This window comes from Lonchura striata, chromosome 21 (assembly GCF_046129695.1).
Source record: "Lonchura striata isolate bLonStr1 chromosome 21, bLonStr1.mat, whole genome shotgun sequence".
NCBI classification, from domain to species: domain Eukaryota; kingdom Metazoa; phylum Chordata; class Aves; order Passeriformes; family Estrildidae; genus Lonchura; species Lonchura striata.
In genome coordinates this window covers 5,980,348-6,050,305 of record NC_134623.1, presented here as the reverse complement: position 1 = coordinate 6,050,305, position 69,958 = coordinate 5,980,348, and the positions used below count along the sequence as shown (strand labels likewise).

At 50.6% G+C, this 69,958-nt stretch overlaps 3 protein-coding genes across 9 annotated transcripts; 1 reads left to right on the top strand and 2 right to left on the bottom strand.

Annotated features, from left to right (window-relative positions):
- Positions 1-9,687: 9,687 nt before the first annotated feature.
- On the bottom strand, positions 9,688-33,364 carry LOC144247295 (uncharacterized). 6 transcript variants are annotated; one of them, XM_077787780.1, is made up of 6 exons: positions 33,294-33,364; positions 19,493-19,572; positions 17,915-17,963; positions 17,409-17,564; positions 13,989-14,135; positions 9,688-10,335 (listed from the first exon to the last, which is right to left on the bottom strand). In XM_077787780.1, the coding sequence occupies exons 1-6, from the start codon at positions 33,307-33,309 to the stop codon at positions 10,295-10,297; spliced, it is 489 nt and encodes a 162-aa protein (XP_077643906.1). In that variant the 5' UTR covers positions 33,310-33,364; the 3' UTR covers positions 9,688-10,294. The 6 variants fall into 6 exon arrangements, 4 of the variants coding, with proteins under 4 accessions (XP_077643906.1, XP_077643904.1, XP_077643905.1 ...); XM_077787778.1 differs by lacking the exon at positions 33,294-33,364 and adding an exon at positions 31,641-31,894; XM_077787779.1 differs by lacking the exon at positions 33,294-33,364 and adding an exon at positions 31,641-31,884 and having other exon boundaries at positions 9,997-10,335; positions 17,409-17,498.
- Positions 15,384-17,343, bottom strand: LOC110482794 (uncharacterized). Its single transcript, XM_021552309.3, has one exon. The coding sequence runs from the start codon at positions 17,206-17,208 to the stop codon at positions 16,060-16,062; it is 1,149 nt and encodes a 382-aa protein (XP_021407984.2). The 5' UTR covers positions 17,209-17,343; the 3' UTR covers positions 15,384-16,059.
- Positions 33,365-33,746: 382 nt separating the features above from the next.
- Positions 33,747-37,432, top strand: LOC110482793 (uncharacterized). Of its 2 annotated transcripts, none has more exons than XM_021552308.3 (3): positions 33,747-34,152; positions 35,753-35,830; positions 36,021-37,432. In XM_021552308.3, exon 3 carries the CDS (start codon positions 36,035-36,037, stop codon positions 37,430-37,432), a length of 1,398 nt encoding a protein of 465 aa, XP_021407983.2. In that variant the 5' UTR covers positions 33,747-34,152; positions 35,753-35,830; positions 36,021-36,034. The 2 variants fall into 2 exon arrangements, with proteins under 2 accessions (XP_021407983.2, XP_021407982.2); XM_021552307.3 differs by having other exon boundaries at positions 35,753-35,834.
- The last annotated feature ends 32,526 nt before the right edge of the window (positions 37,433-69,958 follow it).

Genomic DNA, 69,958 nt, shown 5'->3' with positions numbered 1-69,958 from the left:
CATACAAACGAGCCGAGCCCATTTGTGGCAGAGATCATAAAAGGCCTTTGTAAGAAAGACCTAAAAGGGGTCAGTTGTACCGCATCAGAGGTAAAAGATCAGAATTGGCGTTCTTATTGCATGCGGCAAGGCACCAGAGGGCATAAATCCCCTCCTGAAGAATACTCTTGCTGCCAAGAAGATGGTACACCCTGTGGCTCGAAGCACCCGAGTCGACGGGCGAGGCAGAGGAGTAAACAGCTGTGGAAGAAGGAGCCCTCAGGATGGAATACGCAAGCAATATTTGCGGAACTACCCCGGGACTGGGAGTAACAAAGGCAGAAATAGTTTTTGGGCTCAAAGGTATAATTGTTGCAGTGTGAGAAACCAGACCCCACATGCCATTTGCTTACTGCTTGTGATTTTCCTTTGTATATATTGTAATACTGCGGAAGTAACTACTCATGAACCTTTTAAGTGGACTTTAGGAAGATGGGAAGATTCACGAATTATAAGGAGCAATACTACAGCTAGAGCTCCCACTTTCCAGTTACCTGTGGCATCCTTAGGTACTAGTTGGGGTTCCCATTGGGTTTCATCATTTTATATGTGTCCTGCTTCAAATCCTGGTAAAGGGTATTGCAATAGTCCTGGACAATATTACTGTGCATATTGGGGTTGTGAAACAATAGCTGGTACATGGGACCCCCCCACTCCTGATCAATACATTAAGGTGGTCTGGAAGCCAGATGGTTGTATTCCTCCCGGCTACTGGACAGGTCATAAACCCCCAGAAAATATTTGCAAGAATATACAAATTACTGCATTAAGGCCAGAGGATAGTATATGGTTAATTGGAAAAACTTGGGGCGTTCGCTTATATTCGGCTGATTTTGGCAATTTTGGTAGCTTAATATTTATAAAGAAGGAACTTGTGCCCCCTGATCCTGAACCTGTAGGGCCAAACCCAGTGTTATTAGAAAAGAAGGTTGTTTTAGCCAACCAAACAAAAAAAAGGGATCAGACCCAGAATAAAATTCAGAATGAAAACACTCCAGGAGACGAACAGGAAAAAACCCAGGAAGGTAATATACTCTGGAAGGTTATGAAAGCAAGTTATGGTGTCCTAAATAGAACCAACCCAAAACTGACGGAAGACTGTTGGCTGTGCTATAATTTAAGACCCCCATTTTATGAAGCCATAGGGGTCACTGCAAAGCCCAGGAGAGTGAATGGAACTAATCCGAATCAGTGTTTTTGGAAAAAGGGTAAAGAGACAACACCGGGGCTTACCTTGGCTCAGGTAACAGGGAAAGGGAGATGCATAGGAAAAATCCCAACACAAAGAGAATACCTTTGTGGAGTAATAGAAACAGGTGGAAAGAAACCGGCTGACTGGCTATTGCCAGCAGCTAACACTAAGTGGGTATGTAACACTCTGGGTGTCACACCGTGCATCTCACTGAAACTGTTTAATCCAAGCCAAGACTACTGCATCCAGGTAACGATTATGCCCAGAATTACCTACCATACAAGTGACTACATATATGAACAACAAACTGTGCCAGAACACCATCTAATAAAAAGGGAACCCCTCACTGCCCTAACTATTGCAACTCTCCTTACCATCGGGGGAATAGGAGCTGGAACTGGGGTGGCATCCCTAGTAAATCAACAAAAGGAATTTAAAGCATTAAGAATTTCAGTAGATGAAGATCTGAGTAAAATTGAGCAGGCCATTGATGGATTGGTAAAATCATTAAGGTCCCTATCTGAGGTAGTGTTGCAGAACAGAAGGGGTTTAGACTTGCTATTATTACAACAAGGGGGATTATGTGTAGCCCTAAAGGAGGAATGCTGTGCATACGCTGATCATACTGGAATTGTTACAGACACCATGGAAGAATTAAGGAGAAGATTAGAGCAGAGAAAGAGGGAAAGAGAGGCACAGCAAAGTTGGTATGAATCATGGTTCAATCAATCTCCTTGGTTAACTACCTTGCTATCCACCCTTGCAGGACCTCTGATACTGATAATATTAGGACTGACCTTTGGGCCATGCATCTTCAATAAGGCAATAAAAATAGTAAAGGGACGATTAGAGGCAGCACATTTAATGCTCATTAGGGCAAAATATGAACCCATACACAATGTAGATGAGACCCTAATACTAAGTCACCAGGAGTTACAAAGATTCAGTGAACAAAATAAAGATGAACAAGAAAAGGGGGAAATTGAGATAAGTAGAAGATAATTTGTTCACTGTAATATGCTTGCTTGTCTTAGTTTGCATAAGAATGTACTGTGGTATGTTAACCTAATTTGTTTTGCATAAGATAGTGGCTAAGAATGTACTGGTGTGTCTTTGAAATGCTTATTTGCTTACAAGGTGATAAGGAGGTTGAGATTAAAGTCCTGGGCGTGTGTGTATCTGGTCTACTTGCTGTATCTCAAAAGAAAAGACTTAGAAGCTATCACAACGACCAGACTCAGACTACATTTGGAGAGTCACGTCTGCAAGGAGAAAAGGGGGGATAAAAGGAAGGTTGGGACAGAACATTTTTGCGCGCCGTTGGTGGAGCAGGAGACTCCCCGGCCGCCCAGCGCTGAATTTTTGCCTGCCTTACTCGCTTGCTAATTTTAAATAAAATTGCTTTATTGAATTAAGACACTTCAAATTGCCGTGTCACAATTTATAACATCTTCTAATGTAAGCTGTTAATTTGTTACTTTCAGTGTCACAGTGGGTGTGTGATACACACATATGAAAAAGATGGTGAGGGAGATCTCTGTTTACTATAGTTTCCTATTTCTTGAATGAGTTAAAAGAGCTATGAAGCAATTGTGATTCCTTGTGTGGATTACCCAGGCCTGCAGGGAGGGCTTGGCCATGATTCCCTCTGTGCTGCAGGCAGCCCTGCAGCGTGGCAGCAGTGGCTTGCCTCTGGTGAGTTTGCAGGCAGGGTGCTCCAGCACTGCAGTGCTCAGGGCAGTTTCCTATGTTGACATCAAAGTTTAAATTCAGGAGCGCCTCTTCCCATCCAGTTATTGTTTGTACCGTAGGAACCTCTTTAGAGAGTGTTTCCTGGCAGTCAAAGAGAAAGTATTGCAGCAACAAATTCCTTACTTGCTGTCTTCCCCACTGTATCTACATTTTGTCTATTCCCTCTTCAAATTATATATTTGTAAAACTCATGCTCTGTGTCCTCAGATGCCCTTCCCAATTCAAACCTTAGCTTCTTTGCAAATTATATTGCACTAACAAGCATTGCCTCAAATTTTTTTGGTGCAGGCAGGATCACTTTGGAACTAAGTTGTGGTTTACCTTGTTCCTACAACCCTTTCAAACTTGTGAATGGAAAACTGTGATAGCAAAATAAGTCTTTAGTTTTGGCACTGTCAGCTGTGAGTAGCTGGTAGCCCTTGGAGGAGGGTGCCGTGAATTACACGCCCGCAGAACACACATAACAAAAGTAATTGAATTTGTAAGGAAGTTGAAAAAGCGGGGGAGAGGTGATTGGCAAACTCACCTCTCCAGGAGGTAGGACTAATGTTAGAAAGTGGACTGATATTGGAATGTGGATGTTGAAATGAGAAGAGAGAAAAAGAGAGAGAGAAAGAAAGAGAGAGAGGGAGAGTGAAATACACCCCAAAGTCCCCATACCGCAGCTATTTGTCAGTTATTTGTAAGTTCTCCCCCATTCCTGCTAGACAGAGTGACAACAAGGGGAGGGGAGTGACAAGGACAGAGTCAAATGCAAAGCTGTGAAAAAGATGGAGAGCGGGACCACCAATAGAGATAAGATCAAAGCAGAGGTAGCTGACTCTCACAAAGTGGTTTCTTTTTTTTTAAACAAGACTTCTTTTTTTTCCCCCTTCTGATTTTTGTTGATAAGGAGAGGAGGCTTTTGTTCTGAAGAATGGGTCTGTAATACTAAAACAGTTAGATGTTGCCTAAAAAGCAAAAAGCAAGAGATGTGATACATCTCCTGTTAAATTTGGCCTGGTCTTTTTTTTATTTAACTAATTATAGCTCACAGGAAGAAGAATTGGCCTCTGCAGCTATTAACATAGCTGGATATAAGAAGAAGAAGCAGCTGTAGAAAAAGTTTTAGTTAAACCCAGAAAGTTTTGAAGAAAACTAATGGTAAAAGTTAATGCAGTATTGTTTTTCTTTTAACACTGTGTTATTAAGAAGTCCTTTCCAGGTACTACTAAAGCAGCAATCTGAATCATGGAAAAGAGGGTGAATTCATGACAGCAAAATAAAAAAAAAATCTGTGAAGAAATGTGAGGAATGGACTACCACATCTAAACTGGGTGATACTAAATTGACTTTCAACTGGGACTGGGTGGTAACAGTTTGGGAAAACCCAAATGATCCAAGGCAGGTACAAAGAATAACACCTAACTGAGAAATAAGGCAAAGCTTGCATCACTGGTTCTAAGCCCTGCCTGAATAAGCCCTGAGACGCCTCTGACACCTCCTTGGCAGAGGAACACTGCCACTTCAAACAGGAGGATCGGGAGTGTTTGAGTCAAAGAGTTCTTATAGTCTGGCCTTAGCCTGTGGCTTGTACAGGCAAGAAGGGAAATTGCCATTAATACTATGCTGTATACTTTATTTGATTCATCCCCATATTGGACATGGCAGCTGGGTTATAAATGAATGTTTAAATTATGAGAATAACTGGCATTGTAGTTCACAAAATCTATGTTCTCATTGCAAGAAGTATTGAGTATTGAATCAATCCTCTATAAAGAAAACTCAAAAACTGAAGTAATAAATTGGTTTTGTAGATGGGAATTATCAGTGCCTGTGGACTGAGAGATACCTGAGGAATGGTGGGAAGCCACAGTTAAAAGGTGTCAAAACCAATTTGCCTGGAAATGAGTAAAAAAGGAGTGACAAGGGAAACAGAGGGCAAGCCTGGATTGAGCACTGTACTCACCAGCGAGAAGATCACACGTACCTGCTGTGGGCAGCAACCCCACAGGCAGGGGAGGTGGGGGTATAAGCCAAGCCAGACCTCTGTCATTCCTGTGTCTGTCTCTCATTTGTTGTCTTTTCCCTTCTGAGATACAAGCAAGATCGTGTCACAAAAGGTAAAACAAGCACAGCAGTCTAGCTCTGTATTAACCCCAAATCCCAAATTATGCACTGAATCATATTAAAGGACTCCAAGCAGTTATAGAGAAGATAAAAAACAAAGCTGATCAGGCATTGGAATTAATATTGAGTCAGAAAAGCCAAAGAATAACTGCAGTGTATTAAAATAGGTTGCCTTTATGCTATTTATTGGCTAAAGAATGGGGTGTACAGATTGTTGAAAATAGCTGGCAATGAGGATGTCATCCTGCAAAAAACAAAGGATATCAGAAAAAAATTATGACCCAGGTATCAGTCCACAAATGGGAAAATAATGTTAAAAACTAACAGGTGGGGTAATGTATTGAGAATGGGATGGTGGAAGAAATTAGGATTCTTCCTTTTATGTGTTACAAGTGTTTTGATATTTCTTCTTTGTTTAATCCCATGTTTTATTTGATTACCAACAGAGTCCAAAGAATGCAAGAGAATAAGAAATATTGCTCAAGCCAAATGATTTATAAAGAATAAGAGGAGGGATTGTGAAAAATGCATATTTATGTTTGGCTTTTCGCAAATATTACAATGAATATTATATGTGTAATGTTAGAAAGTTATGCTGTATTAATTCTCTTACGTATTGTGTTAAGTGTAGTTTTAGGTTACAACATAATGTTAAAATACAGACTATGTATGTGGGGGGAGTTTTCTTTTTAGGAATGAGATACTCACTTTGAGGAACACCTAAATCTTCCAAAGGAGAGGAATTTATGGCTTCTTATCAGAAGAAGCTAATTTCTTCAGGCCTTGCTCAGACTCAAAGACGCCAGGGGATTAAAGGAAACAGTTGACATACAGCAGACAGTTTCTTGTTTAGAATAGAATGTATGCATAACCATGAAGGATGTATCAATATGCAACAAGTGTATTGGTTTAAGGGTGATTCCTTTGTTCACAAGTCATGCTTTTCGTGACTTAGTGTCCAAGAGCATCCAGATGTCCGTAATTCTTTGCTTTTTATTGTCTTGTAATTGTCCTAACTCCAGACTTTGTTACTCTAATTGCATTATTATTTTTATAACCATTTTATTATTATTAAACTTTTAAAATTTTAAAAACCTAGTGATTGGCATTTTTCACACTAATGATATCATACAGTTGTTGGTGTTGCTGATATGCCTGTTCTGTTTGGCATTCAGAGATAAGGGAAGGTTGACTTGGATAACCACCCTGACACCTACCTCAGGAAGTAGGGATGCTGCCACAGAACCTGACACTGCCCTGAGGATGGGAGCTGCTGCCCCAGAACCTGGCCTTGCCCCACAACTGTCATGATCCACTTAGAGGTGGTGTCATGATGATTCGTTAACCGATGAAACAGAGTGAAAATTTGACAGGGTAGAAGAAATCCATTTGGATTTAGGTGAAATGTGCCGCATTGAGCTTCCTAACATAAATAAAATATGCTGTTTATCCTAGTAGCTCTGCAGCACTAGTAAAACTGCCCCAGCTGAGAAAGAATGCAAATTTCTAAGCTGAAGAGATAAGAGAGGCTCCTTGAACCTTGAAACAGACAGGGCAGTCTGGATCATATGTCCAGTGACCCAAGAGTTCTTTCTGTACTTTCTGATAAAAAATTGGCTGCAAGTGCAACTAGCTGTAAGTGTAATGGGAAATCAGCAGAATGAATATGCATGAACCTATTGTGAAACACTACGCATATGTAAACTAGTAAAGAGGGTGAAAAAAGGGATCGGAAGTTGTCAGGGGTACACATGTCCTTTGAAGGGGAACCATCCCCACACATTGTAATAAACGTAACATCCCTTCAAATCTTTCTAGGAATTGTGGGGTTTTGTTTTTTCCTCCGTGTTTCTTGGGAGCCCCAGGAAGATGCAGAGGAAGCCACTGCCCATTTTCCCCTCTCCCCTGCTCCATCTGCCAGCCCAGCCTGGCTCCCGGCTGCAGGGCAACCACGCCACCAACTCCATCCTGACAGGAATGGATTGGAAAAATCTCTTTCTCCTTCCCTGTGGCATGAAAATAAATCTCCTTCCCTCCTTTCTTTCTTCCTTCCTTATTTCTCTCCTTTTTTCCTCCTTTTTCTTGTTCCTTCCTCTCCTTGTCTTTCCTTCTCCAGACAAGGAGCTGATGATGGAGAACAGGGAGAACAAATCCCCATGGCAGATCCCTGTGGAAGAGGCCATTTTGAGAGGCTCGACAGTGAGGGAATTCAGTGAGTACAAAAAGCCCCAGAGATCCCACGTGAGGAGGGGCTCCAAAACCAGCCCAGGGAGCCCCGAGAAGGAAAGACCCATCCTTGGCCAGGAAAGCGGCCGGAGATCCAGATGCAGCTCGGAGCTGGTGGCTCCTGAGCTGCTTCATGGCAGGGAGAAGGCCTACAAGTGCTTGGAATGCAGGAAGTGCTCCAGTCTCCTCACGCACCTTCAGGTGCACGTGGATGGGACCCCCCTCTGAGCAGGGCCACATTTGAGCTGGAATATTGGGATTCCCAGAGCCAGGCAGGCGAGTGCATCCAGCATATCCCCCACCGACCTTGAGATGCTGCAAGTTCAGTACAGTCAGAGCAGGGGTGAGCTGGGTGAGCCAGGTGCTGGGGGGATCCCTGGGAATAGGGGTATTTGTGGGGCTGGGATGGGACTTGTCCTCCTGCTCCTCACCATCCTGGGCTTCCCAGAGCCCAGTCACTCCCAGTATGGTCCCAGTTCCCTTCAGCATGGTTCCAATTGCTCCCTGTTGGTCCCAGTGTGGTACCAGTGGCCTCTGGTATAGTCCCAGCCACTGCCTGTATGATCCCAGTCTCTTTCACCAGGATCTCAGTCACGACCAGTACCGCTCACTGTAGACCCAGCCACGCCCACTTGCTCCCAGTTGCCTCCATCATGGTCCCAGTTGTCCCCAGCATAGTGCTGGCTGCTCCCAGTGTTGTCCCCATCAGCCTCAATAGGATTACAGACACTTCCAATATATCCCAGTTACCCTCAGCATGCTTGCAGTCATTCCCAGTCACTCCCAGTATGATCTCCATATGATGCCAGGAGAGCCCAGTCACTTCCAGTAGAAGCCCAAAGCTCATGGAACACCTGGAGGACCTCCCCCAGAGGAGGGTCCCTACAAGTTCTCCGGCTGCAGGGAGAGCCCCAAGGAACAGAAATCCCACCAGAGCCACCACCCAAAGCAGGAGGTGGTGACAGCTCTGCAGCCTGGGGCCCAGGACCACCAGGAGGGCCTCCAGACCTCCACCCCAGCAAGTGGCTCACACAGCCTCTCGTCCTGTCCCCAGAATGCCACTCTTGGCATCCCCCATCCCCCTCTGCAGTCCCCCCCTCCAGCATCTCCAGGTCTCTGGGAAGAGCCCAAAGGGATGGAAGTGCCCAAAATGCTGCTGAAGTGCTGGGACTGCTCCCAGCTGTGCATACACCTGTCCACAAACCTCTCCCGGTAAGAGCCATAGTGGGCTGGGAAGGGGTTTAGGGGATCCTGAGGGGATTGGAAGAGGGTTTTGGTGGTTCTTAGGGGCATGTGTGGCTGGGAGGGGGTTTAGGTGGCTGTGGAGGCACCTGTGAGGGAATTTTTGGAGTTCTGGTAGGGCTGTGCAACTTGGTGAGAATTTGGATGGGTCATTTCAGAGGCAGGAAAGAGTTTTGATGGATCTTGGGGCCATTTATATTGCACAGAGTGGTTTGGGGAGGGGCAGCAGGGATCTGTGGGGTGGTTTGAGGGGGCTGGAGCAGCTGTGGGGCTGGGAGGGAGTTTTAGGGCAGTCGTGACCCCCCAGACCCCCAGAGCTGCCACCAGGCCCTGCCCACAAGGTGCTGCCGGGGGACAGGGGCTCCCTGTAGGGTTTTGTCTTCCTGGCACCGTGGCAGTGAGAGGGGATCCCCAGGACTGTGTGTGATCCCCCCATGCCAATGTCACCCCCTTTTCCCTCCCCACAGGGCTCCTGCCCCAGCTCCTGCTCCCCCAGAGGGAATTTGGGGAGGGGGCAGAGGGGGTTTGCAGCCCCTGCCGGGAGATAACCCCGCCCCAGCCCCTTTGTTCAGCACCAAGCTGGGCTCGGGGCCACAGGAGGAAGAGACTGGTAGGAAGCAGATCCTGCAGCTGGGACCGTGGCTGGGGTCAGGGCAAGGTCCTGCGCTGCACACCTGGCTCAGGTGTGACCCTGCCCTGGCAAGGGAGCGGCACATTCCCATCCCCACGGACCCTATCGCCAAAATCCACTCTTGGGATCCCTCACCTGTCTCTGCAGTCCCACTCCAACACCTCCAGGCCTCTGGGAAGAGCCCTGCTGCAGACAGAATTTAGATCAAAGTTACAAGGTGCTGATATACCTTGAGTTATAAGATATCAATATAACCTGATATATCTATATAAGCTGATATCAACAGAACCAAAATCATGAATTTTTATATTTCTATATAACCTAATACCTAATCTGAATCATACCTATTTATACCTATATAATCTGAATCAGAACTTTTATACCTATATAACCTGATATAAATAACTTTATATAATGTAATGACTAGTATATGGTTAACTAGTTGGTTAATGCTGAATAGACCAAAAAAAAAGAAGAAAAAAACTCGCCAGGTGGATAGTTTTAGAGGGCATAGTACTAATGAGAAATTGGCAAGTGCAATGGCAATTAGCCACAAAACAAAGAATTTAGGCTGGTTAGGACCAGACAGAACAAGGAACACAGTAATGCACATGCTCTGAAGACAAAGTTGAAAAGTTCAGATGCCAAGAAGACCTTGGAAGCCTTCCCTAAATGCCTCCCTTGCAAAACCAGGACAATCACAGACTCCTGTCAGAACCTGAATTAGGGAGGCACAAAGTGCAGTGCAGAACTATCTAATGACCATAAGCTCATACAATGTGAATGAGTTCCATCGCATTTGTGATGGTGTTTGCTACAAATGAATCCGCCAATTTAATAATTAAAGGAATGTATTAAAACAAATCAAAGTAAAATTGGAAAAGCCACAAGCAAATCAGCACTGAGCCAGGCGATCGGTGCTGGGTGAACTGGGTTCCGACTATGCAGCTCCGTACCCCTTGCAGTTCACAAGGTACTGATTTCACAGGGTCTTTTTTATACTCTCTTCAAACTTAGTGGGATTCCAGGGGCGTCTTCCTGTTTCCTCTCGTTGATCTTGCCTCTTTTCACATATTAATGCATGGTCTTTTCTTGTGGTGCTTCTAAACAGAGGTTTTCCCGGAATACTCTGATTGCAGAAACCCTGTTAAGACAGTAATCCCCTCAAATATCTTGTTCTGCCAACTAATATTCATCTTATAGTTCAATATATATTTTCCAGACAGAACAATCCTTCAGAATAACCATATTTTGAGACGGGAATCCATCCTGTGTATATTGCTCTTTCCCATCACTTGGTTCCATTTAAAAAGATACTGTATGTTTTAGTCCTGAGCACGAATCTATTCTAAATCATATATTTATATATGTCACTGGAACATTGTAATCATATATTATAATGTTCCAGTGACACTGAGCAACACTTACTGTAAAAATATAGCACAGCACGGGACAAAGGTGGGTGAGTTAGGTGCAGAAATCCCCTCACCACCAGTGCTGCAATAAACAAATACCTGCTCCATAGACACTGGTCTGCGGGGATTTATTTCCAGCCTGTCTTTCGGGCATCAGCCCAAAGGGATGGAATTTCCCACCCAGGGTCCCCACCGAGCCCCAGTTTGGATGTGCAGCCCCCAGTTTTCCCAGTTTCCCTCTCCTTTTCCTTGTGTGGGGCTCCCCCCGCCCGCAGCGGCTGGGAGCAGCCGAGAGCCCCGCGCTGCCCATCCCGACCTGTCCCGGCTCCATCCCTGCTCCTCCCGCGGGCTGCGAGGGCTTCAGGAGCGGGGCAGGAGGAAGGGGGTGGCGGAGCGGCGATGGAAGAGCAGCGGGACAAGGGCTGGAGGGATTCGAGGGGGAGGACGAGGGGTGGAGGAGGAGCAGGAAGCGGAGGAGGACGGGAGGAAGAGCTGGGATAGAGGAGGAGGACGAAGGGGGAGCAGGGGGACAGCGCGGTCCAGCCCTCGCTGTATCCGCAGCCCTCCCGCCCCCGGGGGCATTGTCCCCCCACCATGTCGCAGGTGACCGTGGAGGGGGAGCTCGCCCAGATATCCTGGGGGCTCCGCGGGAGGGTATTTTTAGGGGGTTTTATGGGGGAGAGAGAGGGGGTATTTTTGGAGCTTGAAGGACTCCAAATGCCCATTGGGGAGATTCTGGGGGATGCCCCTGGAGGTTGCTTTTTTGTGGGGGAGGGTGGCAGAGCGGAGAACACTGGGACACCGAAATGTGCAGCCCAGAGAGTGGAGACCCGCAGGACTGAGCCCAGAGAGGGGAACACCCTGGCGAGGGGGAAATCCTGGAGCTCCCCACAGCCTGGAGCAGAGTCAGGGGAAAGGGGAGCGCTGGGACCCCGAGAGCCCCAGCATCGCTGGGTGGGAGCCCAGAGAGGGGGATCCAGGGAAGCCCCTGGAGCTGCAGGGAACCCCCAGCAGCAGAGAGAAGGGGGAGCCCCAGAAGCCCAAGGTCAGAAGAGCAGAGAGGGGGAACCCTAGGGATTCCTGGGACCCCTGACAGCCTGGAGAGGTTGGGGAACCCAGAGAGGGAAACCCTCAATATACGCAGGTTCCCCAGAAGTCCAAAGTGGAGAGACCATAGAGGGGGAACTCCTGAGAAGATTTTTTTGGAATGATCATGAACCATTCAAGTCTTGAGGGTCTCAATCTTTGTATTTCTGAGTATTTTTTCAGCTAAATCTTGCTGATCTGAAGGTTTTTATGGATACAAAATGTCCGGTGACTTCTAGAGTCACTTGGGCAGAGAAAATCCCCAACCAAACACTCTCACAGCTTGTTTTCCCCCAAACCAGGATTTCTCATTCCTAAACCTTGGCTGGATGGATGAGCAGGAGGCCGCGAGGAAGAGGCCCCAAGAGCCCCAGGTAGGTGTGGAAGAAGTCACTGCCCCTTTCCCCCCTCTCTCCTGCTCCATCTCTCACCCCTGCATGGCCCCTGGCTGCAGGATAACCCTGCTGCCAATGCTGTCCTGCTGGGGATGCATTGGAGAGATGATCACAGCCCCAAGGCTGCCAGAGCTCCAGGAGCATTTGGACAATGCTTCCAGGAACAGGCTGGGATTGCTGGGATGTCCTGTGCAGGGCCAGCAGTTGGACTTGATGACCCTTGTGCATCCCTTCCAATTTAGGATATTCTGTTATCCATTGAAAATCCCTGGAGGAAGTGCCAAGTGCTAAAGCACCAAGGTTAATTCCTGGCTCCTGGCTAGGAAGCAGACACCAGCTGCCTGCTTTGCAGTTAGAAATCTCCATGAAAGCGTTTTGGGTTTCTATGTGCTGAAAGGTGGCACTGCCTGCATGGCAGTGTGTGGGCCTTCAGTTCAGCACTCTTTGTGTCTAGAGTTGAGCCAGGAATGTGCCATGGTGGGGTGCTCCTTTGCTACAGTCACTCCTGTAACTGGGACCAGACTTGCAAGTGTGGGGAGCAAGCTCCAGGTCCAAGCACCATCCCCTCAAACCACAGAATATTAAAGTATCTCCTCAGGAGTGCCAGGGGGGACATGGCAACACCCCAAAAAGCCCCCCAGATTGTCCATCTGCCCTCCCCAAACCAGCCCACATTCACCCTATAACCCATCAATCCCCAAACCTCTCCATCACCTTTCACCCGTCATCATCACCCCAAAATTCACCACCCCATAACCTATCACCCCATAACCCATCACCCCCATGATCATCCATGATCACCCCCACCCTCATAATCACCCCTAGTCATCACACCTCAGCCATCAATCACCCCAAAATTCATCACCCCCACCTATCACCCCATAACCCACCACCCTCCAAACCATCCCTAGAACCCCACACCCACCATCATCACCCTAAAAATCATAGCCCCCCATCTTTAATCACCCCAAAATCCATCAGTCCTCACCCATAATCACCCCAAAATCCACACCCCACCCCATAACCCCTCACCCCCCAATCCATACCCCCTCACCTGCCCCATTCTGCACCCCCAGCTCTGCCCTGGCCCTGCTGTGGCTGTGTCCCCTCCTCCTGCCCACAGAGCACAGGTACAGCTGCAGGGGTGGCCTCATCCTCTCGTGTCCTCTTGGGTCCCTGCAGCTCTTTGGGCCCCTTGGAGGGTCGGTAACACCCTCTGAAAGAGTGACCGGCGCGTGCTGGCCTTGGGGACATCCCTGTCACCTCCCCTGTCACCTTCTGTAGGAGCATTTCCAGCCCTGCAGCCACACCCAGCGCCGCCTCCTGGGGACCCCCCCACTTATTTAGAGGTCCCCTCTGGGGAAAGTGGCAGTTGCAGTGCACCACTTGTAGGTCTTCAGTAGGGCAGGGGGCTCAGGGGTGGCCAGGGGGGCTTCCACCTCCATCAGTTCTGGGGGGGAGTAGTTTGGGGGGTTCAGAGGCTGCATTTAGGGGCTGGTGGGATGGCAGGAGTCATTTTGGGGGTTGTATTTGGGGGTGGTGGGATTGGGAGAATAATTTTGGGGGTTGTATTTGTGACTGATGGGATACGGAGAAAAATTTGGGGGGGCTCCAGAGAGGCATTTTGTTGTTGGATTTTGGGTTGGTGGGACAGAGGAGGCATTTTGAGGGCTGAATTTGTGAGTGATGGGATGGGCAGAATAATTTGGGGAGGTTCAGGAACTGGATTTTGGGGTGGTGGGGGAGGCACCCCCAACCTGGCATCCCAACGTTGAAAAGTCCCAATTGGTGGGGTCCCAAATCCCCAAGGTGTCCCTGCCCACCCAAGGACCCCAATTTTTTGGGTTGTCCCGCCCACCCAGGGTGTCCCCACCCAGTGGGTGCCCACACCAGCTACCCACAGCATGCCAGTGGCCAGCTGGGATCCTTCTGGACCAGTGTCCATCCAGAGTGGGATCCATGGCTCCTGTGTCTGTGTCCATCTGCACCAGTGTCCAGTCTCTCCTGCCCCCGTCCATCCCAGACTCCCCGGCTGGGACTGCTCCTCCCTGCAGAGTGGACAAGACCCATGGTCAGTCCCAAGATGGCCCCAGACCCTCTCCCACCAAGCCACCCACCTCGAGCTCTGGTACCACTGGTGTCCCCTGGAAGCCGGGCCAGCTCTGGATCTCCTGGAAGAGGAGATCCAGAGTCTTGGGCTGGGGACTTGAGGGCATCCAGGATGGTGAGCACCGAGTCCATGTGGTGTGGGGGGACAGATAGGAACACAGCTGGGGACAGGCCTGGGGGGACATGGGTGGGGGTGAAGGGGTTAAGGGGCAGGGAGAGGGTTAGAGGGTGGGATGCACCCAAAAATTTGCCAAAGTCAAAGGGGAGGGCACCCAAAACTGGGGGAAAGGATGGGAAAGACAGGAAGGATTCAAAATAGGCGGGAACAGACCCTAAATATGGGGAAGTGACCCAAAACAGGGAAAGGACTTGAATGATGGGGAAATAATCCAAAATAGGGATGAAAGTACTCAAAAAATAAGGAGAAGGGATCCGAAAGAGGGGGAAAGGTCCCAAAGTTCGGGGGAGGACGCAAAATCAGAGGACAAAGAGTGTTGTGGGGAGTGTTGCAGGGTGCCATGGCATGTCCCTACCTGCGGCAGGGCAGGCACAGATGCTCAGCGCCAGAAGCAGCCACGGGAACATCCTGAGGGTCACAGGGACACCCTGCAGGACACAGGGACACCCTGCAGGACATGGCCCTGGGGCTTTGGGGACTTTGGCCCTGCCAGGGGCAGGGGACAGGGACATCGGGGGAGGGAGAGGGGCACATGGAAGGGTTCAGGGACACATAGGGGAGATGGGGACAGTAACTCACAGCGGGGACAGGGACACGCAGAGGGGTAACAGGGAGCCACAATGGGGAAGGGGGAAAAAGAGAGGGGAGGGAACGCAATGCCACCAGGACACACATCAGGGGACAATGTCACCACAACTGTATGGACACTGCCATCAGGACGCCTCTGGTGACACCCAGCATGAGGCCACGTGGGCCCCCAGGTGACACTGACCCTTGCCCTGTCCCCAGTGGCAGTTGGGGCCCCCTGAGTGCAGTGGCCCTGGGACACCCTGGTGGCTGTCACTTGCTTTCAGGACACTTGTCACCAGCTGAACAAGGTCCCTGTCCTGCCCTGGTGGGTGGTGACGTTTGGCTGGGACACTGCAGTGGTGACAGTGGGGACATGGTGGCAGGAACTGCAACAGACTGTGCCTGGCCATGGCTTACAGGAAGCTGCTGGTGGCACAGGTGGTGGCACTGCTGCTGTCCAAGTTCATGTCCCCATCCATGTTTCCCATGTTGCCACCCATGTCCATGTCCCTTCATGTCCCCATCCATGCCTTAGTTCAATGTCTTTATTTTTACCCTGGTTTCAGGGCTTTCAAAGGGATGAACAAAAACCATTTCAAGGCTAAAACAAAATTATTTCTGTGTCCCTGCCAGCAGAGCATCCATGTGCTTGAGTGGGTGGGAAGAATCTTTTTTTGGAGGTGTTTCCACACGTCTCAAAAATCAGAAGTTTTACCACAGTCCATCCCCATTTGGCCATAGAAGATGCCCGTGGGCCAGAGAAAATTAAAATAATGGATTTATGTTGGAAGAAGACCTCTAAGGCTATCCAGTTTTGCTATGCCACCAGAAGATGCAAAAAGATATTTTTCTGGGGTCAGAAGTAAACAAATCAGCTCTCCACAATGGATTTCCGATGTTGGCCTGTGGATGTGCGCAGGTGCCCATGGGGAGCCAGGAGGATGTGAAGCCCCAAGGCAGGCGTCTTCCCACCACAGATCACCGACACCACGGATCACCGGGGCTCTGCCCACCAGGGCTCACTGGGGATCATCCAGCATGGATCCTCCTGTGGGGGATGGAGCTGGAGCAGCACACAAAGCTCTTTCTGCACTGGGGCACTCATAGGACTTCCTTTAGTGCTGGCTCTCTTGGTGTCTGGTCAAGTAACCACTCTGTGAGAAGCTCTTCCCACACTCAGGACACCTGTAGGGCCTCTCCCCAGTGTGGATGCGCCGGTGGGTGACGAGATTGCAGTTGCGGGTGAAGCCCTTCCCGCAGTCGGGGCAGCGGAAGGGCCTCTCATCTGTGTGAAGCTGCTGGTGCAGAATGAGACTGGAGCTGGTCTGAAACGTCTTCTTGCATTTATCACACTCGTAGGGCCTCTCCCCAGTGTGGCTCCTCTGGTGGTAGATCAGGTGGGACTTTGACATGAAGCTCTTCCCACACTGCCCACACTCGTAGGGCCGTTCCCCCGTGTGGCTCCTCTGGTGGACAATCAGTTCAGACCTCGACCTCAAGCTCTTCCCACACTGCCCACACTTGAAGGGCTGCTGCCCTGTATGGATTGCCAAGTGGCGGGTCAGGTGGCAGCTCTTCTGGAAGCTCTGCCCACACTCAGAACACACATAGGGCCGTTCCCCAGTGTGGCTTCTCTGGTGGATGGTCAATTCAGAGCTCGTCCTGAAGCCCTTCCCACACTCTGCACACTCGTAGGGCCGTTCCCCTGTGTGGCTCCTCAGGTGGGCAGTCAGAGTGGAGTTCTGGGTGAAGCTCTTCCCACACTCGGGACACTCATAGGGCCTCTCCCCAGTGTGGATGCGCAGGTGGGTGACCAGGCCGGAGTTGTTCCTGAAGGTTTTCGCACAGCTGGGGCAGTGGAAAGGCTTCTCCTCTGTGTGACTCTGCTGATGCCTGACAAGACAGGAACTCATCTGAAACGTCTTCCTGCATTTATCACACTCGTAGGGCCGTTCTCCAGTGTGGATTCTCCAGTGGCGCATCAGGTTGCATTTCTGGCTGAAGCTCTTCCCACACTCTGAGCACTTGTGGGATTTCTCTCCATCATGAAGCTGCTCGTGGACCCCTAGCTCCGAGCTCTGGCTGCCTCCCTGGCCCAGGTTGGGTCTTTCCTCCTCGGATCCCCGTGATCTGTGTTTGCAGCCCCTCCTCATGTGGGATCTCCAGGGCTTTTCCTCCCCATTAGATTCCCCTTCTGTGGAGCTGCTCAAAATGGCCTCTTCCACGAGGTTCTGCCATGGGGATTTGTCCTCATTGGTCTCCATCCTCGGCTCCTTGTCTGGGGGAGGTAGGACAAGGAGAGGATGAGATTTGCCTCTGTGCCACAGGGAAGGGCAAGGAGATTCCCCCAGTGTGTGCCCAGCAGGATGGTGTTGGCACCAGAGTTGTCCTGCAGCCAGGGGCCGTGCTGGGCTGGGAGATGGAGCAGGAGAGAAGAGGAAAGGGGCAGCGACTTCCTCCTCACCTGCCTGGGGCTCCCAGACTATCTTCCTCTTCCTTATGGCCTCCTCCTCCTCCTGCATCGGGCCAAGGTTTGATAATGGAAAATCCTGATCTGGGATGAAAGCGAGGGATGAGCCCGTTGGGTTTGGTGGTCCCGTTGCCCCAGAAGTCATCTCAGCTGGAGAAGTCAACGCCCCTTTCAGCCTCCGTGGCCGCGAGCCCGCTCATCCCCACCTCCCCCGCCCGTCCAGGCAGCGGGTTTGTCCCCCGCTCCGGGATCGCCGCTCTGCGCGCTCCCCGCTCCGGGGCTGCCGCGTTCCCCGGCTCTCCCGGGCATCCCCAAACCCGATATCGGCCCTGTGCCCGCCGCTACCGGGCGATCGCCACGTGGGAAGCTCCAAGTTCCCTCCAGGGGCATTTCGGGCGCAGCTTTGGGGTCCTGCAAGATCCAAACATCCCCTGCCCCGCAAAAAACCCTCCCGGAGACCTTCCCGATGGATCTGGGGAGAGCTGCCCCTCCCCGCTCACCTGTGGGTTCGAGGGGGAGCGATACTGGTGGACCCGGGGCAGCTGCAACCTGAGACGGGAAACAGCGTGGTGTTGGTGCTGCTCCTGCTCCTCCTCTTCCGTCCCTCCTCTTCCTCCCGCTCCGCCTCCGCTCCCAGCCCGGCCCGGGCAGGTGCCGACACCCAAAAGCAGCCGCGCTCTGCCCCGGGGCGGGTTCCAAAGCGGCGCCGGCCCGTGCAGCACTGGGAGCGATCCTGAGAGCACCGGGAAGGAGCTGGGATGCTTTCCCTCCCGGCACCGCCCTGACTGGGAGCACTGGGAGGGAACCGGGAGCGCTTTTCCTCCCGGCACCGCTCTGACTGGGAGCACTGGGAGGGAACGGGAGCGCTTTCCCTCCCGGCACCGCCCTGACTGGGAGCACTGGGACGGAACCGGGAGCGCTTTCCCTCCCGGCACCGCTCTGACTGGGAGCACTGGGACGGAACCGGGAGCGCTTTCCCTCCCGGCACCGCTCTGACTGGGAGCACTGGGACGGAACCGGGAGCGCTTTCCCTCCCGGCACCGCTCTAACTGGGAGCACTGGGACGGAACCGGGAGCAAACAGCGTCCGGACGCGGCCGCAGCCGGCGGGGAAAGGGGCAAAGCGAAGGGCGTGGTTATGCAAATCAGGGAGCGATCGCGCGCTGGGATTGGTGGGCGGGGGCAGCGCGGGGTTTCTTCGGTCACGTGAGGGCGGTGGGGGGCCTGGAGCGATGGCGGCGGCGTCTGGTGAGAGGGGACAGGGAGCGGGAATGGGGACAGGGAACGGGAATGGGGACAGGGAGCGGGAATGGGGACAGGGAACGGGAATGGGGACGGGAATGGGGACAGGGAGCGGGAATGAAGACAGGGAATAGGGACAGGGAGCGGGAATGGGGACGGGAATGGGGACAGGGAGCGGGAATGGGGACAGGGAGCGGGAATGGGGATGGGAATGTGGACAGGGAATGGGGACAGGGAGCGGGAATGGGGACAGGGAATGGGAATGGGGACAGGAAGCGGGAATGGGGACGGGAATGGGGACAGGGAACGGGAATGGGGACAGGGAGCGGGAATGGGGACGGGAATGGGGACAGGGAACGGGAATGGGGACAGGGAACGGGAATGGGGACAGGGAACGGGAATGGGGACAGGGAATGGGAATGGGGACAGGGAGCGGGAATGGGGACAGGGAGGGGGAATGGGGACGGGAATGTGGACAGGGAATGGGGACAGGGAGCGGGAATAGGGACAGGGAGCGGGAATAGGGACGGGAATGGGGACAGGGAACGGGAATGGGGACAAGGAATGGGAATGGGGACAGGAAGCGGGAATCGGGATGGGAATGGGGACAGGGAGTGGGAATGGGGACAGGGAATGGGAATAGGGAACGGGAATGGGGACGGGAATGTGGACAGGGAATGGGGACATGGAGCGGGAATGGGGACAGGGAATGGAGACAGGGAGAGGGATTGGGGACAGGATCGCGTTGGCAGTGGGGTAGCCGTGCAGCTGGGAGCCCTTCTGGGCTGGGAGATGGAGCAGGAGAGAGGGGAAAATGGGCAGTGACTTCCTTCAAACCTGTCTGGGCCAGGCCATCTTCGCCTTCTTCGCAGTCTCCTCCTCCATTGGGCCAAGGTTTGGGAAATGGAATTCCTGTTCTGGGGGAAAAACAAGGTGTGGGCATGTTGCCTTGGGTGTTTCTCCTGCCCAGTTCCATCTCTTGAAGTCACCAGGCATCTGGTGTCCTTAAAAACCTCCAGACCACCAAGATTCAGACACTCTCAAAAATACCCAAACCACCAAGTTTCACCAAACAACCATCCACCCAGGAGTTCTCCCTCCCTCTCTGGTCTCTTCACTTTGGGGTCAGGGGCTCCCTCCTGTCTGGGCTTCTGCAGCTCCAGTGTGTATTGGTATCCCCTCTCTCTACGCTGCTGGGGCTCCTGGCAATCCCAGAGGTTCCCTGTGGGAACTCACAACTTCTCTCAGACATTTTTAGAGGTTCCAGGCCTTGGTCAGAGGCATTCTAGACCCTGGCAGACAGCTGAAAAACAGCTGTGATTTTGAGTTTGAGCCATGGAATGAGTTACCAACTTTAGAGGTGGAACAAGCAGCCACAACAGGTTAGATAGTATAGTAAAAGTAATTACAAAGTAGAAGGGAAATTTTTTTAGTATTGTACAGGGGGGTTTTAACACATGTACAGGGGGGTTTTTACTTTGTACATGGGGGTCAGAAGTTCTAAGATGGAGGAAAGTGGGCTGATCCTGTTCTTCCTCCTTCTTTTTCCTTACTTCCATGTTCTTGGTGATGTTGGCACTCACAGATTGGTTTAGAGTAGAAAAACACTTGGCAACGTAGGTAGTAGGTATTGGGGAATAATTGTAAACATGTTATACGTAATATATCTTATAAAAGATAGCAGCAGCCCTGGGCAGGGGGAGAGATGAAGAAGACAGCAGATAAAGAGGATGTCAGTGTGTGTGTGTGCCTCTACCCAGGCCGCTGATCAAATAGCCGCTGTCCAAGAACATAATCTGTTAGATAACTAGCAATAAACTGCCTTGAGACTGAACAGCTAAAGCCTGCGGAGTTTTTCTTTGGAAGCACGGGTTGGAGGAGGAATTTCACCACCATATGAGACCCCAGAGCAAGGCCGGGGTTCTCATAGTTCCCCTTCTTTGGACTCCCTAGGTGGGTGTCAGAGGGGCTCCAGGGGTACTGCCTGTGTGGGGTCCTTGTTCCAGGCTCCCGGGGTTCCCCCTTATCAGGATATCTGCCCCACAGGCTGCAGAGGGTCCCCAAGTGTGGAGTTGTGTTATTTGTATGTTTTATTATCCCTGTATTATGTATTGGTTTATTCCTTTGTACCCCCGTGTGCAACTTGGTTTATCCCCAGTTTTCCCGCCTTGTCCTCCCTTCCCGCCTTCCCAATATCTATCCATCACCCTGAAAGAGGCATTTTACCCCCCACCCCCCCCGGGTGCTTTGTCTATCACTCGGTGCCCCTTCCCATCCATCCAGAAGCTTCTACTCAGGGCACCGGGTGATTGGGCGAGGACCTGGGGCTCCCCCCATATCTTTCCCCCATTGGACTCCATCATATCCCCCCATCCCGGAGCCACCCCCTATTCCTATCCCCATTGGTCGTTGGATACCCCTCCCTTACAGTTTATAAGCCAGTGCAAGCACCTTGTGCTTGTTCCTGTTGGCTGGCACCGTTCTAGGATATTTGGCCCCGTTGGGCTACAATAAACTTGGACTTAGCATCCAGCAGGATCCGCTCTTCATTTACCACCGCGAGGCTTGCTAGCGCTGCCCGGAACCCACAAAGGCACTCTCCAAACCCCAGCTGGGAGCGGCAGAGGGTGCCTCCATCGCCCGCCCTCGCCCCACAAGAGCTAGCCGGGGCTGAGAGAAAAGGGATTTGGGGCGGGAGCGCGGCAGCTGGCGCCCAACGAGCGGCCCCGTTTTTGCTGCGTTGGACCCCTCCTTTGAGGATTTTAGGGTCGTGCGGACCCAAAGAATCGTCCTCCCTGGCCGTCAGCTTCCCCGGCGAGAGCAGACCCATGTTCTAGTGGGTGGCACTCTCAGGGACAGGATCAGCAGCTCCGGAAAGCACCGCCTGAGTCGATCCTCTCGCGGAGGAGTTCTACGATTGGTTTTTCTTTTCCACCCTTCCCTCTCGGCCCCCTTTGGTTTGTGAGTATAGGGGCCCCTGGGGCTTTCCCGGTCCTTTTTTGGTTGGTTCCTTTTCCCTAGGATTTAGGGAAAGGATCCCTTTTTGGTGGGTTTCTTTTTCCCCGGGGTTCGGGGAAAAAATTCCTGTTTTTGGTGCTTCCCTTTCCGGGCGGGAAGCTTAAGGACTGCGGCAAAGCTGGAAGTGTGGTCTTTTGTTTTTCGTTCGTGTTTTCCCAATCGTAGGCGCTGCGGCACGATTTAACATCTAACAGCCATGGGTGCAAGGCTGTCCGTGCCGCAGAAGAGCATTTATTCCCAAGTTGTGGGTATCCTTTTAGTGGGGGGAATTAAGGTTAAAAAATCTGAAGTTAAGAAGTTTGTTCAGTGGTTGTCGCAGACTTTCCCTGACATTTTGCCAGCTAAATTATACCAAGCCCCTTTTTGGGAACAGGTAGCGGGGGAGATCCTGCGACAGTCGGATCTCTCTCTCTCCAAATTCACCCATTTGGCTCTCCAAATTCGCGATATAATTAAATATCACTACGAAAGTCTGCTACAGCCAGCCGCAAACAAACCGATACCCAGTTCAGCGGGTAGTTCAAATAACGCTACTCCGCTTCCATGTCCCTCAGCCCGGTCGCTGCAGTACGATGCGGCACTTGCCGCTGCGGCGGGGCGCGGGGCGGCTGCTGTCGCTGCTCCCGAGGCTGCGGCTGCGGCGGGCGCTGCGGGAAAACTGCGGCAAAACTCTCCCTCTCTCCCGAAGTCGGGTATTATCAGACAGGCATCCCGGCATTGCCCGCAGGCAGATTCTGGCCCCTCTGAGAATACCCTAGACACCCCGCAGGGCGGTGCAGGCACTGTCTCTGCTTCTACCCGTTCCCCTTCTTCCCCGCGCTGTACAGCCCTGTCCCGTGGAAACTCTGTTCGTTTTAAATTGTTCCAGACCCCCGAAGATCCCTCATCCCCTATCCACCATCCCCAAACCCCACGAAATGGCTTCCCTTCTTCCCCCTTCCCCAGGACACAAGATGGCGGTGACCGCGTGGCTTTTCCCGCCACTTGTGCTCCTTCTTCCCATGATCCCTATCCTCCCCCCTCCCATAATCCCTTCCGGCAAACCAACCCCTTCTGCTCCCTGGATTTCTCCCCCCACCTCCCTCCTCCACCCCCCGTCAACTCCCCCTCCCTTGAATTATTCAACACCCCACCCCTCAGCTCCACCCCCGGTGAGGGGAGTCCCCACCATACCACTCCTCCTGCTCCAGACCACGCCTCGTCCCCTGGTTCCCACGACCCCACTTCCAGTTCCCACGCTTTCGGTTCCGGGGGGGGGGAGCGTGGGAACCCCGATCCACCCCAATCCCTACCTGCCTTCTCGGCCGCACCTGTCACCTGTACCCCGCGGCAGGGGGGTAGGCCCCTTGCACAGTGGTCCCCCATCCCCCAGCAGACCATCAAAGAGCTCTGCAAGGCCAAGAAGGGGTTCGGGATGGAAAGCGAATACTTCCAAGGCTTATTAAAAGCAACCCTCTCCTCCAAAGAATATGTCCCCGCGGACATTCGAACTCTCTTCTCCTGTTTAATTACCCACGGAGAATTCCTCATCTGGGAGTCCGAGTGGAAGCGGGAGATCAGAGAGATGTTACCTGACCTCTGGGCCAATGCAGATAGCTCTAGGGATGAGGATGGGGCTGTAATATCGCTAGACCATTTGTGCGGGGAGGGGGATTGGAAAATGGGGACCAAGCAGGCAGAAAAAATCCCCAGAGAGGCGCTGCAAGTCAGCACTAGGGCGGCAGAAAAGGCGTTTTTTAAGTTAAGACCCAGCGGTACGGTTATTAACTTCTTGTCCCTAAAGCAGGAACCCCTAGAACCTTTTGTCGCGTTCGTGGATCGCTTGCATCACGCGATGGAGGCTCAGGTCCCGGACGAGAGGCTGCGAGAGGGGATGCTTGCCACAGTTGCGAGGCAGAACGCTAACGACGCGTGCCAGCAAGCCATCCTCAGCCTGCCCCTGGATCCTGAGCCTATCCTTCAAAGTATGCTTCAGGTCTGCGCGCGAAAGGTGACAGTTCCTGCTGGGGACACTCCAAGGACTCCTAAACCACCTACTAGGAGTGTAGCCTTCGTTGAAGCCGTGACACCGCCAGCCACCCCTTCTCCAGATCGCCACCCTACAGGAGCACCCCCGAGGGGACAACAGCACCATCAGGCCTGCAATCTATGTAGGCAGAAGGGACATTGGGCTTCCCAATGCCCGCTGAGGGACGAGTTTTTTAGGTTTAAACAGCAGCGACAAGAAAAGAGTGCCCCCAACTCGGGGGGAAAACAAAAAAACTGAGTCATCAGCGCAGTCCCTCCCTGCGCGAGGACATAAATATGGTGGGCTCTATAACATCAGAGGAGGGGAGGGACGACTACCTGCAATGCCCACCTGAGGACATTTCACTGGACTTGACACACCGGATTATGGCTGACAAACCAGCCTATATGAGGGAAGATGTGGATTTCATTCCCACTGCCTGGCTGGGTCGAGGCCCGAACCAGCCCAAGCCGATACTTAACATCGTATCTGATTTCTCCCCATATAGTTTGGCCCTGACTGAGGCTCTGCACCTAAGGGACAGCGGCTGGCACTCCATCGCCGTCGACACAGAAGACCCAGGAACCTGGAGGAACCTCCACAGTAAGTACATCGTTCTTGGGGACACAAAATTCACGCCTCTCGAAGTCACTATTGCACCATCCCTGACATCTAGGAACACTGAGCAATTAGTGGTGTGGCTGCACTGCCCCCATCCTCCGGTCTTCCTTCCCAAGGGCCAAATCATCGCCCAGGCCATTCCAGCATCTGGGCCTCCGGCACACCCTGAGGATCTATGGAAGAAGTCAGCGAAGAAGAGCTACCAGGTGTGCCAGGCCCAGGTCATAGGGAAGGAAAGACCAAAGCTCTCCTGCTATATGCGGAAGGATGGGGAGTACAAACACCTAAGCGGTCTCCTGGACACAGGGGTAGACATGACAGTCATTCCCGCACAGGATTGGCCGTCACGCTGGGAATTGCAAAACGTGGCGGGGAAAATTCAAGGTGTAGGGGGTTCTCAATTGGCAAAGCAATCAAAAAACATCGTAAAATTTGAGGGGCCGAACGGGCAATCGGCTTATTTACGCCCGTTCGTTTTAGACTACACGGAACCCTTATGGGGGAGAGACCTGATGGCCCAGTGGGGGGTCACAATTGACATCCCGACCCCCCAGGTTTTTCGGGCAGCAGTCACTGAGGAGCGTCCTACCCGGAAACTTAATTGGCTCACAGACACACCAGTGTGGGTAGAGCAGTGGCCGCTCAATAAACAAAAATTAAAAGCGCTTCGAGAGCTCGTGAAGGAGCAACTCGCCAAAGGGAATATCCAGGAAACAACATCCCCCTGGAATTCCCCCGTCTTTGTCCTGAAAAAACCTGGCAAAGACGAGTGGCGCCTCCTTCATGACCTTCGTGCCATCAACAATGTAATAGAAGACATGGGTCCTCTCCAGCCAGGGATGGCGTCCCCCACGATGTTACCAGAAAATTGGGAATTGGCTGTCATTGACATCAAAAATTGTTTTTTCCAAATTCCCCTACACCTTGATGACGCACCACGGTTCGCCTTCTCGGTTCCTTCCATCAACCGAGAAGCCCCAATGGAGAGATACCACTGGAAAGTTCTTCCCCAAGGCATGAAAGTCAGCCCAAGCATTTGCCAGTGGTACGTCTCTTCATTGCTGTCCCCTGTGCGTGCAGCCACCGAGGGTGTGATCATCCAGCACTATATGGATGATATCCTTATTTGTGCCCCCAACAGCGATCTACTTACACACACGCTTGAACTGACAACCAGTGCGTTGGTTGCTGTAGGGTTCGAACTGCGAGAGGATAAGATTCGAAAAATGCCACCTTGGAAGTACCTGGGTTTGGAGATAAACAAGCGGACCATTGTTCCGCAGAAATTGGCCATAAAAAATTCAATTCGGACTCTAGCCGACGTGCAGCAGCTGTGTGGGTCTTTAAATTGGGTGAGACCCTGGTTAAGTATTAACAACGAAGACCTAGCCCCTCTTTTCAATTTATTGAAAGGGGGGGAAGAGCCTAGTTCTCCCAGGGAACTCACACCAGAGGCCAAAGCTGCTTTGCAGAAGGTCCAGGAGGCAATGTCTGCCAGGCAGGCCCATAGGTGTGATCCGGGCCTGCCCTTCCGATTCATCATATTGGGCAGACTGCCACACCTCCACGGTGTCATCTTCCAATGGGCAGACACCCTAGGAAAGGGCAAGGATCAGGACAAAAGGGACCCACTCTCCATCATAGAGTGGGTATTCCTGAGTCATTCACGATCCAAAAGGTTGACACGGCCACAAGAGCTGGTGGCAGAGCTAATCCGCAAGGCTAGAACGCGGATTCGGGAGCTGGCGGGGTGTGACTTTGATCACATTCACATTCCTTTGAAATTGGAATCGGGCCAATTCACAAAGGCAATGTTGGAACACCTGCTGCAAGAGAATGAATCATTGCAGTTTGCACTGGACAGCTACACCGGAAAAATTTCTGTTTTGAGACCGGCCCACAAAATTTTCAATTTGGAAATCCAATTCACTCTGTCAACAAAACAAATTCAGAGCAAAAAACCCTTAAAGGCTCTAACAGTTTTTACGGACGCGTCCGGAGGGTCCCACAAGTCAGTAGTGACTTGGAAAGATCCTCAAACTCAGCGGTGGGAGGCGGATGTTGTTGAGGTAGAAGGATCCCCTCAAGTAGCTGAGTTGGCCGCAGTCGTTCGAGCTTTTGAGCGGTTCTCTGAACCTTTTAATTTGGTAACCGATTCGGCCTATGTAGCAGGTGTAGTGTCTAGAGCACAGGATGCAATCCTGCAAGGTGTTTCCAACGATGCCCTTAGCAAGTTGCTCTCAAAGCTGATAAGGCTAGTCTCCCACCGAGAGCAACCGTTTTATGTGATGCATATCAGGTCGCACACCGACCTGCCAGGGTTCTTGGCGGAGGGCAATCGGCATGCCGATTCCCTCGCTGCCGCCCCCGCACAGCTGGCGCCGCTCCCGGACAAGTTCCAGCAAGCAAAGATCAGCCACCAGCTTTACCACCAAAATGCGCCTGGTCTGGTCCGGCAGTTCCATCTAACCCGGGACCAGGCCAAGGCCATTGTGGCCACATGCCCATCCTGTAAGTCGCTCCCTCTACCATCAGTGAGCGCAGGGGCTAACCCTAGGGGTCTGAAGTCCTGTGAGGTGTGGCAGATGGACGTTACTCATATCCCCTCCTTCGAGAGGATGAAGTACGTCCATGTCTCCGTGGACACCTTCTCTGGAGCAGTTTTCGCCTCTGCCCACACAGGGGAGAAGGCCAAGGAAGTAGAGAAACACCTGATACAAGCCTTCTCCATGCTGGGCGTCCCAAAACAGATAAAAACAGACAATGCCCCCGGGTACACGTCCAAGGAATTCGCAGGCTTCCTGCAGCAATGGGGAATAGAACATAAAACTGGCATCGCCTATTCCCCGACAGGTCAAGCCGTGGTGGAGAGGACTCATCAAAGCATCAAAAGGATGCTTAAACAACAACAGTCGTCAGCTAAAAATGAGTCCCCCCAGGTTCAGTTGGCGCGGGCCCTTTTTACCATCAATTTATTAAACTGTTCCTTCGAGTGCCTCAACCCCCCCATCGCGAGGCTCTTCAATTCCTACGAGCAGAGCAAGGTCAGGGAAAAGCCGCCAGTTCTCATTAAAAACCCTGAGACCTGGCGGCAGGAAGGACCCTATGACTTGGTCACCTGGGGACGGGGGTACGCTTGCGTATCCACGCCCTCAGGCCTGAGATGGGTCCCTTCCAAATTCGTCAGACCATATGTCCCTAAGACCCAGAAGAGAAAACCGGACAGTCCTCAAGTTGGGTACGCCGCCCTCCGACGGCAGAAAAGGTCCCCCTCACCTGGTCCCCCCTCTTCCCTCTCTGGCTCCTGGGATTCTCTGTTCCCCTTTGAGTTAGACCTCCCCTACCTCGACTATTAATTTCAGTTGTTTTCTAAAAAAACAGGACTTTTGCTGCTGCTGGGACTCATTGTGTTTATTACAGGCTTTAGCGTAGTGATGAACTAGAACCCTTGAACAAGGAAGGGTTCCAAGAAGAAGAACTTCCTGAAGAAAACAACATCTAGTTTCAAGATGAGCCCAGAGACTGTGCAGCCCCCGTTTAAAGACTCATTTTGCCCATTTCCCCTTTCTTTTTAAACAAAAAAAGGAGGAGATGTGGAGTTGCGTTATTTGTATGTTTTATTATCCCTGTATTATGTATTGGTTTATTCCTTTGTACCCCCGTGTGCAACTTGGTTTATCCCCAGTTTTCCCGCCTTGTCCTCCCTTCCCGCCTTCCCAGTATCTATCCATCACCCTGAAAGAGGCATTTTACCCCCCACCCCCCCCCGGGTGCCTTGTCTATCACTCGGTGCCCCTTCCCATCCATCCAGAAGCTTCTACTCAGGGCACCGGGTGATTGGGCGAGGACCTGGGGCTCCCCCCATATCTTTCCCCCATTGGACTCCACCATATCCCCCCATCCCGGAGCCACCCCCTATTCCTATCCCCATTGGTCGTTGGATACCCCTCCCTTACAGTTTATAAGCCAGTGCAAGCACCTTGTGCTTGTTCCTGTTGGCTGGCACCGTTCTAGGATATTTGGCCCCGTTGGGCTACAATAAACTTGGACTTAGCATCCAGCAGGATCCGCTCTTCATTTACCACCGCGAGGCTTGCTAGCGCTGCCCGGAACCCACAAAGGCACTCTCCAAACCCCAGCTGGGAGCGGCAGAGGATGCCTCCATCGCCCGCCCTCGCCCCACAAGAGCTAGCCGGGGCTGAGAGAAAAGGGATTTGGGGCGGGAGCGCGGCACCCAAGCTCTGGTACCACCCTTCTCTGCTCTCCGAACCCTCACCCCTGCTGGTACCAGGTGATCACCACATGGCTCTGGGCTGACAATGAAGCATTTGACCTGAGCAGCCCAACCACCACCATGGGAGGGTCCCACACCTTCCCTGGCTCAGCGCTGAGGCTCTGCCAGCAGCCAACACCAGGACCTCCCAAAATCCTGCTGCCTTGGAGCTGCTGAGCAGGTGTCTGGCCTTGGGAGCTTGTCCTGGAGCAAACAGGCGCCAGGAACTGGCCCTAGAGCCACCCAGCAGACATGGAACATCAAGCTTCAAGAGATAAGAAGCCACAACTGATGACATCCAGGCAGCTTATGGCAAGGAGCAAGGAACTCTGGGACCAATTGGGAGTGGCCGTGCAGATCAGGATGGTGTAACAGCCCATGACTGGCCAGAAGGCTTCTAGAACATTCTATGGGAGACTATATATGTATGTGTTGGCCCCACTTTGGGGTCCTCTGAAGCAGCCTTTTATATTTTGTTAGGCACACTTATTTGTGTCCTTTTATTTATTCAATAAAATTCTCCAGTTTTGGCACTTCAGCTGTACCCATCCCTTCCTTGCTGTCTGTGCCACGCAACCACACAATCATCCAACTCCTGTGACCAGAGTGTTTCCCTCTTGGCCCCACAGATCCCTTGGGGTGTTGTTGCCGGCCTGTCTCCGGCCATTCCGCTGCCAGCAGCGTCAGGGATCACTGGCTGTCAGACACACAACGCAACACGGTCCTCGGTCCCGAGCAGAGAGCTCTGCCCGGCCGGCCCGCGGGAATTCCCCGCAGCGGGACAAAATCCTGCCCCGAAGGAGTGCTCGGAACGCCGCCTGCGGCTCCTCCATGCCTCGCAGGTGCCGCAGCTGCCCCGCCGCGGCAGGCGCGGCTCTGGAGCAGGGAGGCTCTGTGGGACCCCCGGGCTGTGCCCCCTCCCGGGCCGTGCCCTGGGGCTGATGCTCGGCCCGGGCTCTCTCGCTGTCCCGGCTCCCGCAGGGTCCCGGCGGGAGCGGCACCGCCCGCCTGGCGCCGCAGGGCCGAGCCCTGCCCAGCAAAGGCTCCGTGTCCACGGCTGGGCCCTGCCGGGGCTGCGGCCGCTGCCCGGCCCGGCACAACCCGCAGCGCCCATGAATTATTAAAGAAATACGGATATTGATCTAGCACCAATATCCAGCTGTGACGGACAAAAACTCTCTAACAGTTTAAAGTTAGAAAGTGTATGTTTACTACGACGCCGGGCAGCGTGCGGGATAGTTCCCAAATCCACACCGCGCCTTTCAAGTGATTACAGAACCCTTTTATCCATACAAGTTCGAACACCCAAAATACAAATACATATTCATAATTTTGGTACATCCCATTCCTCGCTTCATATGCTAGTAATTTCAAAAAGCTATTAAGCACGTGTAGTTTGTTCCTTGAAATGGGTCGGTGGTCCCTTTCATGGAGATGAGTCCCAAAATGAGGAAGTAAATGAAGTCTTCCTCGTTCTGACCTTTCTACCTTTTCAATGCAAATATGACAAATTAACTCTTGGTAGAACTCCCATTCCTTGTCTTCAATTGATTTCAGAACAGAGGAGGCCCACAATTGTCTTAGTTCCTAAAAGCTATTTGTCAGTTTCTATATTCTTCATTATAAACCCAGCTAACTAAACATTGTGTTGACAAGCAATCAATTATTAGTTAACTACTAACTCAACTTCATCAAGGCCTGCTCATTTATTTTAATTAACTCTAGTAAGGCTTATCTCTAACTAAAATCTTAGCTCCTCTAATATCTCTAAATTTCCTTAAAGTTTATGCTTCACCCAGAGCAGCTCCCTCGAGCAGGGCACTGTGGGTTCCGAATGGAACCTTTGTTATCTCTGCTTACATGTGCAAAAACAGCTGCTGCTGAGACAATCCTATGTCAGACTGAAGCCTTCCCACCCAAAATGCTGTGTTCAGTTTGACACACCATTAAGAAATTCAAAAGCAAAACTGGAAGCTGATTACAGAATCTTTCAAAACCACATCTGAGAACATTTTGTTACAAAATTGCAATTAACAGAAGCTGAGAAAGTCAGCAATTTTAGGAAAAAGCTTCCAACACTGGGAGTAGAAGAGCTCAGGCAATACATTTGATTGGAATGAGCCCTCTCTTTCTGACACGTGAGCAATGTCATTGAATTTCCCAAACCAAGGAAACAGGGAGTCTTGGCAGCAGTAGCTTCACACACAGCAATGACACAGAACAGGGCAGGGCAAGCAGCTGCCAAAATGATAAATTCTACTTGCAATTAAGAACTTTTGTTTCAAGTTCTACTATAGCCACTATTAATATAGAGTCAAAAAGACTAAAAATACCAGGAAAAATACTAACTGTAATATAAATGGCATAAAGAGCAATATTAGTAACAATAAGAATGAATAATGGTAATAGAACCCTACCATACTTATACTAGGTTTGCATGGCCAGGTTTTGCTAAGGAGGGGGCTCTAGGAGCACCTTCTGTGAGAGGCTGCTGGAAGCAGCTGCTCCTCCATGTCCTGCAGAGTCAACGCCAGCCAGCTCCTGGAGGGACTGGCTGCTGGCCAAGGCTGGGCCCGTTAGAAATAGTGGTAATGCCTTTGGGATAAGAGATTTCAGAAAACAAAATCTGGTGATTGTGTAGTTGTAACTGTGAATAGGAAAGAGCAGGGTGAGAACATGTGAGAAGAACAACTCTGCACACCCCCAGAGCAGGGCAGGGCAGGGCAGGAGGGGCAGGAGCTGCTCCAGCTGCTGGAGCTGATTGCCCTGAGATTCCCTGGTCAGTCCCTGGGGAGGCAGCTGGGCCCTGCAGCCCATGGAGGGCACGGAGGGCAGAGATGCACCTGCAGCACCTGGAGGAGCCCGTGCTAGAGCAGGGGGATGCCTGAGCGGAGGCTGCGACCCCATGAGAAACCTGTGCTGGAGCAGGGACCCAGCAGGGACCTGCAAACCCCTGGAGAGGAGCCCACGCTGGAGCAGGGTCCTGCCAGGACTTGTGAGCCCATGGAGGAGCGAGCCACGCTGCAGCAGCTTGTGGAGAACTGCTGTCCATGGGATGAACTCACCATGGAGAAGTTCACGGAGAAGTGCCTCCAGGAGGGACCCAATGGTGCAGCAGGGGAACGACTCCTCTCCCCGAGCAGCAGGAGAAACAACAGGGGATGAACTGACCAGAGCCCCCATTCCCTGTCTCCCTGCACCCACTGTGGGAGGAGGCAGAGCTCAGAAGGAGGGAGGGGTGGGCAGAAGGTGTTTGTGAAGCTTTATTTTACTTTTCACTATCCTGCTCTGATTTTGATAGCAATAAATTCAATGTCTCCAATTTTGAACTGATTTGCCCATGATGGCAATTGCTGACTGATCTGTCCCAGTCCTTAGCTCAACCCATGAAGCCTTCATTCTGTTTTCTCTCTCCTGTCCATCTCTGGAGGAGAGAGAGAGAGAGCACCTTTGGTGGATGCCTGGCATCCAGCCCTGCTCCTTGTGATGTCACAGGTCCTACGAGTGTCCCCAGAGTGGGAAGAGCTTCTCCCAGAGCTCAGCCTTGACCCAGCACCTATGGAGGCACCACTATGGTAGCCCCGTGAGTGCCCCAAGTGCGGGAAGAGCTCTGTGCCCTGCTCCAGCTCCATCCCCCATGGGAGGATCCTCACTGGATGATCCCCACTGACTCCTGGTGGGCAGAGCCCTGGTGATTCATGGTGCTGGTGATCCGTGTTCGGAATACAACTGCCTGGGGGCTCCACATCCTCGTGGCTCCCCATGGCCTGGATTTTCTTTTCATTTCTCCTTGTCCTTTCCAAATACCCAAAACTGGGGTAAAAAGGAAGACATTGAATTAAGACAAGGATGGGGACATGGAGGGATCATCCAGGGGATGTGTGGGATGCTGGGTTTGAGAGAGTTGAGGGTTCCTGTGAGGGACTTGGGCATTGCTCTGGGGTTTGGGCACCTCAGGCTGAGCACCTCTGGCTGCGCTGCAAGACCCTGGCAGAGGTTCTGGTGCAGCCGATCAAGGACCTCCTGCCAGGAACCGTCCCCATGTCCCTGTGTTCTTGTTGCCAGTGTCTCTTCTCCAAGATCCCACTCTTCCCGCTGTCACTCCCCTCTCACCCACCCATTTCCGTGTCACCCGGCTCCTGCTGCACTTCTGCTCCCATCCCAGTCTGAATCCCATGCCGCAGTCGCATTCCCTGTCCCATATTCCCACTCCCTGTTCGCCTTCTCTTATTCACAGTCCCATTCCTGTATTTCCATTTCAGTATTCCTGGTCCCGTACCCATATTCCAATTCCTTGTCCCCACTCCCACTCCTGTCCCCATTCCCGCTCCCTGTCCCCATTCCCGTTCCCTGTCCCCATTCCCGTCCCCATTCCCGCTCCCTGTCCCTATTCCCTGTCTCCATTCCCGCTCCCTGTCCCCATTCCCGCTCCCTGTCTCCATTCCCGCTCCCTGTCCCCATTCCCGTTCCCTGTCCCCATTCCCGCTCCCTGTCCCTATTCCCTGTCCCCATTCCCGCTCCCTGTCCCCATTCCCGCTCCCTGTCTCCATTCCCGCTCCCTGTCCCCATTCCCGTTCCCTGTCCCCATTCCCGTCCCCATTCCCGTTCCCTGTCCCCATTCCCGCTCCCTGTCCCCATTCCCGCTCCCTGTCCCCATTCCCGCTCCCTGTCCCCATTCCCGTTCCCTGTCCCCATTCCCGCTCCCTGTCCCCTCTCACCAGACGCCGCCGCCATCGCTCCAGGCCCCCCACCGCCCTCACGTGACCGAAGAAACCCCGCGCTGCCCCCGCCCACCAATCCCAGCGCGCGATCGCTCCCGGATTTGCATAACCACGCCCTTCGCTTTGCCCCTTTCCCCGCCGGCTGCGGCCGCGTCCGGACGCTGTTTGCTCCCGGTTCCGTCCCAGTGCTCCCAGTCAGAGCGGTGCCGGGAGGGAAAGCGCTCCCGGTTCCGTCCCAGTGCTCCCAGTCAGAGCGGTGCCGGGAGGGAAAGCGCTCCCGGTTCCGTCCCAGTGCTCCCAGTTAGAGCGGTGCCGGGAGGGAAAGCGCTCCCGTTCCCTCCCAGTGCTCCCAGTCAGAGCGGTGCCGGGAGGGAAAGCGCTCCTGGTTCCCTCCCAGTGCTCCCAGTCAGAGCGGTGCCGGGAGGGAAAGCGCTCCCGTTCCCTCCCAGTGCTCCCAGTCAGAGCGGTGCCGGGAGGGAAAGCGCTCCCGGTTCCGTCCCAGTGCTCCCAGTCAGAGCGGTGCCGGGAGGGAAAGCGCTCCCGGTTCCGTCCCAGTGCTCCCAGTCAGAGCGGTGCCGGGAGGGAAAGCGCTCCCGGTTCCCTCCCAGTGCTGCACGGGCCGGCGCCGCTTTGGAACCCGCCCCGGGCAGAGCGCGGCTGCTTTTGGGTGTCGGCACCTGCCCGGGCCGGGCTGGGAGCGGAGGAGGAGCGGGAGGAAGAGGAGGGACGGAAGAGGAGGAGGAGGAGGAGCTGGAGGAGGAAGAGCAGCAGCACGTGGAGAATCTCGCTGTTCCCCCGCCCGCTCCGGCCGCAGCTGCCCCGGCTCCCGCTGCATCGCCCTCCTCGGGACCCGCAGGTGAGCGGGGAGGGGGAGCTCGCCCCAAATCCATCGGGAAGGTCTCCGGGAGGGTTTTTTGCGGTGCAGGGGTTGTTTGGATCTCTCAGGACCCAAAGCTCTCCTGGAAATGCCCCTGGAGGGAACTTGGAGCTTCCCACGTGGCGATCGCCCGGTAGCGGCGGACCCGGGGTGATACCGGGTTTGGAGATGCCCGGGAGAGCCGGGGAACGCGGCAGCCCCGGAGCGGGGAGAGCGCAGAGGGGCGATCCCGGAGCCGGGGGTCTGGGTACAAATCACGAACGAGACCGGACTGCTGAGGAACGCGTCTCGAGCTGTTTATTTTCTAGCATCAGTCTCATTACATGGTTATGACAATGGGAAGATGCCAGCAGCTCACATCCCAGGTAGCAGACAAAGAGCTTAATGTTACAACTTATTTTAAAAGCTTTTTGACCAATCACACAAAGCAAAAGCATATTGACAGTAGTTCTATCCAGCCACTATAAGCACAAGTACCTTTGGTTAAAACAATGCTTGCTTATTTCGAATACAATACATGCTTGCAAGCCTTAAGACACAATGCACTCAGCTCCATTATTAAGCTTAGAACTTCCTACTATCTTTCTTGATGTGAAAAATGCCAATCACTTGTTTTAAAATTTTAAAAGTTTAATAGTAATAAAATAGTTATAAAAACAGTAATAAAAATTAGAGGAATAAGAATTTGGACAATTCAGAGTTAGGACAGTAAAGGACAATAAAAGCAAAGAATTATGGATGTCCGGATGCTCTCAGGCACTAAGCCACGACTAGCATGCCTTGTGTACAAAGGATTAACCCTTTAAAGAAATAGTCTGTTGTGTATTCATATATCTCATACATGATGCATAAATTCTGTTGAAGCAAAGAACTGATCTGTCTGATTAGTGTCAGCGTCTTCCTCTTGATCCTGTGGTGTCTTCAGGGCTGAGCGAGGCAGGAAGAGGTTTATTTCTTCTGATAGGGGAGCCTAAATTATTTTTCTCTGGAAGATTTAGATATCCTGTGGCTGCTATCTCGATGCATGTACCTCATTCCTTTCTTCCCATGTACAAAGTTTCTATTTTAACTACAAAAGCTCCATTTTAACTACCAAACTACATTTACCATACTATTAAAATGTTAATACAGCACCGCTAATCAATATAACGTAATACGTATAGTAAATATTTGCATAGAGCCATATAATAAACATTTTTCACAGTATATATCCTTTTCTATAATTTAGGGCGTCATTCTGGCCAAGTGTTCTATTGTTCTATTTTTCCTTACTCTTCTGCTTCTTGTGTAATTTTTCTGCTGACAACTCTTATGTCTACTGCTTAGCTCTAATTGCTGTTCTGCAGTCTCTGAGGCCTTTATTTTACAACTTCCTCAAAACCTTCTGATTTTAAGGGTTCCCACAAGGCGATTACAGAGCTGGAGCATCCCTGGCAGCCTGGAGCGGTGGGGGCGGCCAGGGATGAGTGGGCTCCAGGGCCCCTGAGGCTAGAAGGGGTGCTGACTTCTCCAGCTGTGCTTGAGCAGTGGGACCATCAAAGCCAATGCACTCAGGCCTTGTTTTCACCCTTTAAACCAGGATTTCCAATTCCCAAACCTTGGCCCAATTGAGAAGGAGGAGGCTGCGAGGAGGAGGAAGATGGCCCAGGAGCCCCAGGCAGGTGAGGAGGAAGTCCCTGCCCCTTTCCCCCTCTCTCCTGCTCCATCTCCCAGCCCAGCCTGGCTCCCAGCTGCAGGACAATGCTGCAGTCAATGCTATCCTGCCGAAGATGCACTGGGGGAATCTCCTTGCCCTTCCCTGTGGCACAGAGGCAAATCTCATCCTATCCTTGTCCTTCCTCCCCCAGACAAGGAGCTGAGGATGGAGACCAGGGAGGACAAATCCCCACAGCAGAACCTCGTGGAAGAGGCTGTTTTGGGCGGCTCCATGGCACAGGACTCCAACGAGGAGGAAAAGCCCCAGAGATCTCGCACAAGGAGGGGCTGCAAAAACAGATCACGGGGATCTGAGGAGGAAAGACCCACCCTGGGCCAGGGAGGTGGCCAGAGCTCAGTGCTGGGGGTCCATGAGAAGGTTCACGGTAAGGAGAAGCCCAAGTGCTCGGAATGTGGGAAGAGCTTCAGGTGGAGATCTGAACTGATCATGCACTGGAGAATCCACACAGGGGAACGGCCCTATGAGTGTGGGGAGTGTGGGAAGAGCTTCATCGTGAAGTCTGAACTGACCAGACACAAGAGGACCCACACAGGAGAACGGCCCTATGAGTGTCCTGAGTGTGGGAAGAGCTTCTGTGAGCGTGCCAGACTGGTCATACACCAGAGGAGCCACACGGGGGAGAAGCCCTACAAGTGTGGGGAGTGTGGGAAGAGCTTCAGGACGAGCTCTGAAGTGACCAGACACAAGAAGATTCACACAGGAGAACGGCCCTACAAGTGTCCTGAGTGTGGGAAGAGCTTCTACGAGCGTGCTGACCTGGTCATACACCAGAGGAGCCACACTGGGGAGAGGCCCTACAAGTGTGGGAATTGTGGGAAGAGCTTCAGGACGAGCTCCAGCCTGATCTGCCACATGGTAATCCACTCGGGGGAGAGGCCCTATGAGTGTGGGCAGTGTGGGAAGAGCTTCAGGAGGAGCTACGAACTGACCAGACACCAGAGGAGCAGCACAGGGAAACAGCCCTACAAATGTCCCGAGTGTGGGAAGAGCTTCTGTGAGCGTGCTGACCTGATCAGACATCAGAGGACCCACATGGGGGAAGGGCCCTATGAGTGTCCTGAGTGTGGGAAGAGCTTCTGCAAGCATGCTGACCTGATCAGACACCAGAGGACCCACATGGGGGAGAGGCCCTATGAGTGTGATAAATGCAGGAAGAGGTTTATGAAGAGCACCATTCTCCTCAGGCATCAGCGCATTCACTCAGATGAGAGGCCCTTCCGCTGCCCCGACTGCGGGAAGGGCTTCAAGCGCAGCTGCACCCTCACCAGGCACCGGAGGAGCCACACTGGAGAAAGGCCCTACGAGTGTGATAAATGCAGGAAGAGGTTTCTGACAAGCTCCAATCTCCTCTTGCACCAACGGATTCACACGGATGAGAGGCCCTTCCGCTGCCCTGATTGTGGGAAGAGCTTCCAGCGCAGCTGCACCCTCCTCAAGCACCGGCGCATCCACACTGGGGAGAGGCCCTACAAGTGTCTTGAGTGTGGGAAGAGCTTCTCACAGAGTGGTAACTTGACCAGACACCAACAGAGTCACCAGTAAGGGAAGCTCTGTGAGTGCCCCAATACAGGAAGAGCTTCGTGCACTGCTCCAACTCCATCCCTCATGGGAAGATCTGCACTGGATGATCCCCAGTGCGTCCCGGTGGGCAGAGCCCCAGTGATCCGTGGTGCCAGTGATCCTTGTTGGGAAAACACTTGCCTGGGTGCCCCACATCCTCCTGGCTCCCTGTGGGCACCTGCACACAGCCACAGGTCAACATCAGAAATCCCTTGTGGAGAGCTGATTTGTTTACTTCTGACCCCAGAAAGATGTCACTTTTTGCTTCTTCTGATGGCATCAAGCAACACTGGATGGCTTTGAAGGTTTTCTCCAACATAAATCTATTGTTTTAATTCTCTTTGGCCCTTGGGGATCTTCTGCAGCTAAATGGGGACAGACTGGGGCAAACCCCTGATTTTGGAGAGTTGGCCTGGTTCAGGGCAAAACTGGGAGAGAACCCCCAAAAGGGTTCCTCTAGGAAGCAGATTCAATCAGCCCCTCCCCCCAGTCGGTTTGGGAAAGATACCTCCTTGGAGAAAAATGGAATAAAACTGTTTATTAAACAAGCAAACCTAAACAATATTAAACAATAAAACTTCTTGCCACTCCAAGAGAGAGAGACGAACTTGGAAAAGTCCCCCAGGCTGCAGCTCGGCTCACTCAGTCTGATCAGTCCCTCCGGCGCTGGAAATGCCGTGGCCCAAGCCTGGCCCACTTGGCCACAGGTGTGAGCTGCTGCTGCTCTTCTGGGTGTTCAGTCCAGAGCAGGTTTGAGCAGGTCCAAAGAAAGGGAAAAAAAAGCCACAGTCCAGGGAACTTCTTTGCCTCAGCTAGCTAAAGCTAACTAAAAGCAAAGGAGAGCTCTGTCCTGCTGTCTGTCCACAGACAACACAGGCCAGGAGCAGGAATGTGGAGGAGGGAGTGCAGTTCTTGAAAACAAGCTCTGCGCTTCTTCTCTGCCCCTTCACTCTTGGAACAAGTCTTAAAGGTGCAAAACTTATTATTCAGCATAAAAAGAACAGACAACTGGGGATAAAAGCATCATACAGTCAACCCAGGACAATGGTGATGTGGAAACCTCTCCATAAAAGGTTCTTCCCACCCACCCAAGCACATGGATGCTCTGCCAGCAGGGACAGGTAAATCCTTTTGTTTTGGCCTTGAGATGAAAAGGTTTCTGTTGATCTTTTTGAGACATGGGGTTAGGAATTAACTTGGGTCAGAAATCCATTTCAGATTTTGGTGAAGTGTGCTGTCTTGAATTGTTTAGTCTGTAGAGTCTGTTAATTTGCTGTGCTGTAGCTTGCAAAACTGCCTCAAAACAAGATGAAAGGAATGTGAACTTCCAAGCTGGAGGAAGATAAGAGGGGCCCCTTGGACCTTGAAACAAGAATGAAACCAGAACTGAGGCTGCGGGAGAGGGATAGACAACCAGAGAACTAATTGTAATGCAAAACTGGTAAATGAATGTGCATGAACCTGTTTCAAAACTTAATGCATGTGCAACAAGTTAGGGGACAAAGGGGATGTCTGGATTCTTGGGGCGTGCACATGCCTTTGGAAGTTATTCTGCTTGTGCCTGGCATTGTAATAAACATACCACTTTTTAATTTTAATTAGTTTAAGAGTATTCTGTCCATGCATCACCTTTGAAAGCCCTGAAATTGGGGTAAAAATAAAGACATTGAACTAGGGCATGGATGGGGACATGTGGGGGACAATGGCATGTAGGGAGACACGGATATGGGGTCAGTGCCATGGATGGAGACGTGGGGGACATGGCCATGGATGGGGACATGGGGAACACAGACATGGATGGATATATGTGGGGGCACATGGGGTCACAGCCCTGGGTGGGGACATGAGGGGGCATGCATGGGACATATGGAACATGAATGAGGACATGAACTGGGACAGTATCAGTGCCACCACCTGTGCTACCACACTGCCACCAGCACCTTCATCTCAGCCACAGCCAAGCACTACCAGATAGCGTTCCTGCCACCACGTCCCCACTGTCACCACCACGGTGTCCCAGCCAAATGTCACCACCCAGCAGGGTGGGACAGGGACCTGGTTCAGCTGGTGGCAAGAAGCCTGGAAGAGTGACAGACACCAGGGTGTCCCAGGGCCTCAGTACTCAGGGGACCCTGACCGACCCTGGGGACAGGCTGGGGACAGGGCAAGGGTCAGAGTCACCCATGGGGTCACATGGCCCCATGCTGGGTGTCACCGGAGATGTCCTGGTGGCAGTGTTCCCGTAGGTGTGCCAAAGTTGTTCCCTGATGTGTGTCCTGGTGGCATTGTGTCCCCTCCCCTCTGTTTGTCCCCATCCCCCATCATCGCTCCCTGTCATTCCTCTGTGTGTCCCTGTCCCTCCCCCCATGTCCCTGTCTCCCACCCCCGGCGGGGCCAAAGTCCCCGAGGTCCCATGTCCCACAAGGTGTCCTCGTGTCCCTCAGGATGTTCCTGTGGCTGCTCCTGGTGCGGAGCATTTGTGCCCACCCCAGCACAGGTAGGGACACCCTGTGACATCCCACGACATGCCATGACATCCCACTACACATTTTGTCCTCTCATTTTGGGTCCTCCCCAACCCCATTTTGGATCCTTTTCCCCATATTTTGGGTCCTTTCTCTCCTGGTTTGTGTTCCTTCTCCCTGTTCTGGATCCTTTCCCTGTATTTTGACTCCTTCCCCTGTTTTGGGTCACTGTTCCCCTATTTGGGGCCCTTTCTCCCTATTTTGAATCCTTTCCCTCTTTTCCATCCTTCCCCCCAGTTTTGGGTGCCCTCCCCTTTGACTTTGGCAAATTTTTGGGTGCATCCCATTCTCCAACCCTCTCCCCACCCCTTAACCCCTTCACCCCCAACCCGTGTCCCCCCCAGGCCTGTCCCCAGCTGTGTTCCTATCTGTCCCCCCACACCACATGGACTCGGTGCTCACCATCCTGGATGCCCTCAAGTCCCCAGCCCAAGACTCTGGATCTCCTCTTCCAGGAGATCCAGAGCTGGCCCGGCTTCCAGGGGACACCAGTGGTACCAGAGCTCGAGGTGGGTGGCCTGGTGGGGTTGGTGGGAGAGGGTCTGGGGCCATCTTGGGACTGACCGTGGGTCTTGTCCACTCTGCAGCAAGCAGTGGCCACGGCCAGGAAGCCTGGGATGGATGGGAGCAGGAGAGGTTGGACCCTTGTCCAGATGGACACAGGAGCCATGGATCCCACTCTGGATGCACCCTGGTCCAGATGGAGACTAGAACTCTGGATGCCACCTGGACTCTGGTCTGGACAGCCCCTGGCCTGCAGCGCCCCAACCTGGCCAGCCCCCAGCCCAGATGACCACCAGCTTGGCCACACCCCAGCACAACCCACTGGCCCACCAGCCCATCCGAGTAACCCCAACCCCAAAACCTCCCAAAATAAACCCAATTCCAGAACATTGGCAGCAGGTGGTCCCTGCAGAATGAGGGAGAAACTGAGGCACGGCTTGGGAGAATGACTGCGGTTACAGGAGGGGACTTTGGGACCCACCATAGAGACTCCAAAATGAGCAGCCACCCACCAACTTGTCACCGCAGCACCGTGGGACCTCCAGCTGTCACATGGGGGGACTCCAGGAGCCACCATGACCCTGCAGTTCCTTCGAGGGGTGACCTGCGGTGTCCCCCTGCTGTCACCAGCGAGTCCTTAGTGGGAGCAGCAGCATCACTGGGGAGGCAAAGGAGGAGGAGGTGAGGATGGCATGAGGTGAGTCACGTCTGCTTGGCATGGTGGGATCAGAGCTTTTGGGAGATGATGGCAACAAGCACAAGGAGGCTCCTGCTCTGGGCAGCTGCTGAGGGCTGGATGTGCTGTGGCTGGCTGCAGGCTGGGAATGTCCTGCCCTCCTGCTCTGCTCCCAAAGGCAGCAGTGATGGGCAGCTCTGGGCACAGCTCTGGGCACGGCCAGGATGGCCTGGGCTTTGTGGGCAGCTGGGACAAGGGGACAGGAGCCTTCAGCTGATGGGTGGTTTCTGGTTTCTCTCCTTGCAGCCGGGCTCTGCGGGTGCTGAGGCTGCTCTGGGCTCTGCCAGGGCTCTGCTGGGCTCTGCCCTGGGCACAGCTGGGCTGGCTCTGCCCTCACATTGCTCTGACAGCTTTGCATCAGACGAGCCCGTTTGAGCACAGTGCCTGAGCTTTCTGCTCTGGCAGGTGAGTGAGACTCCCCTGCAGGCCAGGAGATTGCAGCTGGGAACGCACATCCAATTGGCAAGGACCCAAACTCTCCACAGTCCCAGCTGAACTCCTGAATCTCCACAGGAACGCCTGGATCCGCACTATTCATTCTTCATTTCTTTTTGGCTGGAATTGTGCAGTTGCACTTTCTTCCTCCTCTAGAAGTGCCACGAGTGGGCCAAAGCTGGCAAGTGAGCCGTGTTCCTGAGGCAGTGCAGTCTGGAGCTGATGGATGGAGAATTGCCCTTCCCACCTCCAAACCCGAGCAAAAAGCCATAAGTGGGATTTTTCATCCATAAGAAAACCCTGACAATTTCAGAGGGAATGTGCAGCTTATTCACAATAGGGAGAAGGAAGGTCATCTTCTAAAGGATTTGGGGTTTGACAGAGTTTGGATTCCCAGTCCTGCCTGGAGCTGGAAGGGCCGCTATCAATTTAATATTGCTTTGATGACAATTTAAAATCACAATGTTGGAAACAAACTGCAAAAACTTTTAAAAAGACTGCTGAGGTCAGTAAGATGGATCCATGCCATCAGCACATTTACAATGTAAATAACTGAGTTCTCTTTTTAAAAAGATCATTTACCTCTTAATGCAAAGTTACAGAAGTTGTTTCACTAACGCTTGGATTTTATTTGTATCTTTTACAATTCATCTAATTGGCTTTTTTTTCTTTTTCCTTTTTTTTTTTCTTTAAATAGAGGTCCTGGCCCTCTTCCAGCCAAAGGGCAAAGGGCCCCACCAAGCCTTGTTACTCACAGACAACATGGTAAAGCTGAACACTAAAGGACCTCGGGGGCATTATTCTGTAATTAAAAAGGTGCCAGCTCCATGGACAACAGAATTATTGTTCCTAACTTGAATGAAATTGAGCAAAAAGAATGAAGAATGGTGTCACTAAAGTACTACTGATGTCTGTAAGTTGTACCTTGATAGTCAGCCAGAATCTTTGTTTGCCAAAACACCAAGGGATCAGTCATCAAAACTGTTTTGAAAATTTAAAGATTTAAATTTAAACATTTAAAATTATAATTAAAATTAAAATTTAAATTTAAATTTAAAGACCAAGGTAGCCAAAGCACTCAGTGTCGCTAATTGCTGGGTATGTTCTCAGCTGAAGTTGGGAGGGATGGGGTTCCCTTGGAGGGGAACCCTGTGGGGTGGCCAGAACTCTGTCAATGGGCTCTGCCTCGTAACGGAGTCAATGAAGGGACAGTTACAGAAAACTCTGCTGTGAAACACAGGAATACAATGATCAGTGTCACAGGATTCACTCAGATTTCCCGTCAGGAGAAACCAAACCCTGTAATAGTTTTAGAGGCTACAGTGTCAGAAGATTTCTGTGCTTTACCATCACTACCAATGTCAGTAGAACTTGGGGTGCTGCAGCTGGTCAGTGTCAGTGTCACACCACTCCCAGCTGCAGGACCACCATTTAGGGTCCTTCAGCAACAACCACACAGAAGACTTAGGGCCCAGAGAACATTTTCCACCCAAAGAGTGCCTTGGGTTTAAGAAAGCAAAAGATTCTGGTTCACCCTGTGCCTCATGTGCGCTGCCCCGTCCCATGGAGTTTACATGAATGAGCTGAATGGATTATTAGAAGAGGTAGCAAATGATACTGTTAAAATGCCCAATAGCACATCCTATGAGCTCCAACAAAGACAAATGGGAGCTCCAGAGAACCGCATGGCCTTGGATTATCTGCTTGCTGGCCAAGGAGGAACCTGGGCTATCAGGGGACGTGGGTGTTGCACTGCTAGCAGTGATGGGTTTGAAGGCCAACAGTCAGGAATCACCTTGACAGAAAGAGCCGTAGAAGAGTGGCAGAAAGGAGAAAATTCTTCTTGGTGGGATTAGCTTCATGGCTGCCAAATTAGAGGTTGCTGTGAAATGCATTCGTGGCAGGGCCTGTCATCATTGCAGTGTGTGCACTTGGTGAGTTGCTGGGACACTTTGTGTTGGGAAGTGGAGTATTGGGACCTTTCTTAAAAGAGACTGTCTCAAGAAAAGAGAGGCATTTGATAAATAACAGAGAATAGCAACTATTTAGGCATGTTTTAAAAGGAACATGAATAGCTCCGAGTAATGAACTGTCCTGGGTTGTAAGATAAGCTTGTATTCCATTTGCCATCTGTTGAAGGCAAACCGGTTGGACAGGTTTTTGTTATCTCTCTCAGAGACAATGGTTTGCCCCATAGAGGCAATGGTTTGTTTATACACTATTGACTGACTCACTGCCGGGCTGGTAAATGTAACACCGTGAGGGGTCCCACCCAGAGGGGGAAGCCAAGCACTCTATTATTGTTTAAAGGGGTAGCTTTTTGGGGAGAGGAGGAAGCTCTCTGGGCGGGACTCCGAGAGAAGCAGCTCGCTCTCTCTCTTCGCGGGATTCCCAGAGAAGCAGCTCTCGCTCTCTCTCTTTGCGGGATTCCCAGAGAAGCAGCTCTCTCTCTCTTTGCGGGATCTCGCAGCGAAGCAGCCGGAGCGCGCTGAGGCGACGGCAGCGGAGCTCAGAGGCAACCCCGGCGCAGAGGCAGACCGGCCCCACTGCCACCAGATCTTCAGAGGAAAACTATACCCTTCTAAAGATCACCACTGCAGCTGCAACTCATCAAGCATTGCAAGGGGAGCAATTGTCCCAGCAGAACTGCTACGGGCACCCCGACTCCTCAGGTTGTGGACTTTCTCACTGGTTTTGTTTGTACCGATTGCATTTGCCTTTTTAAATTGTTGTCTAGTTTTCTCCTAGTAAAGAATTGTTACTCCCATTCCCACATCTTTGCCTGAGAGCCTTTTAATTTAAAGATCCTGGTAATTCAGAGGGAGGGGGGTTTGCCGTTCTCCATTGCACAGGAGGCTTTGCCCTCTTCCACAGACTCCTGTCTTGTCAAACTAAGACAGAATTTGGCGCATCAACGTGAGGCCCGAGGGCATTGAGAGGGAAAAAGGATTAACAGTTCTTAAGTAATTTGGTTTTTTGTTGTGTGTAAAAACATCTTCAGCATCACCATGTGGTCTAGTTTACCTTGGTTTGGGTGGCACGTGATCGTAGCTATACTTTTCCCATTTGCAGACCCTTATCTAAAAATGGGTCCTATAACTAAGGCTACGGTGTCTGTTATCAAGTTTGGCTTCTGGGTTAATTGGGTGAGGAATTCATGGATCTTTAATTTCCTCTGGAAGGCAGGTACATGGATTCATAGCTATCACACGTTAACTGTATGTTTTTGGGGTTACTTTAATAACGGTACCTACTGCGAGGAAATAGCACCTGGGCAAACTTTCTCCCAACCTTTTAACCATCTTTTTGGGTCTGCTCCACCAGTTCTCAAAGGGTTAAGATCCTTTCTAAGTGCTAATGATACCATACAATGGGTGGTGTTGCTGATAGTCCTGTTATATTTAGCATTCAGAGATAAGGGAAGATTAACCTGGATAACTACCCTCACACCTACACCACAGACTCGAGATGCTGCTGCTCCAGAGCCTGACCCTGCCCCACAGCCCACCTCAGAAATGAACCGCCCAGATTGGGTGAGGGTTCTGGTTAAGGAGATACGAGAGATGCTGAAGGAGTGCATTTCCCCAGCTGGTGAGAAACCGGCCCTTTGCCTTGAGGAGGGACAGTCTAATAGTACAGCTGTGGAACCCACTAATGTTACAACTGTCCAGGTTCCAGCTGAACCACAAAGGCAGTCATGGTCAGCAGCAGTGGCCCCGGTAGAAACAAGGAAGTCTAAGGTGAAAGCAGAGCATCCTGCAGATAGGGACAGGAATGGAGGAACCTCACAACCCACAGGGGAGCCAGAGATTGCTATCATCACCGAGTCCCTGACGTACGAAAGTCTTCGTAATCTGCATAAAGACATTGTGCGACGAGGGCGTGAGGCTTATGCTACCTGGCTACTCCGGGTTTGGGATCTTATGGGTACAGGCATGCAGCTGGACGGTGGTGAGGCAAGGAACTTGGGACCCTTGACCCAGGACTCGGGTATAAATCAGGTTTTTGTAAGGGAACCAGGGTCCCTTTCTCTCTGGGAGCGGCTCTTAATGAGTGTCAGGGAGAGGTTTATCCACAGAGAGAGAATGCAAGAGCACCATCATAGAATGCGCTGGAAGACCCTCGAGGAAGGGATCCAACAGCTGAGGGAAGTGGCAGTATTGGAGCTACTCTTTGGGAGGGATGGACGACACAATGATGACCCCGACAAGGTCAGGTGTACGGGACAAATGCTGTGGAGTCTGGCAAATCTTGGGCCATCTCAATACACCACTTTCATTGCAACAATCAATGCTGATGCCCACCGGGAGACAATAGGTTCTGTTGCCAACAAACTTAGGAATTATGAGAGTATGATTAATGGCCCAATGCAGGCTCATATCTCAGCTGTGATTAAGGAGTTTAAAGAGGAGATGAGGGAGGAGATAAGGAAGGTTAATACAGCACCTGTGAGAGTCACAGGCCCCAGAATCAGCGCCCAACAATCCCCAGCTAGAGAGAGAGGGTACATCCCAAGGGCTAATCTGTGGTTCTTCCTGCGTGACCATGGGGAAGACATGGGGAGGTGGGATGGGAAACCCACTTCTGTCCTGGCAGCACGGGTCCGTCAACTCAAGGAGGGAAACTCTAACCGGGGGAGTTCCACCAAAGTGAAGGTAGCCTCAACCTCCCGTGACCAAGCTTGTGGGTACGATCTGTCAGACCCCCTTGAAGGGACCTCTAGTATGTATGCCCAGGAAAGGAATGATAACCAGTGTTAGAGGGGCCCTGTCTCTAGCCAGGGAGAGGCACGGGAAAACCGGATCTTCTGGACAGTGTGGATCCGATGGCCTGGCACATCAGAGCCACAAAAATATGATGCTTTAGTTGATACTGGTGCACAGTGTACTCTGATACCATCGGGACATGTGGGGGCAGAGCCTGTTTCCATTGCTGGTGTGACAGGGGGATCACAACAATTGACTCTGGTGGAAGCTGAGGTGAGCCTGACTGGGAAGGAGTGGAAGAAACATCCTATAGTGACTGGCCCAGATGCTCCGTGTATCCTAGGCATAGACTTCCTCCGGAACGGATATTACAAAGACCCAAAGGGACTCAGGTGGGCTTTTGGAATAGCCGCTGTAGAGGCAGAAGACATTAAGCAATTGAACACCTTGCCTGGACTGTCAGAAAACCCCTCTGCAGTAGGACTCCTAAGGGTGGAAGAACAACGCGTGCCGATTGCGACCTCAACAGTGCACCGCCGGCAGTATCGGACGGATCGAGATGCCGTGATCCCCATCCACAAAATGATTCGGGAGCTGGAGAGCCAAGGGGTGGTCAGCAAAACCCACTCACCCTTCAACAGCCCCATCTGGCCTGTGCGCAAATCTGACAAAGAATGGAGATTGACTGTGGACTGTCGTGGCTTAAATGAAGTGACTCCACCGCTGAGCGCTGCTGTGCCGGACATGCTGGAACTCCAGTACGAGCTGGAGTCCAAGGCAGCAAAGTGGTATGCCACCATTGATATTGCTAAAGCGTTTTTCTCCATTCCTCTGGCAGCAGAATGCAGGCCTCAGTTTGCTTTCACCTGGAGGGGCGTGCAGTACACCTGGAACCGACTGCCCCAGGGGTGGAAACATCTGCCATGGACTGATCCAGGCTGCACTAGAAAAGGGTGAGGCTCCAGAACACCTGCAATACATTGATGACATCATTGTGTGGGGGAGCACAGCGGCAGAAGTGTTTGAGAAAGGTGAAGAAGCTGGCTTTGCCATCAAGAAGAGCAAAGTCAAGGGACCTGCCCGAGAGATCCAGTTCCTGGGAGTGAAATGGCAAGATGGACGGCGCCAGATTCCCACTGAGGTCATCAACAAGATCACAGCTATGTCCCCACCAACCAGCAAAAAGGAAACACAAGCTTTCCTGGGTGCCATAGGTTTCTGGAGAATGCACATTCCTGAGTATAGCCAAATTGTGAGCCCTCTTTATCTGGTTACCCGAAAGAAGAATGATTTCCACTGGGGCCCTGAGCAGCAACAAGCCTTCACCCAGATCAAGCAGGAGATCGCGCATGCTGTAGCCCTTGGCCCAGTCAGAACAGGACCAGAGGTCAAGAATGTGCTCTACTCTGCAGCCAGGAACCATGGGTTGTCCTGGAGCCTTTGGCAGAAAGTGCCTGGGGAGACTCGAGGCCAACCACTGGGATTCTGGAGCCGAAGTTACAGAGGGTCTGAAGCCAACTACACTCCCACAGAGAAGGAAATCTTGGCTGCCTTTGAAGGAGTTCAAGCTGCCTCGGAGGTAATTGGCACAGAAACACAACTCCTCCTGGCACCCCGACTACCGGTGCTGGGGTGGATGTTTAAAGGAAAGGTTCCTACTACCCACCATGCCACTGACGCCACATGGAGCAAATGGATTGCCCTCATCACTCAACGCGCCCGTATTGGAAACCTGAATCGCCCTGGGATTTTGGAGATAATTACGAACTGGCCAGAAGGTGAAAACTTTGGTCTCACTGATGATGAGGAGCAGGTACAAGTGACAAGGGCTGAAGCGGCTCCACCATACAACCAACTACCAGCAGAGGAGACCTGCTACGCTCTTTTCACTGACGGTTCCTGTCGCATCGTAGGGATGAACCGGAAGTGGAAAGCAGCCGTATGGAGCCCCACACGCCAAGTTGCACAAGCTACTGAAGGAGAAGGTGGATCGAGCCAACTCGCCGAACTCAAGGCCGTTCAGCTGGCTCTGGACATTGCTGAAAGGGAGAAGTGGCCAAAGCTCTACCTTTATACTGATTCATGGATGGTAGCCAATGCTCTGTGGGGCTGGCTGGGAAGGTGGAGGAAGGCCAACTGGCAACGTAGAAGAAAGCCAATCTGGGCTGCTGATATATGGAAAGACATTGCCTCTCGGGTGGAAAAGCTGACGGTGAAAGTCCGTCATGTAGATGCCCATGTCCCCAAAAGTCGGGCTAATGAGGAGCACCGAAACAACGAGCAGGTAGATCAGGCAGCAAAAATAGAGGTGTCAAAGATAGACTTAGATTGGCACCATAAGGGGGAGTTGTTCCTGGCTCGATGGGCTCATGATGCCTCAGGTCATCAGGGCAGAGATGCCACCTACAAGTGGGCACGAGACCGAGGGGTGGATCTAACCATGGACAGTGTTTCCCAGGTTATCCATGACTGTGAGACGTGTGCTGCCATCAAACAGGCCAAGAGAGTGAAGCCCCTATGGTATGGTGGGCGGTGGTCCAAGTACAAGTATGGGGAGGCCTGGCAGATTGACTACATCACACTGCCCCAGACACGCCAAGGCAAGCGCTACGTGCTGACCATGGTGGAAGCCACCACTGGATGGCTGGAGACTTTCCCTGTACCTCATGCCACTGCCCGGAACACCATCTTAGGCTTGGAAAAGCAAGTCCTGTGGAGACACGGCACCCCTGAGAGAATTGAGTCTGACAACGGTACCCATTTCAAGAACAGCCTTATCAACACCTGGGCCAGAGAACATGGTATCAAATGGATATATCATATTCCCTATCATGCTCCAGCTGCCGGCAAAGTTGAACGATGCAACGGACTCCTTAAGACTACCCTGAAGGCACTTGGTGGGGGAACATTTAGAAACTGGGAAATTAACCTGGCAAAAGCAACCTGGATGGTCAACACCCGGGGGTCTGTCAATCGAGCTGGCCCTGCTCAGTCAGAACCCTTACACGCAGTAGATGGAGATAAGGTCCCTGTAGTACATATGAAAGGTATTTTAGGGAAAACTGTTTGGATTAATCCCACCTCAGGCAAAGACCAACCCATTCGTGGGATTGTCTTTGCTCAAGGACCTGGTTACACTTGGTGGGTAATGCAGAAAGATGGGGAGACCCGCTGTGTACCACAGGGAAACTTGGTCTTAAGAGAGAACTGGGTGTAAGATTTCATGGTGTGCAGATGGAAATAGAATAAGGGGTGGATAATGTCCTGGGTTGTAAAATAAGCTTGTATTCTATTTGCCATCTGTTGAAGGCAAACCGGTTGGACAGGTTTTTGTTATCTCTCTCAGAGACAATGGTTTGCCCCGTAGAGGCAATGGTTTGTTTATACACTATTGACTGACTCACTGCCGGGCTGGTAAATGTAACACCGTGAGGGGTCCCACCCAGAGGGGGAAGCCAAGCACTCTATTATTGTATAAAGGGGTAGCTTTTGGGGGAGAGAAGCAGCTCGCTCTCTCTCTCTTTGCGGGATTCCCAGAGAAGCAGCTCTCTTCGGCGGCACTCGCAGCGAAGCAGCCGGAGCGCGCTGAGGCGATGGCAGCGGAGCTCAGAGGCAACCCCGGCGCAGAGGAAGACCGGCCCCACTGCCACCAGATCTTCAGAGGAAAACTATACCCTTCTAAAGATCACCACTGCAGCTGCAATTCATCAACCATTGCAAGGGAAGCAATGATCCCAGCAGAACTGCTACGGGCACCCCGACTCCTCAGGTTCTGGACTTTTTTTCACTGGTTTTGTTTGTACCGATTGCATTTGCCTTTTTAAATCGTTGTCTAGTTTTCTCCTAGTAAAGAATTGTTACTCCCATTCCCATATCTTTGCCTGAGAGCCTTTTAATTTAAAGATCCTGGTAATTCAGAGGGAGGGGGGTTTGCCGTTCTCCATTGCACAGGAGGCTTTGCCCTCTTTCACAGACTCCTGTCTTGTCGAACTAAGACAAGCACTAATCTTGTTTTTAACACATAAAACTCTAAAACAGCCAGGTGCCTCATCAGTAAATCATGTGGATGTTTGACAGCAAAAGCTGAGTCTTTTCCTGGTGTGTGCAAGCAGAAATTGAGACCCAGATAAAACTTACTGTATCTCCCCTTTGGGGAAGTTTTCCTGGAACTGCTGAAGGGAGTGGCTGCTTCCCAAAGCCTTTTATCAGTAGATTTGGAGAAGGACTGGCTAAGTCCTAAGATGAGAAACTAGGAATGCGAAAGAGCAGATATTTACCTGGAAGTCCTCCATGTTTGACAGCTATTTTAATTTAAAGAACATGTGTTTTCAGCCTTTGCCAGTTCACAAATCCTGCTTTTGTAGAATGGGAGCAAAACCTGACCTGAGTCAGAGATTAATGAAATGTTTTGTTATTGTTGTAGAAACGGGTTTGGGCTTCTGGCTTGACCAGTCCTGCGATGAGCAAGAAGCAGAGGATTGAGCAGTAGCTCAGTTACCTCCAGCCAGCACCTGGTGGCCACTCTTCTTCCTGGGTGCTGGCTGCGACATCCCATTCTACTTCCTACCTGTCTGCAAATGTCGGCTCCATTTCCCCTGCACCCATAAGGTTCAAGAAAGACACAAATTTCTGAGTTCTACCATGACAGCACTCATGTGTTGAAGACTACCATGTCAAAAAAGATGTGAAGAGAATTCAGGAGGCTGAAGCAGTAGTGTCCCTTGGATCTCCATGAAGGTATCAATGTGCAGCTTTTCCTAACTCCAGTGTGGATAACGATGGAGTAAAGATTTGATAATTAAGCCTCTGCATGAATTAAGGTGCAAGAAAGACCATATTCCAGAGTCAATAATACAGACATTCTTTAATAGTAAATGTCAGCTAAGGAGGTAGAAAGCTAAAGGAGGAGATGGGCCAGGTGGGGAGAAGTGCTGAGATGAACACCGAGGTGGGTCAGGCCCGGATGGGCCCTCCCTTCCTGCAGTGCAGCTGCACAGGCTCAGCTGCAGCAGTGCTGCTGCATCCCCTCATCGTATTTGCAGTGCAGGAGGGAAGGGAGAAATGGGTGTGGGTGTTTGTAGTATAAAACACTGGGGATTGCTCCCAGCTTGTCTCAGAGCAGTGATGTTGGCAAGGGCAGGCAGGCTCCTGCAGCTCTGGGGCTCTGGGGCAGCTGTGGCCTTTGGAGCAGGCAGGGCCCTGGGCCCCGCTGGGTACAGCCAGGGATGCTCTGGGGAAGGCTGAGGGCAAGCCTGGCCCTGCAGGGCAGCAGTGCAGTGAGGCCTGTGCTCGGGCTCTTGCTAGCAAATGTCACTGGGCAGAGGCCAATAGTCGAAGCTGCTGCTTCTCAGGAACCTCTCAAAATGCTGAAAGGCATCTGGAGTTTTATTTTCAAATTTATTCTGCACACCAGTCAGGTGCATCTGGCCTGGGATGCATCCCTGGTATATGTTGTTGTCTGTCCTTGCACTGAATTTTAACTTGTTAAAGATTTATTCCTTGTAAATATTTATCTCAGGATGGTTTGAAGTGTTCATTCCCATGTGGAATGAATTTTTGTCATTGCAAAGAGAACCAGATCTCCAGGCCCAGAGAAGCAGAAGTTTGGTGTGACAGTGTTGGGATGTGGCATCGATTATTCTCATTGCCACTTCATCTTGGGTTTGTATCATGAGCTTGATAAACCTCACACCTGTTGATTTGAGGGAGAAGGGATTGAAGAAGGTTTGGCTCCCTTCAGTGGCTTTAAGCGTTAATGAGTTTTGCCCTCTTTAGGAGCTGCTGTGCTTTGGGTTGTTGTTGTTGTTGTGGTTTCAGACTTGTCTAGAGTTTGTTCTTAGGTCTGTAATACAACAGCCTCAGTTTGCAAATTTCCCAGAAGGATGGTGGCTCACAGAGAAAAAATACCTCCAAAGTCAAACTGAGAGTAATTTTATTTTTTTACATGAATAAAACCAGACTGGCCTGGCTTGGTAGCCTCTGAGTCTGCCTCAAGGCTATTTGAAAGAAAAGGTCATGAAATTCTAAACTGTGCAGAAATGTTGACATGCCCTAATTTTCTTTTGATTTCTCCATCCTAGGGTAGCTCCAGCTACTCTGAGATGAAGAGCAGATGCCAGCACCTCCACAAAAAGCTGTCCCACATTCAGCAACGAGTATCTGAATTTGGCAAGCAGCAAGTGGAGTCCTGGCACCAGTTGTCTGCTTCAGCAAGGAAACATCTGTGAACTCAGGCTGTTTTATTTTAAAAGAAGATTAAGTTCTTAGGATTCTTCAAGTTAGGATTGAGTAGATGATTATTTGTTAAAAACATAGGATTAGTTAGTCTAAGATGACAGAATTTAGTATTGAATTCATCAATAAAGAAGTTGCATTCTTGTTAACGCCTTCTCTTATTGTCACTTCTCTCCAAAGAAGTATTTTTTCCCATACCGGTTGCGGGATGGGCCAGTTAAATCTGCTTTCTAAAAAACCCCTGCAAAAGTTCTCTCTCAAGTTTACCCTAAACCAGCCATTTTTGGCACCCAATGTGAGGCCCAAGAAAGACGAAAAACCTGTAATGATTGCATTTTGGTTGTGCTTACTCTGTAGTGGCGCAAAGCCGACAGTAACCATGTAACTTGAAGTGGTAATGTCTCTCGGGGTGGGGGCCTTCACGCGCTTCTAGTCCCAAGGCTTTTTTGAAGTTGTAAGAGCTTTCTAGTCACTAGGATTATTTTCTTATCTAAGAACAGCTCCACTATTGTTCTAATACATAGCTTTTACAGTAGAGGGGCATGAGTTTGAGTAGCTATCGTGCTAGGCTCAGTAATAATAATTTATAGGGAGTTTATAGGGAGTTTACAAAAGTACTGAAGGTTAAGATATATTTGGTTTATAGTTTCTCCATCCTACCCCATGTCCCAGTTCCAGTAGTATGTTTTGGGGGCTTATTAGAAATTACACCCAGTTTATTAGAGGAAAAACAAGGGATGAAGCTTTCCAGCCTTTCCTTTCCTTCTTATCCTTTGGATCTGTTTCATCCCTTTTTGAAAATGTTCATTTTCTCCTAAATGTTAAAGAGACCACTTTCCTCATACCTAATCTGGTAAACTTCCTCTATATAGTCTACAGCTTCTCTAGACTGAGGGCTAAGATGTCCAGAGGGGCTGATGAGTCCCCCAACCCAGAAGTAGACCCAAGCAGGGAGAATTCTGAGTAGTGTAGAAAATAAGAGAGAATGAGTCAAACCCTGAAAGAATTTTCTGATCCCCCAGCCTAGAAATTTTCATATGAACAAATTCAGAAGGCAGATGAGGTATAGAAATATCTAGAGAGAGCTACCATGATGACTTTAATGAGAAAAAGATCATTGCAATAAGCTAGGCCCTAGCCTTTGCTTATCGCAGACTGCTAAATACTGTAGAAGAGTGGACAGAAGCAGGGGGCAGGGAGATACATCAGCAGCTACCCCAGTAACTCAAGCTGCAGTCAACAGCCCAGCTACTCAGGTTATAGCTAAACCAAACAGTGAACCGAAGTCAGCAGCTAAACAGACAATAACCCTGAACCTAGTCAATACAAGACCAAATGTGAAAAACTTACTCTACTATACAGCCGGGAGACAAAATCTGGCCTAAAACTTTTAACAAAAACTACCACTAAATAAATATGCTTTCTAAAAAAAGCTCTTCAAAAATTGTCTTCCAAATTTACCTTAATCAAGACAACTTGTCTTGATCTAGTATTTTCTGCCTTTTTCCTCCTGACATTTCTTCACCCATTGGTTCCTCTCTGTGGCTGTTTCTCTTCAGTAGTTGATGAGCTTCTCTTCTTTTTTCCTGCAATCCCCTACTTAAAAATATAGGTGCCAAAGCAGTGGCCCAAGAAGCCCCTGCCTGTGCATCTGCTGAACAGAAAGTCTGTGCTCAACTTGAATAATCTCATTAGAACCCCAATGGACAAAGCCATTGTATATCTCCATAAATCCTTGCATGTCATGTAAGGTTTTTAACTCCAGCTGTAAATCAACTTTCTGTGGCCAAATATGCATGTCAGAAATCACCCAGCCTAAATATTTCCAGGGAGCAGAGTGCTGTACTCTCTCCGGAGCAACACACAAGTTGTTACTCAGTAACTGCCCAAGAATGAAAGCCTCCTGCTGAGCAGTGAACCAGCTTTCTTGTGCTAACAGAATATCATCCATGTAGTGATATATCACCATGTCAGGAAAAGCAGCTCCAACAGGTAACAGAGCAGCACCCACAAAAGGTTGACACAGCACAGGACTGTTGCGCGTTCCCTGAGGAAAGGTCGTCCACTCATATCTGCTTGCTGGTGCTTCATGATTTAAAGAGGGTAAGGTAAATGAAAATCTTTTGGTATCCTTTAGATGAAGGCCAATTGTAAAGAAACAGACTTTTCAATCAATTATAAGGAGATTCCAACCCTCAGGCAGCATAGCTGGATTTGGGAGACCTGGCTGTAAGGTCCCCATTGCTTCCCTCTGGGCATTGACTGCACGTAAATCATGCAGCAGACGAAATTTTCCTGATTTTTTCTCAATAACAAATATTGGAGTATCCCAGGGGCTAGTAGAAGGTTTAATGTGACCTTGCTCTAACTGTTCAGTAACAAGGGAATGAGCTTGTTCTAGGATTTCTCTCTTTAGCGGCCACTGCTGGATCCACACTGGATCATCAGATTTCCAGGTTAGGCAGATCAGGAAAGCCCAAGTAGTGACTGCTACTAAAAACGATCTCTTGTCACAAGGCGAGCCCCTAATTGCATGAGAATATCATGGCCAACTAATGCTTGAACATTGTGTGGTAATGACATAACAGTAACAAATTGTACACAAGTGGGACCATCCAGTGATAAAGGAATTTTGTCCTTGCTCTTACAAACTGAAGCTGAACCTCCTACTCCCTCTACACCAGAGAGCATTGGGAGCAGAGGCCAGCTGGCAGGCCAACAGTCCTTGCTGGCAATGGTGGTGTCAGCTCCTGTATCCAGCAGTGTAGATAGCTGTAGCCTCTGTTGGCCATTTTCCAAAAGAACAGGAGCTTAAAGCTGTTCCTCCATAAGCAAACATAATAAAGCAATACCTCCTGTAAATCCACAACCCTCTGGTCCCCTCTGCTGTTGCATAATGGAAGAGGCAGCTTCTGTCAGCTGCAGCATAGGTACAAGCTGAGCAATTTTGCTGCCATCAGGAATAATCAGAGGTAGATAAAATATCACAGCAACAATAAGGATTTCACCTGTAAAATCAGCATCAATTACTCCAGGTAGTACGAAAAGTACTTTCAAACCTGCTGAATGAGATAAGTGGAAAATCATTTGTTCACTGTGATATACTCGCTTACCTTGGTTTGCATAAGAATGTACTGGTGTGTCTTTGAAATGCTTATTTGCTTACAAGGTGATAAGGAGGTTGAGATTAGAGTCCTGGGTGTGTGTATCTGGTCTGCTTGCTGTATCTCAAAAGAAGAGACTTAGAAGCTATCACAACGACCAGACTCAGACTACATCTGGAGAGTCACGCCTGCAAGGAGAAGGGGGGGGATAAAAGGAAGGTTGGGACAGAACATTTTTGCGCGCCGTTGGTGGAGCAGGAGACTCCCCGGCCGCCCAGCGCTGTGCTTTGCCTGCCTTACTCGCTTGCTATTTTAAATAAAATTGCTTTATTGAATTAAGACACTTCAAATTGCCGTGTCACAATTTATAACAATTTGGTGCCGTGACTCAGATGGAGAAGTAGATCAGTCGCTACGGGACGATCGGGAGGCGCCCCGCCCTTATGGCGGCCCGGCTGCCCCAGGCTTTCTGATCACTCTCCACCGACGAACCTAAATTGAGTAATGGGCAAAGGAGAACCGGTTACCCCTGTAATCTTTGTGCACGAAGAACCAGCGAAGACGCAGGACGCGTGAGTATAGGCCGGTTTCCCGCTCGGTTTGGGGTGGTTTTCCCGGAGTGCTGTGTGTGAGAGGTCTCGTGGAGACCAAGTGAGTGCAGACTCTGTATTAGTGCGTTTTCCATTCCCCGCGAGGGGCTGGGCCACGAACCAGGGGAGCACGTGTGTGAGAAACTGAGTGCACTCCGGAAGATGGGACAGAGGAAAAGCAAGCCCTCTGGTCCCATGGGAGAGGGGACCCATGCTAAGCTTCCCCAGATTCCCAGGGATAGCCCCTTGGGTTTGATGATAATTAATTGGGATGCTTTCCCATTTGGAAAAGGGAAAGACAAAGTTAAAATGATACATTATTGTATGGAAGTGTGCGGGAAGGGCCTAACCCTAATTCCCATGCAAGGAATGTAGAACAAAGGGAGAATCGGGAGCAGAGTTATATTTCTAGGGAAGGAAAAGGAAGAGGTCGTGAAATTGTCTGCTTCTACTGTGGAAAGAAGGGACATATGAAGAGGGGATGCAGACAACGGATAGCGGATGAGAAGGCCTTTAAGGAAGATTAGGGGTGTCAAGGGCTCTATTTGTTGGGGAAGAAACATCATAAGGAGCCCTTGGTAAAGCTTAAAGTGGGACCCCAACAACAAGAGATGGAATTTTTAGTGGATACCGGGGCTGAAAGATCCACGGTGCAAGCCTTGCCGCTTGGATGTAAAAAGTCATCTGACACTGTACATTTAATTGGGGCAAAAGGAGAGCCCTTTGAGGTATCTGTTATCAAGGATGTGATGGTAGAAACTGATTCCAAATGTGGTATAGGTTCTTTACTACTGGTACCTGAAGCAGATTACAATTTATTAGGGAGAGATCTGATAATAGAATTGGGTATTAATTTAGAAGTTGTAAATAAAGAATTACAGATAAAGCTCTGCCCTTTAAGGGTGGAGGATGAAAAGAAAATTAATCCTGAGGTGTGGTATACCCCAGAAACGGTAGGAAAATTGCAGATTAAGCCTTTCTCAGTGGAAATAAGTGATCCTGGCAAACCCGTAAGAATAAAACAATACCCTATCCCTAGGGAGGGAAAATTAGGACTAAAACCTGAAATAGATAGGTTATTGGAAAAAGGGCTTTTTAGAGCCCTGTATGTCTCCCTTCAATACTCCCATCCTGCCTGTAAAGAAGTCAGATGGGTCCTACAGATTGGTGCACGATTTAAGAGAAATAAATAAGAGGACTTTGGCCCGGTTTCCAGTAGTTGCAAATCCATAAAAAGATTTAAAGGTAATTGAATCCGGACCACTAAGTAACTCCTGGTCTGCACAAGCTTGTGAATTATATGCAGTACTCAGGGCTTTAAGGTTATTAAAAGGAAAAATTGGAACAATATACACAGACTCTAAATATGCATATGGGGTAATGCACACATTTGGAAAAATTTGGGAAGAGAGGGGACTTATAAACTCACAGGGAAAAGATCTAATTCATCAAGAGCTAATTGTCCAAGTTTTAAATGCCTTAAGGGGCCCGGCTCAAATTGCTGTGGTCCACTTAAGGGGACACCAGAAAGGATTGGACTTTAGAAACAGGGGAAATAATTTAGCTGACCAAGAAGCTAAGAAAGCAGCCCTACGAACTCGGGGGGACATGGGGCAGAGCGACACTGTATCTGTGGACTCCCCCAAAGAAAAATGGCAAATATATAGTTTTACCACTCAAGAAAAGGAAAAATTACAAAAGATGGGAATTGAGGAGGGGTCTGAAGGGCAATGGAAGCTCCCAGATGGGAGAACTGTTTTACCTAAAAGCAAGGCCTCAGAAATTTTGCAAAGATTGCATGACCAGACTCATTGGGGAACTCAGGCATTAGTAGATCAATTTGCCACTAAATATATGACTATTGGAATCTATGATTTGGTTAAAAGAGTAGTGGGAGATTGTCTGATCTGTCAAAAAGTAAACAGAAAACATCTTAGGGAAAGGCCCATGGGAGGAAGGGAATTAGCTCACAGGCCTTTTGCCAAAATACAAATAGACTTCACTGAATTGCCTAAAGTGGGTAGATATAAATATTTGTTAGTAATAGTAGATCATCTCACCCATTTTGTAGAAGCTTACCCCACTACTCGGACTACTGCTCAGACAGTGGTCAGAATATTATTAGAAGAAATAATCCCTAGATATGGGATAGTAGAAACAATAGATTCTGATAGGGGACCCCACATGCCATATGATTTGGAGGAACCCCGAGACCACCCCCAGTTGAAGGACTATAAAATAACCTCATATATTATTGCCTTAATGAAACACCGCAATGAACTTTGGGAAAAAGGAATCATTACGCAAAGACCCCCTTTAGATTTAAAAATACATAAAATGCACCCAGGAGACTATGTGTTAATAAAATCCTGGAAAGAATCTACACTAACCCCACAATGGGAAGGTCCTTATCTTGTGTTACTCACTACAGAAACTGCAATTCGGACTGCAGAAAGAGGATGGACACATGCCAGTCGAGTAAAAGGACCAGTTAACAACACTGTGTGGCAAATAACCAGTCCTCCTGGGAACCTGAAATTGAAGTTACAGAGAAACTAATGGACTCTTATCAGATTGAATACACATCAGACTTATATTACTTAGATAGTGGACTAATTAGTAATTCAAGTGTTAGAGTAAAGTGTAAAAATCAAAATTATAATTGCTATCCTTTTGTATGCTATATCTGTAAGGTGTGTGGGGAACGGTGGTGGTCACATTGCAACAGAGGGTATCCTCCACGAGGAACTTGCAATTCCTGTTGGAACGTACAAAGAGAGATTACAGCTTGGGTACTGACCTGTAAAGTGACTAGAGGGGAAATCCGATTGGAATCTAAAGAGTGGTGGGAAATTTTCTCAAAGGGCATTCACCCAGACTATTACTGCTACCATACAAACGAGCCGAGCCCATTTGTGGCAGAGATCATAGAAGGCCTTTGTAAGAAAGACCTAAAAGGGGTCAGTTGTACCGCACCAGAGGTAAAAGATCAGAATTGGCGTTCTTATTGCATGCGGCAAGGCACTAGAGGGCATAAATCCCCTCCTGAAGAATACTCTTGCTGCCGAGAAGATGGTACACCCTGTGTCTCGAAGCACCCGAGTCGACGGGCGAGGCAGAGGAGTAAACAGCTGTGGAGGAAGGAGCCCTCAGGATGGAATACGCAAGCAATATTTGCGGAACTACCCCGGGACTGGGAGTAACAAAGGCAGAAATAGTTTTTGGGCTCAAGGGTATTTTGGTGATAACCAGCTAATAGAGGGAAAGAAGTCACAAGGGTATAATTGTTGCAGTGTGAGAAACCAGACCCCACATGCCATTTGCTTACTGCTTGTGATTTTCCTTTGTATATCTTGTAATACTGCGGAAATAACAACTCATGAACCTTTCAAGTAGACTTTAGGAAGATGGGAGGATTCACGAGTTATAAGGAGCAATACTACAGCTGGAGCTCCCACTTTCCAGTTACCTGTGGCATCCTTAGGTACTCGTTGGGGTTCCCATTGAGTTTCATCGTTTTATATGTGTCCTGCTTCGAATCCTGGTAAAGGCTATTGCAATAAGTCCTGGACAATATTACTGTGCATATTGGGGTTGTGAAACAATAGCTGGTACATGGGACCCCCCCACTCCTGATCAATACATTAAGGTGGTCTGGAAGCCAGATGGTTGTATTCCTCCCGGCTACTGGACAGGTCATAAATCCCCAGAAAATATTTGCAGGAATATACAAATTACTGCATTAAGGCCAGAGGATAGTATATGGTTAATTGGAAAAACTTAGGGCATTCGTTTATATTCGGCTGATTTTGGCAATTTTGGTAGCTTAATATTTATAAAGAAGGAAATTGTGCCCCCTGATCCTGAACCTGTAGGGCCAAACCTAGTGTTATTAGAAAAGGAGGTTGTTTTAGCCAACCAAACAAAAGAAAGGGATCAGACCCAGAATAAAATTCAGAATAAAAACACTTCAGGAGACGAACAGAAAAAAAAAAACCAGGAGGGTAATATACTCTGGAAGGTTATGAAAGCAAGTTATGGTGTCCTAAATAGAACCAACCCAAAACTGACGGAAGACTGTTGGCTGTGCTATAATTTAAGACCCCCATTTTATGAAGCCATAGGGGTCACTGCAAAGCCCAGAAGATTGAATGGAACTAATCGAATCAGTGTTTGTGGAAAAAGGGTAAAGAGACAACACCGGGGCTTACCTTGGCTCAAGTAACAGGGAAAGGGAGATGCATAGGAAAAATCCCAACACAAAGAGAATACCTTTGTGGAGTAATAGAAACAGGTGGAAAGAAACCGGCTGACTGGCTATTGCCAGCAGCTAACACTAAGTGGGTATGTAACACTCTGGGTGTCACACCGTGCATCTCACTGAAACTTTTTAATCCAAGCCAAGACTACTGCATCCAGGTAACGATTATGCCCAGAATTACCTACCATACAAGTGACTACATATATGAACAACAAACTGTGCCAGAACACCATCTAATGAAAAGGGAACCCCTCACTGCCTTAACTATTGCAACTCTCCTTACCATCGGGGGAATAGGAGCTGGAACTGGGGTGGCATCCCTAGTAAATCAACAAAAGGAATTTAAAGCATTAAGAATTTCAGTAGATGAAGATCTGAGTAAAATTAAGCAGGCCATCGATGGATTGGTAAAATCATTAAGGTCCCTATCTGAGGTGGTGTTGCAGAACAGAAGGGGTTTAGACTTGCTATTATTACAACAAGGGGGATTGTGTGTAGCCCTGAAGGAGGAATGCTGTGCATACGCTGATCATACTGGAGTTGTTACAGACACCATGGCAGAATTAAGATTAGAGCAGAGAAAGAAGGAAAGAGAGGCACAGCAAAGTTGGTATGAATCATGGTTCAATCAATCTCCTTGGTTAACTACCTTGTTATCCACCCTTGCAGGACCTCTGATACTGATAATATTGGAACTGACCTTTGGGCCATGCATCTTCAATAAGGCAATAAAAATAGTAAAGGGACGATTAGAGGCAGCACATTTAATGCTCATTAGGGCAAAATATGAACCCATACACAATGTAGATGAGACCCTAATACTAAGTCACGAAGAGTTACAAAGATTCAGTGAACAAAATAAAGATGAACAAGAAAAAGGGGGAAATTGAGATAAGTGGAAAATCATTTGTTCACTGTGATATGCTCGCTTACCTTGGTTTGCATAAGAATGTACTGGTGTGTCTTTGAAATGCTTATTTGCTTACAAGGTGATAAGGAGGTTGAGATTAGAGTCCTGGGTGTGTGTATCTGGTCTGCTTGCTGTATCTCAAAAGAAGAGACTTAGAAGCTATCACAACGACCAGACTCAGACTACATCTGGAGAGTCACGCCTGCAAGGAGAAGGGGGGGGATAAAAGGAAGGTTGGGACAGAACATTTTTGCGCGCCGTTGGTGGAGCAGGAGACTCCCCGGCCGCCCAGCGCTGTGCTTTGCCTGCCTTACTCGCTTGCTATTTTAAATAAAATTGCTTTATTGAATTAAGACACTTCAAATTGCTGTGTCACAATTTATAACACTGAAGAACAACCCAAAAGAAGTGCACCACAAGGTTTTTCTTTATGCATCACTGGTCCTTGGATCCTGGTAGGGATATTTACAGGCTTTCTATCAATTAACGTAATGTCTATTGTGGTTGCCAGGTCCAGGCCGAGGCTTCCACTTGCTGCTGGCCGGAGGCAGCTGGCTGGCTGTAGCTGTTTGGGGCCTGCCATACAGGAGCCACTGTTGGGGTCTTCGTGCCATGGCTCTTCACGCTCCTCATCGCGTTTCCCGATTCTCTGCAGGCTTCAGTGGAGTGGGAGTTCATGGAACATTTGTTACACCACACTGTCCCTTCTCTGCAGTTACAACGAAAATGTCCTATTTTCCCACACCTGGAGCACTTTGGACAAGGTTGTTGTTGCTTAGAATTATTTATAGGTTGCAATGGAATCCAAGAAGAAAAGGCTTGCATTTGGGCTTGCACCAAATCTTTCCCTACATCCCTAAGTGCCTCAACTAACATTGCCTGTGGACCTGCAAGAACTCTCGACATTCTCTCTAGCATTTCCTCTACTAATGCATAAATGCTCATTGTATTAAGAACACTTCTGGTAGAAGCATTACAATTTTCTAAAATACACTGTCGTAATAGATTTCCTTTCATAAAGTCTTGTACACAGCCTTGGTTAATAGCTTCAGTTACCCTATCAACAAAGGAGGCAAAAGATTCCTCTCTGCCTTGCTTTATGGACATATAGGATGGAGACACTGGTGTTGTTCTAACCGTGAGGAATGCTTCTTTAGCTAACTGCACAGCAGCTTTTAATTTCTCAGCCCCTACTTGTGCCTGCATCTCAATTGTGGCAAACTGTCCTGTACCCATCAACTGTTCAACTGCCACCCCTTCTAAAGGAACATTTTGCTGTTGTAGAATTCCAGCAAAACGATCAGTCAATTGAAGCCAGTGAGCTTGCCACATCATCAGCTGAGACTGCATCATAATCATTCTCATGATACCCTTAATGTCTTCTGGAAGAAGCAAAACTGAGCCCCTATGTAACCAAGCATTTGCTTTGCAGGCTCCCCGTGTAACCCACAGTCATTAACTGTTGCTCTTAATTGTGAAAGCAATTTCCAATTTACAGGATGATAATTTGCTGTCATCCCTCCTGCTGGATTTGGTGTACACACAACAGAGAAAGCCTGAAAATCTGTGTCAGTAATAGCAGAACACGTCATAATCCTTATTACTTATTGCTTTCTTTTGGATACTTAACCAATCCATTCTGTGTATTATTGGTAATTCTTTAAAAGTTTTTTGTTTAGAAAGAGCACCACTAGGTATCATTAGAGCTCCTTTATGGTGGTTCTGAGCAATTTCATTCTGCAGCTGCTCTGCCTCGCTGTCTGGGAGTCTCTCATTCCCTGTTGCTAATTGTTCACTCACGGGGAGGGGATCTGTGGGCAACTGAGCAGAACTAGAGGCAGGATTAATAGCAGGAAGAGCAGTAGGTTGTTTCTCATTTGGTTTGCTCCTTATCTCAATAATATTCCCTACTGGAGGAGTGGGATTGTAGTCTACCCCTAAGGAATGCATTCCTGCTTTATTAACTCCTTCCAAGGTTGCAGTAGTGAGAGCAGCAACTTTCTTTTCTGCCTGATAGCTCTGCAAACAATTTATGACTGAACACCAAGCCTTCATTAACTTCTGGGCAGCCTAATCATCATCAATCACCTTAAACCAAAGAATGTTCCCTAATTCAAGCTTCTCTTTCTCATCAAAGAGATCCCCTGAGGCTTTAAACAAACCTTGATCTTGGCCATAGGTGTATAATGCCAGTGGATCTTTATCAAGATCTATATGAGCTCATTCACGTTTCTTTAAGAAACTAGTTAACAATTGAAAACCTACTTTGCTTTCCATTATAATCTATCCTTTTTTAGTGCAGCTTTTTGTACCTTCTAAGCACTGTAGCTCCTCCTGGACGGCGAGTTTTGCAGACTCAGGCATGAGAGCAACTCCTTATGCCAGCACTGGTCTTCTTTTAGCCTGCCAAACGCTGCTTTTCGGCGCTGTACTGGTCTCACCATCCTTGTGACAGAGCCACTGGGCAGAGACCAAGTCCCTGGGGCAGAGACCAAGTCCCTGAGTTCAGGTGCCAGTATGATGTGGGCAGTGGGGAAACAAGCACACAATAAATATGATTGATAGCAAGCTAGCCTTTAATCAAAAAGTCACTTATCTTATATAGGTATTTTACAAGCAAAATCAGCAGTAAGCCCTCATTGGTTAATTTACACAGGTCTTTGTTTTATTTATCCTACTTGAGGTTACAGCTGTAGCTAAGATTTTCAAGCCAAGTTCTCATCTCTAAGTCATGTCTTCCAAGGACAGTTCATCTTTGTTGAGCATATCTTCAAGGCTATGCCTGTCCTTATTGTCTCATTCCCAGACCTTGTACAACAATGCAGCTCCCCAGGCCTAGACACAGAGCTGGGTTTCCAAGCTCTGTTCCCAGGACAGACATAGCCTGATTCTAGGGTCTTAAACAGAGGTTTTTAGGAACAGATATTCTATAGAATCATGGCCTAGTTCCAACAATTGCTCTCCAACAACCCAGCTGCAACCACACTTGATTTCCAGGTCAAAACACTTGGCGTTGCTGGCCTGGGCTTCCCCATAAGGCACATGGGGGCTTTGGAGACCCCATAAGGTGCATGAAGGGCTAGGGTCCCTTGTGAGACACACAGGGATATTTTAGGTTCCCTCTGAGGCATGGAGGGCACTGGGGTCCACTTGAAGGCATGCATGAGATTTGGAATCTTATGTGAGTCATGAAGGGGGGTTGGGATCTCTGCCAAGGTGTGCAGGGTGCTGGGGGTCTCTGCTGAGCACAGGACGGGGTTTTGGGGCCTCATTTCAGGTGTGGAGAGGTCTGTGGACTCTCCTAAGCGTGCCGGTGCTTTGCGTCCCTCCTGCTGCAGGCAGTGGGGCTGGAGTCTCTTGTGAGGCTCGCAGGGGACGGAGCCCTCCCGGGTTCCCTGCCGGGCCCGTCCGGCTCGGGGCTGCCACGGCCCAGGGGCAGCCGCCGTGCCGGGACGGCTGTGGCGAGGGGCCGAGGCGGAGCTGCCCCGCCGGGTCACGCTGCACGGGCACGGCACGGGCGGTGCTGAGCGCCGGGCAGGCGGCACCCCGAGCCCAGGGGCCACAGCCACGGCCCTGCCTCCATCGGGGCCGGGCACAGACAGCCCCACAGGCAGAGCGGCGGCACCGGCACCGCTCAGCGCCTGAGGGGACGGAACCGATGCCAGAGGAGCCCGGGGGGCCCTGAGTGGGGCCCTGGCGCTGCCCGCCCGGCTCTCCCGGGCCTGTGGCCATCCCGGGCGCCAAGGGCTCGCTCTGTGCCGCGCTCTCCCTGCCCAACGGGGCTCCGGGTCAGCACCCGGCTCCTGCCACTGCCTTGAGAACGCCGAGGGCCATTCAGGGGCGGAACTGAACTTGCCAGGGAGACAATTCATAAGGGACTTGCTTAGGCCTTTTACAGACTTGTCTAGGGTCTCTTCAAGTTGAGAAACAACTTAAAATCCCAGACAAATTTATGTGGTTCAACGTGTGGGGATACCTTGAAGATGCTTTGTAACTGCCTGTGGTACCGGGCCGCATCCCAGCGAGCACCAAGGCCCAGGAGCTCTGATGCATGCAGCAGGGCTGGCACCAGGGAAGCGAGTCAACATCCCTGCAGCTGTCTGCTCTGCCTGCAGGGGTGTCACGCAACAGCAACATTCCAGCAAGGACAGGTATTTTTACATCCTCAGCACCATGTGCTCTTGTGGTCCTGGTGGTGTGTTGTATTGTGTTATTGAGTTTGTTCCATTTGTTCAGTGGTTTCTTCCTGTACCCCCTTGTAAGTGGTCCTGCCCTCCCTTGCCTCCTCCCATCCCTAGGTCAATCCTCCTTTCCCTCCCCCCTTGAAATTTAGCCCTTCTGAGGACCGGCCCTGGACCCATCCATCACTCGGCAGCCCTTCCTTTCTTTCTAGAAGGTTCTACCCAGAACGTCGAGTGATGGACGGGTAGAAGCTCTTCTGAGCTGACAAATAATGTTGGAATACAAACCCCTGCAAGAGACGACTCCTTGCCTTTGTCATTGTAGCCAAGGTCTCCCTGGGGCTCAGGAATTCCAAACCCAAAGCCGCTGTCCTTACCTCCCGAGGATTGGGAAGGTGGCCAGTGCTGACCTCGGTGTCCAGCTGAGCTGGGCAAGCATTTTCCAGGACAGACACCGTGGCAGTGGTGGATCAGAAAGAAAAGCCAAATGTGACAGACTAAACTTGACTGTAGGAGAGGGATGGCTCAGCAGAGAACCTGGGGACCTGTGGTGCCAGCCCGTGACCGGCCACTTGGACACAGCAGGAAGGCCCCAGACTATCACACTTCAGCTGGGAGGGTATAAAAGCCCAGAAGTTCTTTGTTCAGGATCCCCCAGAGGCACCAGCTCAAACTGCCTCTGTTCCAGCACAATAAAATTGTATTAAGGATCCAGAGGTCCAACACTCTGCTATGGAGGACATTCACACTGCCAATCTTTCGGGCACTTAGGACCTTCTGATTTTGCTTTGCACTCAAGACAAATAAATCCCCAAATGTGCACAAATCACTCCTTTAGCATTTCCTCCTTTTATTTTCAGCCAATTTTTACTTTGTTCTCTGCTATTGTGTCCTCATCTTTCCAAAATTGCTGTGCCTATTTAAATCCAGCCTGGGATGATGCACACATTTTGTTTAGCTCTGCAGAGATTTATCCCCAGCAATCCTGCTGACCACACGCATTTCAATGGTGCAAAAACCTAACTCTGGGCTGCAGGATGTGAATCCCACTCTGGTGTGTGAGATGGCAGAGCACCAGCGCAGGCACTGAAGAAGGGGCATTCTGTAGATTAGTGAAGTCATTACCAGAACTCAGTCTAGCTCTTAGAACTCCGGCACCACACCAGGAGTGGGGAACTGCCTCGCTATGGGCATTTACCAGAGGTAGAACCTTTAGAGCCACTTGCTCTAAGATGCCAGACACAAGCCACCACAGGGACAGGGCAGAGGAGAGAGGAGGCAGCTTTCTGTCTTGAGGTTCCACAAAAAAGAGTTTATTTCAGGTGAAGAGAGCAGAAACAAAGAGCCCCCAGCACTCCTGTGCAAGATACAAGTCAGGGGGTGCATACAAACAGCTCACCAAGAGGGAATCCTCAGGGGAGGAGTGAGGGGATCACATCCAGTGTGTCTGGAGCCCATTGGGGTAGGAGGGTAGAGAGGATGGGTCACAGGGGCCAGTGGGGCCTTGAGGAATTGGGGCATTCCAAAGGGGTGTTGCAATCAGGGATTGGCCGGATGTGACAGTGATAGGGAAGGTTTGGGGATGAAGGGGCTGGGTTGCTAGGATAGGCAGGGAAAGAGCTGGAACAAGGGGCAGGGAAGGCCATGAGGGTCAGCTTTGAGGGAGAGTAAAACCCAGGGGTGAACAAACTCAGGGAGAACATGGGGGTACTACAGAACAAACCACCTAACAAGGAAACAATAAAATAAATTCATACTGCAAGCATCAAGAGCATCTCCAGGGACACAGTCTGACCAGCAATGTCAGCAGGCAAAATAAAGGTTTTACTGAGCAATGGCCCTTGGATGAAACAAAACATTTACAGTCAGGGCAGGCCATTTGTACAGAAGGGGGTACACTCTGCGGGTACAGCTAAGTCTCTGAGGTCACAGCAGGCTCTGGGGTCACAGCAGGCTGAGGTCACAACAGGCTCTGAGGTCACAGAGGTCCCAGAGCCCCGTGGTTGCAGAGCACCACAACGCCCGAGCAGGCAGTCCTGGAGCAGAACTGCTTCGGCAGCAGCGGCGGTGGCAGCAGTGGTGCTGACATTGGGACAGCGGTGTCAGGACAGTGGTGGCAGCAAGAGCAGCAGGACTGGCACAGGGCAAGGCACCATGGCCCTTGCCCTGCGCCTCCTCCTCCTGCTCCTCCTGGCCATGGTCCTGCCTGTCAGGATTGCCCAGGCTGCTCCGCTACAAGTGTGGGGAGCAGGTGAGCCGGCAGCCTGGCTGCCCTTTCCCAGGACAGCGCTCCCTGCACCCCGGGAAGCTCTGGGGATGGATTCCCCTGGGCTTTAGGGAGGGATTCCTCTGTGGGAGGAAGGGAGTCCCAATGCACATGGAGCAGCTCCACCCTATCATCCAGAAGGGTTTCCAGGGCCTGCAAAGAGTCTGGAGAGTGACACGGAGCCAGCTCAGAGCTCCCAAGGCCCCTTTGGCCTTACCTGAGCCCCTTACAAGTGCTCAGTTCCTAAAGGCAGAAGGGGACCACAGCACAGCATGGAAAGGATTCTGATCTGTGCTCCCTTCTAGACTGGGATGTTGACATGGATTCTTTGGAAGCCCTACTGGAAAATGGCTTGAAGTTCTTGGAGGATGTTGGAGGCAAGTTTCCCTGTACATCTGGACAGGCCGTGCCCGGCACAGAAGGAAGGGATCCATGGCAGCCTCGCTGCCCCGCTGATGTTCTCACGGCATGCAAGGCTGTTTCCCAGCCTGGGCTGGCTGCAGCTTCTCCCCAGCCTCTGCAGAAAGACATTTGGCACCAGCTGTCAGGGAGCTCCAATTGCACCCTGGCCCATGCACACCCTGAGATCCCCTGCAATTTCCCAGTCTCTGTGTCTATCAGAAAGGGCATCGCTTTGGAGAATGGAGAGCCCTGGTTTAGCCAAATAGTTTATAGAGACTTCCTAATTTGTAACCATGAACTTGACAAGCACTGCCTCCTGAAGATGCCATCTTCCTGCTGGGAAACAGCCCAGATGATCCAGCTGTATCTTTTCCTTTCCCCAGACATGGAAGGAGAGGCTGTGCTGAAGGCTGAACTTCCAAAAGGAAGCAGTGGCTCATTGGCAGCCTCTGCTGCAGGAAAGGAGGCGATGCCAGGCACAGTCTCAGGAGGTAATTGCTGAGCCTCTGGGCCTGAGCCCTGCTGAGCCTTGAGCTGCCCTCTCTGCTGCTTGGCAGTGCGGGCACAGCTCGGACAAGGCCGGCACAGCCCAGAGGAATTGTTATGCTCAGGGCACTCGGGTACTGAGCAGTCCTGCTGGGGTCCCTTGCCTGGGAGGCACATCCCAAAACCTGGGAGTGACTGCACAGGGTGCCCATGGTGGGGAAGGGCAGAGGGGGAGAGAAAGGCTGCAGTGTGCCCTGAGAGTGCCTGGCTATGTGCCCTTGGGCTGGAGGATTTGTCGCAGCAGTAGGAGGGCAGGAGGGACAGAGGGAGGCAGGGATACCTGTGGCACTGCCTGCTGGAGCCTTCCCCAGGGCTTTAGGGAGAGTTTCCTCTGTGGGAGGAAGAGAGACCACAGGAACCAGGACTGCTCCAGCCTCCCCTCCATGGATCGAGGTAGGGCCTGCAAAGAGTCTGTGGAGTGACCAGGAGCCAGCTCAGAGCTCCCCAGGCCCCTGTGCACCTTTGGCCTTGTCCATTCACATCTGGATCCCACGGCCTTATCTGAACCCCTTACAAGTGCTCAGTTCCTAAAGGCAGACGGTGAACCCAGCACACCATGGAAATGATTCTGATCTGTGCTCCCTTCTAGACTGGGATGACAATGTGGATTATTTGGAAGCCCTACTGGAAAATAGCTTGACGTTCTGGGAGGATGTTGGAGGCAAGTTTTCAGTGTGCCTTTCCTGAGAGAAAATCAGAGCCAATGTGACACAAGTTCTCCCATCTTCCACTTCCCTCAACATCATCTCAGAGTTGAAGGAATCTGGGAGCCTCGCCCTGCTCCCTTTCTGGAGCCCTGAGTGATCCCACAGGATCACTGTGAGTGGGAGGAAGGAGCATTTAGCTGTCCATCTTCCTCCCATGTGCAATGCCAGAGTGTCCTTGTGTGTGCTCTGTGCAGCCACAGAGAAAAGCAGAGAGGGAAGGGGCTGGGCCCAGGGCTGTGCCCCGGGGCTGAGCCTTGGGTGCAGCCTGAGGATCTCCTACAGCACCACGGGAGCTGTTCTGTCCTGCCTTTCTTTGCAGCTGAACCTGTTGGTGAAGGTGGTGCAGCTTCCCGGCCCACAGCCATTACTGATCCTCTGGGAGATGGTGAGGGTAGGTCAAG

Excerpts from the sequence above, each read along its gene's own strand:
- LOC110482793 (XM_021552307.3), top strand. The coding sequence starts at position 35,813 with ATGGCCCAGGAGCCCCAGGCAG. Across the intron at positions 35,835-36,020 it reads GGCCCAGGAGCCCCAGGCAG|ACAAGGAGCTGAGGATGGAG; the intron begins GTGAGGAGGAAG and ends TTCCTCCCCCAG.
- LOC144247295 (XM_077787778.1), bottom strand. The coding sequence starts at position 31,758 with ATGGGGGCTCTGGTCAGTTCATCCCCTGTTGTTTCTCCTGCTGCTCGG. Across the intron at positions 19,573-31,640 it reads TCTCCGTGAACTTCTCCATG|AACAGGAATTCCATTTCCCA; the intron begins GTGAGTTCATCC and ends TTTTTCCCCCAG. Across the intron at positions 10,336-13,988 it reads CAGCTGGCCACTGGCATGCT|GGTTTCTGCAATCAGAGTAT; the intron begins GTGGGTAGCTGG and ends CTGTCTTAACAG.
- LOC110482794 (XM_021552309.3), bottom strand. The coding sequence starts at position 17,208 with ATGGAGACCAATGAGGACAAATCCCCATGGCAGAACCTCGTGGAAGAG.